Source organism: Mytilus galloprovincialis, chromosome 1, assembly GCF_965363235.1.
Source record: "Mytilus galloprovincialis chromosome 1, xbMytGall1.hap1.1, whole genome shotgun sequence".
NCBI classification, from domain to species: Eukaryota; Metazoa; Mollusca; class Bivalvia; order Mytilida; family Mytilidae; genus Mytilus; species Mytilus galloprovincialis.
Window position 1 is genome coordinate 84,676,843 of NC_134838.1, and position 72,089 is coordinate 84,748,931.

A 72,089-nucleotide genomic window follows, 5' to 3' on the forward strand; every position below is an offset into this window, starting at 1 on the left:
TGTGTGTTGTCAATAAGACACTGTTGTTTTAATCTTGTGTTTTCGGTGTAGTGTTTTGTGGATTGTTGTCAGTCTTATTAAGCTTGTCGTCTTTTTTCGTTGTGCTTCAATGGTGTTTGCTTGATAGTCCTTTTGATATCTTCTTTCGTGTTTTTTACTTTTTATAAATTGTTATTTGGATGGAGAGTTGTCTCATTGGCACTCACACCACATCTTTCTATATCTATTGGATGGAGAGTTGTCTCATTGGCACTCACACCACATCTTCCTATATCTATTGGATGGAGAGTTGTCTCATTGGCACTCACACCACATCTTTCTATATCTATTGGATGGAGAGTTGTCTCATTGGCACTCACACCACATCTTCCTATATCTATTGGATGGAGAGTTGTCTCATTGGCACTCACACCACATCTTCCTATATCTATTGGATGGAGAGTTGTCTCATTGGCACTCACACCACATCTTCCTATATCTATTGGATGGAGAGTTGTCTCATTGGCACTCACACCACATCTTCCTATATCTATTTTATCTTGAAATACCTTTGTTCTTTGCATGATCATAGATAGTTGAAAATTTCCCTGTCAAGTTAACACTGAGAGGAAACTAAAATCAAGGGCTTAATAGAAAAATCCAGTTAATGAAGATTGTCTTATTTTATTCATTTCGGAGCGTATAAATGCTATTTTTCGTTTTATATTAAAAATTAAGACAATTTAAATACACGGTTAACAAGACCAAAACTGAGTATGGACTTACGTTATTTCTTGCTATTACTTGGGGTTACATGTATAAAAACTCATCATAGATACCAGGATTGATTTTTTTTATTAACGCCAGACGCACGTTTCGTCACCAAAGACTCACCAGTGACGCTCGAATAAAATAATGTTAAAAAAACAAATTATGTATGTGCCTGTCCCAAGCCAGGAGCCTATAATTTAGTGGTTGTCGTGTGTAACATATTTGTTTTTCGTTCATTTTTATATATATACAAGGCCGTTAGTTTTTCTCGTTTGAATTGTTTTACATTGCCATTTCGGGGCATTTTATAGTTGACTTTGCGGTATGGGCTTTGCTCAATGTTGAAGGCCGTACGGTGACCTATAGTTGTTTTAAAATTTCTGTGTCATTTTGGTCTGTTGTGGAGAGTTGTCTCATTGGCAATAATACCACGTCTTATTTTTTACAAGTACGAAGTTGAAGAGTATTGAGTATATTTTAAAAGCATTTTCCTTGTGCAGTGAGTGTTGTAAAATTTCAGTCTATAAATGGCAAACAGGAAGTGGCTGAATTTTTTCTACCCATAGTCTTCCAGACGAACGGAGTCGAGCGGTTACTAGTACTTACTACATGATCTGTTTTCGGTTTTAGCGACACAGGTGAAGATGTTACTTCTGTGTTTGTAAAACTTTCAATATATTTTACGAAATTAATTTATTACAAGCATGTACACCAATATAAATATGTGATGGAATTATATCAAGTATGATCAAGCATGAACACCAATAGAAATATGTTCAAGAATTACAGCAAACATATACAACAATAGAAATATGTAAAGAAATAATTACAAGCATGTACACCAATAAATAACTTTACTTTCAACTACTTTATTCTTTTTAGCCTATCATGAAAATAAAGGTTGCAGAACAACAATCATTTGCCGGACCTTCAGTACTAAATTTCACACTTATCCAACATTAATTTATAGAATATAATTCATGTCGGCTGAACTAAAAAACACAATGGCATACCAAAATTAAATTTAGAACATCAGACTCGTCAGTGGTGCTCGATTCAAAATAGCAGTTAAAACAAAAAATGTTAAAATTTAACCAAATATCTGTAAGACTATCTATGTCTAGTGGAAGACAAAAGTAGTGCACTGTGACGCATATAAATAAGCTGTTACAAAGTAGAGCCGATTATCATGCAAGGGTTACACTCACAGGACCAAAATCTATTCAAAGTTGTCAAATAGTCAAACTATTAGTACTGGAAATTGGATATATCATTAAGAATTGTAACAAGGAGTGTGTCATTGAGACAACAGCCCGACCAAAGAGCAGAAAACAGCCCAATAAATGATTGAATCTACACTACCAACTTTAAATATGCGTTTACCTTATTTTACATAGTTCTAATTTATTTTAACATATTTCAATCAGACCAAAAAAGCTATTAAAAGCGCACAAGTTGTTGTTGGTGACATATTGATACAACATTGCATATTTTATATGTTTTTGTCCAATTTGCATCGAAAGACATCGCTAAGCCAAACTTAATTAACCTTTATCCAAAAGGTAATACATAATTTTGTTTCTTGTTTTTTGTTTTCGTTTAGGTTAACTATCATGTCCTAACAAGTTGTCAAATTAACTGCAGTTGTGTTTGGGCTATTTCAGTGGTTTATAAGTTGTTGATGTGTTAAGATACACCTCATAATATTAAAGAACCATAAAGCACACACATTGTGCCTTATGGTTCTTTAATATTATGAGTTATATGGAATACTATGAGTTTGAGTAAAGATTGAAGGTTTTGTAAAGATGGCTCTGACTCAAAAAATAAATTTCAGGGGAAATCAGTTCTACTCTTTACAGCAAATGATATATCAATGATTGTTTGTGCCAACAACAAATATCTCCTTAGAGGCTCGAGCGTAATTTTTTTAAAATATATTCTATAATTCAATAAGTACATTTATTTCAAACTTTGAAGGATGTAATCTCCGTTAATGCTGTCTCGTAGGGCAAATTACCATATCGTTTTCACGCCTTCTTTCCGAATGAAGTACAACTATTTATAAAAAACGCGAAAGACTGGCATAAAACTAAGATCACAGAAGTTCCAGAAATAGATGTATTTCAGTATTATAATAGACGTCAACACTGCAGGATATTATGTAATGCAAAAATGCAAATTTCAGAATTCACAACACAGAAGTTATACCATTAGTGTAACATGACTCGTATCAAGAACTAAATATTTGACATACATGTAACATAAAATATAAGCAGAAGGTTTAAGGGATATGATTTGACATCTAAAGTGCTGAAATCTAAACGTGATAATATTAGTTACATAGTGTGCTAGTGACCTAATACGGTATATATGGGGTCAGTAAATTCCATATGGTCTGTTCGTTTGTTAAAAGCTCTTTAAAAAATCTCAGTACCGTTTTGTTATATAAAGGGACGTAACACCACTACTAACCGAGTATGAAATTAGCCCGCCTCCCTTCTTTCCTAATATGGAATATAAAGGGACGTAACATCACTACTAACCTTGTATGAAATAAGCCCCGCCTCCCTACTACATGTAACCTAGTATGTAATATACACGGTCTCCACGCGGACGCTTTTAACCAATCATATTCTTAGAAATGTATAGGAGGTAAGATGATGTTGTTTATTAATAAAATATGCCTTGCATGTTAATTTCAAGTTTATGCTTCACAAAAGTGGCATGATACTGAACTGTTTTGTATGTCAATTTATATTAAACAATTATCAATCAATTGTAAGGAACAAATGCAAGTTCCATAGTTGGTCAATGGCGACTTGTTAACAGAAAGTCAACTGCCATAATTAACACAACGGGTGACACCAATAGAGAAGGAACTGCTGATGATACCGGAACACCCGAATTATCTTCGTTTTTAGGCACAGTTCGTGTTGCTCGATATTTACTTTTATGTGTTTTGTGGAATTTGTTTTATAAGGTAAACAACCATATCGACCTCTATTCCACAATGTTTTGTGGACTTTTGCTAAAAGAAAGCACCTCCAATGCACGATGAATGGAAGCCTTTTGATTTTGTACATATTAAAACGTTGAATCCCGCTGCATTTGTTGGTACCTATTAAAACGTTGAATCCCGCTGCATTTGTTGGTACCTATTAAAACGTTGAATCCCGCTGCATTTGTTGGTACCTATTAAAACGTTGAATCCCGCTGCATTTGTTGGTACCTATTAAAACGTTGAATCCCGCTGCATTTGTTGGTACCTATTAAAACGTTGAATCCCGCTGCATTTGTTGGTACCTATTAAAACGTTGAATCCCGCTGCATTTGTTGGTACCTATTAAAACGTTGAATCCCACTGCATTTGTTGGTACCTATTAAAACGTTGAATCCCACTGCATTTGTTCGCACCTGTAACAAGTCAAGAACCTGATGTTCAGTGGTTGTCGTTAGTTGATGTGGTTCATAAGTGTTTCTAGTTTCTTGGTTTTTATATTGATTAGAACGTTGGTTTTCCCGTTTCAATGGCTTTACACTATTCTTTTATTGAGGCCCTTTATAGCTTGCTGTTCAGTGTGATATACATTTAGATTGAGTTTTGGTGAATAAAAATTGTGACAATATTCATGTCGACTGGACAAGAGACAACAAAAGAGAAATATCAGAATCAGTCAGATATTCAGAGACATAAAAAAGACAATTGAATTGGTTTAGTCTGACCGACATAAATAGCAGTGCATATGTCACATGTATTCATTTGAACAGGAAGAACAATAACTAATAAAAACAAAGAAAGACGTTTTACATAGAAATAGGTCGAAATGTCTGAGTTATCAGGTATCAAGGGAACATATGAGAGAAGACCAGCTATTGGATTTGTTAGGTAATTTAGTCAGCACAAGAAGCTCCAAATAAATCGACCACTGAAGCAATGGCCACTGAAGACAAAAAGGTGAGTAAGAAAAAGGGGAGAGTAAAAGTATATGTGCTAATGAATATTATGTTGACCTCTGAAAAAAAAGCCTGGTGATAATATATGATGAAACAAAACATGAGAGCAGAACAAATGACATAGCAAACTAAAAAATGACAAAGGCTAGCGGTTCTTGATTTTGGACAGTCGCAAAAATGCAAAAGGGTTAAACATGTCTTGTTAGATCTCAATCCTTCCCGATAACTCTAGTCAATCTGGAATAAACTAACTTTTTCTTTTTTACTTGGCTCTTCTAGCTCTCCGGGAGTTTCTGTATTTATATACCATTGGCTTTCAAATAAATGGACAATAGTGTAACATCACAACAAAGAAAGACACATTTAAAAAACTCAATTGAAATGGATAACTCAATCAAAAGAAGTATCAAACAAAAAACACCTGAAATTACACTAAACGAATATTTTTTTTATAGCTCCATGGATTTTGCTCAATGTTGAAGGTCGTACGATGACATATAGTTGCTTTCGCACACTTCATTTGGACTCTGGTTAATAATTGTTATATTGGTTATCATACCACATCTTGTTTTAATACAGTTTTATGAAGGATCAACACATATTGTTCACTCAAACTTAGATTAAGCCGTTATTGAGTAAATCTTTAAACATTCCCAGCCATGGAGGCAAAATGACAAAACCGCATATTGCTGAGTGAGTTTAAATAAGAATGCATGTATGAATTATATAGTTTTTTATTCTCTTTTTGTAAATCATATATAACCATGCAGCTAAAAATGAAGAAACACATGGAAACTTTGTGTTTTATGAATAAAAGGTAATTTATTAGAACGCAAACAAAAAATATCTTAAGTTGCTGTCACTGTTAGGAATATGTATCATTATGACCGATGAAAATCCAGTGTTTACTTTTGAAAAAAATTTACAAAGAAGAAAGATAATAACTGATGTTATTGTACAATATATATTTATAATTAACACCGAACCTTCAACCTTTTTTAAGAGAAGTATATTTTATGCAAATTTCTTATATCATCTATTCATTTCATTGGACACGCGGTATTTGTTAATGTTCATCAATCTTTCATTTGATAAGTTCCGTCCATCTAAAGCAACATGTGATAATAACAGCAACGGGTGTTAATGCTTAAAATAAACACCCGATGAGCCCGAAGTTTGCTGATCTGTACAATTAACACCCGCTCCGTCCGATGTTTACCTATTCTTATTTCTACAACTTTTCCGTCGTTTAGAAAACTATCTAACTGTATGACACGATTGTCTTTCTAATAACATAATGCACACTTAAACCAAAATGAAACAACACTGCCCTTGGGTGAAAATTCGGATGATTAACACACTCGTTGAAAAAAAAATTATCACTCGCGATTTCGTCTTGGGTGATAATTTTTTCCTTCGTGTGTTAATCGACCGTAACACCCTCGACCAAGGTTGGTATTTCTTCGTTGGTGTGTTCTTCTGTAGCGAGCATTATTGGCAGTAAATTACGGTGCATGTGCCTATTTCTAGACATTGCATTTTTTATCAACATTCACTCATTCTAAATTATGTTGATGCTGTATTTGCAACTAACAAATTGCACAGTCCTTCTTTATACTCATTAAATGTGACTAATATTGTGTTGTCAGTAGAAGTCGCAATCAAAGAAAACATACTCTAGTGATGGTTAACCCAAGAGTGTCGTCCTCTCCAACTTTCACAGCTGATATTTAAAAGAGGGGCGAAAGATACCAGAGGGACAGTCAAACTATTAGATCGAAAATAAACTGACAACGTCATGACTAAAAAAGAAAAAAAAACAGACAGACTGACAGACAGACAAATAATGGTACACAAAACACAACATAGAAAACTAAAGACTAAGCAACACAAACCCCACCAAACCTGGGGTGATATCAGGTATCCCGGAAGAGTAATCATATCCTGCTCCACATGTGGCACCCGTCGTGTTGATCATGTTACTACAAACCCTTGTCCTCCTTTAAAAATAAAGGGTGATACTGTTTTCTTGTATGTGCCGTTGATAGGAAGATTCCATTTGAGGATTGAGCTGATGATGACATCCAGATATTCAGCATTACCTGAGTTCCAAAATGTATGTAAGCAATGTTTGTATGATTGCTTATATGTGGACATTACTTATCTTTACTATATTCGACTCCGAAGCAAATTGAAAGCAAACCAGAATCTGAGAAATGATTTAGCAGGAGATGTCAACAGATAAAATGTATTTTTTTATTGTGGGTAAAAGATTTGTCAGACACCAGTTATTTAACATAAAACATTCAAAACCTAAATACAGAAAATTAACGGACAAATCTACCTCACATTCTTAAATTATTGTTACCAATTTATTTTCAAAATAATTAATAATTTCATTATTTTTTACAAGGTAATACATGTAGATAAACGTGTTTTATTTTTTTACATAAATAAGGCCGTTAGTTTTCTCGTTTGAATTGTTTTACATTCTCTTATCGGGGCCTTTTATAGCTGACTATGCGGTATGGGCTTTCCTCATTGTTGAAGGCCGTACGGTGACCTATAGTTGTTAATGTCTGTGTCATTTTGGTCTTTTGTGGATAGTTGTCTCATTGGCAATCATACCACATCTTCTTTTTTATATCTAAAAATTAAGGAAGCAAAGAAAGTTAATAATCAGCAATATATTTGTTAGTTTGTGTGTGTGTTTGCGGGTTTTTTTTTTGTGAGTGTGTTTGCCTGTTAGTGTATGAATTGTATAAATAAAAAGTCTGGCAGTCGCATAGATGCCTTTACGACAGAAATGAATCGTTTTTTTGTCATATTACTACATATAAATATGATATTTATATATTTCATTTTCAAGGCAAGCCTCATGAGGTCAATAACAATCAGATAGTGAGAAAGATTATTAAAAGAACATGACTTCAACGCTGATTTACAAGTTCTTTCATTATTTGAACTGGAATGAAGTGATTAATTTTATTGTGATGGTCAGATAAAAGAACATACTAGCCTTCAGATTCCAATCGATTTTATATAGACTATCCAATCCATGCTGAGAACTTTTAATGCGCTCTTCTGACTTAGAAGATAATTTTGGTTTTCTCAGCTGCTATATGTCAGCTTTATCTCGTGGGAGTGTACAAACGACAAAAAATTTGAATGACATAAATACTGGTATATATGATTTAACAACACGTAGATTGGAAATGACCGTTTATTGTTGTTGACAATATTTAGTCACAAGAAGAATTGAAGTTATAAAAGTTCGAACAAGGTTGGTACATTTTCAATCATTTATTTGCTGTTTATGTACTGCTTTTTTGTTAATTTGATTAAAAATAAGTAACAAATTATGATTAATCAAACATTATACCCTTTAATAATATAAATATTCGAAGAGACATGTTTCCCAACGTGAAATAAATTGTTTTAGCAGATATAAATCACAAACATAAGGATGATTTTGCAGTGTCAGTTATTATTATCATAAACAGGTGCAGCTGAATACAAAATAATCTCTTGTGACAATACTAATAACACAGATAAATATTGTGATAAAACATTCTAAAATTCCAGATTGTTTCTATTGAAATTTAATTGAATTAGTGTTAACCCATGGGGTCTAATATGTTTCAACACAGAAGATATTGCGCGGTAACATTGCATGAAAACCTTTCTATTTTGATTCATGCATAATAATTCTTTTCCTGGAATGAAATATCGATAAGAACTTGGAATTTGTATTGTCATGAGATGAATTGATTAACCATTTTAGCGTTCCCTAAAGGTGTTTTCTCATTTTTAAATTCAACTTGACTATTATTTTGACAAACCTTAAAAAAATAATTTACTAAAAACATGATATTTCTCAATAATTTGTTATGAAAGTTCTCCGAAAAAAAAAAATCATTTTCCCTTTGATTATTTTTCTTCAAAACTATACATGTTTGATACATGTAATTATTGGAACCTGACCGATGAGGTCACTTAAAGATGTATTTCACAATTAAAAATGATATTAAAAGTAATAGTTAACTTTAAAATAATTGTTTTCCAGAAATTAAGAGTCATTGAAAACAAATGCAAAAGTTTAAGTTCTTCAAAAATGTATTATATTTTTAAAACTCTTTCGTGTCTACATAATAACCAAATAACTAAGTTAACTAATCCAAACTATTGAGTATAACTACATGACTTTTGTACAATTCCTCCACAAATGAAAAGAAACTCTTCTGGAATGGTTTCTGCAAGGACAAAAGAACTCAGAGATAAAAATAGACGCTAAGTCTGAAAAAAGTTATACATTTCATTGTACATTTAAGAAAATACGAGGAAAGTGGGAATAACCGATTTCGTTTTCACACAACTCAGCAAATTGTCAAATAACTGTTCCTCTTAAATCAAATTCATTATTAAACGGTCGATACAATTTCGTTGTGCAAGTAAGGAAACATACAATCCATACTACTAAAAAAATGATCTCTATTATCTAGGAAACATTCGGTTTGGATCTATATCTCAAAACTGTCAAACTATGCACTGTTTGACAATTAACAACGTCGTATTGCGTTTGAATACATATATTTATAAATGTAGGTATATAAAATGAAAATAGTGAATTAAAATTTTAAAGTACCATTAATTTTTACAACTTCATTCCCTACTCGAATGAATAAATAGTTCTTTTCTATCTCTGTTATATTTTACAGCCCCTACTTTGAAAAAAGAAAACAACACAAATTCCATTGAAAATTTCACTCAAATCTCTCTGTATGATATATCATGGATCAAATAATGAAATGACACCTTTAAAGATTAAGAAATTTCAGAAACACTCATACAAAGCATACAGCGCAAAGACATGCAATTGTTTCAGTTGGAGCTTATTTTCACCTTATGCTGTCCACGAATATTGTCAACCATAACCTAGTACAATATAAAACATAATATCTCAATTCTATGCCCATACATGTATATATGTTGTGAGTCGTTACGGTGGTGTGTCCCAAATAACTTTATATTGTGATTCGTAGTGTGTCCCAAATAACTTTATATTGTGATTCGTAGTGTGTCCCAAATAACTTTATATTGTGATTCGTAGTGTGTCCCAAATAACTTTATATTTTGTATTCGATTTGATTCGTATTGTGGCTTAAAGAACTTTTATTATTTTGCGACTCGTAGTGTAACCAAAAAACTTTATATTGTATTTGGATTCGTGGTGTGGCCTAAAGAACATTATTTTTCGACACGTAGTGTGGCTTAAAGAACTTTATATTGTTCGTAGTGTGTCCCAGAGAACTTCATATTGTATTGGGATTCGTAGTGTGGCCTAAAGAACATTATTTTGCGACACGTATTGTGGCTTAAAGAACTTTATATGGTGACTCGTAGTGTGTCCCAAAGAACTTTAACCTAAAGAACTGTCCTTTTTCCTCAACCGAGTCATCTCCATAAAATTTACAAAAACAAATTATCGCTGGGACCTTGGATTGATGTCTAATTCATATTTAAATGAAAATGTATGGGTTATTAGTTGTAAAAAATATTGTAGCAAAACTGCTGTTTATACTTCTGTGCAACAAGTAAATTTAGATGAACTTTTAAATGGTTGCAATAAAACAACATTTTGAAATAATTCGGCACTAAACTCTCGACTAAACTACTATATTATAAATTTTTCACGACTGTTTTAAAACAGTTTGAAATGATTCAGCACTAAACTACTATATTACAAATACTTCACGACTATTTTCCAGTTATTTGTTTAATGAAGCATTCAATAATTGTTATTAGCAGTTGATAACTGTATGGTAGAAATACTCTCCCAATTATTTACTCCAACATGCAAAGAATGTGGAGCGTGGGTAACAAGACCTTGTGATATGTTAAGTAAGTAAACTGTCACAAATGTTTGTCGTCATGTATGTTTCGCTCTTGCTGATCATAATTCATACATAATACACGTGTAAAACATTTGAAATTAATGGTAAAACAGAACAGGGAAAATAAAGGTGCCATGAGATTAAAATGTTTTAAATATTGTAATGAAATACAAAAATTTTCCATTTGTCATGTAGATCTAAAACAATCCGCTCCAAAATACTATATATATTATAAGCTACATCATGTACATGGGATGTAAAGTTCTTACAAGTCAAATGCAAACAGTCATACAATAGAGTTTAAAGTATAGAGAAAAAAACAAAATTGCAACGTTGAACAAGTTTGAAATTTATCAATCTTGAAATGTTTATTTTACATTATATAAAACTAGATTTGTCGTGACGACTGGAAAATGTCAAATTCCACGCGTCAAAGCTCTGTAAAATTTGGGTCATTCTTATGAGATTCTTAACAAAATGAGAAGTCGATCTGTTACACAGTTTAGAATAAAAAGCAATACACACATAACGAAAAAGCTCTGAACAACTGTCGAATTTCAGAAGGATTCACTAAATGGCAGACAGACTTGGTAACACTATATAACTCGGTCACCTTGGTGCTGTGACATAACACATACATTATAGATATTTTATAAAATGATTGTTTATCACACAATTGTACATCGGAGAATTGTGAATCCTATCATTTATCGATGTCTTCTATTTATATAAACATAAGTGCGTTTCTTCACAGCACGACTCGATGAAGTGCTTATTTCAGTTTAAATTGCTTTTCAATACTTTCACACTTTCAAATACTTGAAATAACATTGAAATTTTATTTTACTGATAACTTCTATGCGCCTCTTTCTACTTGTTTATTTAAAAAAAAATGTTAAATGTTTTGAAACCATAAGTAATTGTGTGATGTTTTTGAACAAGCTTCAATATTTTAAAGGCATTTGGATGTATAATTAAATAACAAGTATTTGGTTCAATTGAGGGTCGCACAAGGTCCCATCTCTGACAGAAAAATGCATGCAACTAATACATTGCACATGACTGAACTCTAGTTTTTATCAAAATTATCTTTTCTCAGGATATTGTTGATCGAAAATAGGTACATGTACAAAAGTATATTATACAATGCAAATATAATTCAATGAAGTCCACCAAAAGTCATACATGATAGTAATTTCCTAAACGATTTACCATTAGAGATGTCTTATTATATTAACGTGATTTAGGGAATAACCGTATAATTATATGTATACTATAAAAAAAAAAAAAAAAAGTGCCTAACAAGATTGTGTGAGTTTGACGAAATTGACCTTAAAACGATCGTATTGTCTTTTGATGTCCAAAAATAGGCAGATCGTACATATAAAGACTTTATCTAATGACTACATAAATTTGGGATTTATTATTATTATAATATTCTAATAAAACTGAAAAATGTATTTTTTTGTTAAGATAAACAATAATTTTACCTGGCGTAGCCGTGCGTAAAATGTTTTTCTGTATTTATCTTCGAAAAATGGCGTTTTTAATGGAATAGAACGTAGAAACAGTAAACTTTCCCTTTTTTCTCCGTAATAGGCTATCAAAAATATTTTATCTAATGTGAATTCGGAAAATTATGTGAAAATATAAAAAAGTGGCAATTGTTACCTTTCATACCTTAAGTTTCATTGATAAAACGTAATATGGACTGGTCCAGTGTCCAGTATGCGGGTCATTTAATTTACTTTACACATTCACGCACGGTCTGATTTAATCAATATACTCGTACGAAAAGCATGAACAGTTTGAACAGGTCGAGAACTCTAGATTTTCTGACGTCAGAATATATTTGCATAGTAATTTCCAAAACACAAGGCCAATATGGCCTTGAAAAACTGACCAATCGACTCAATGAACTACAATGCATTGTGGGCTACTACGAGTAAACTACCACTTAAAACACGTGGAATTAGTGGGAAAACAGTCAACTAATATATTGTCTGGGACTCTAATTACCAATGTTTTTATTCTGCAAATATATTTAATGTAAAATATATAACGTAATCTTCAATTTGCATGCTCAGATTAAAAAAATATTGTTTACTGGCTTCACGATTCGACTTTTTTTTTTTGCCTTGCAATAGTAGTTGAACCGGTTTTGTTCATTGTTATGAATTGAACCTGCATTAATTTGACGACATGAAACAGTGAAATATCTCATGAAATGACCACTGTCCAATAAGAAAATCATTTGAGCTCTTTTAAACCGGTATAATGTCATTCTAAAATCATTTCTGCCCAGAAAAACACGAATACTTTCATTGAAACTCTTCTTTCTGTACTGAATGTGTAAATTTTTTTTATCAGGACCTGAACTAAAAGTAAGAACATCATAATATTCAGTATGCTAAAAATAAGTGTAATGAAAGCGGCAGGGGCGGATCCAGCCATTTTTAAAGGGGGGTCCTAACACTGAACAAAAGGGGAGGGGGTTCCAACTACATGTCCCCATCCGAATGCACTGATCGTCCAAAAAAGGGGGTCCATCCCCCGGAACCCCCACCCCCTGGATCCGCCACTGAGCGGGTACAGTATATACAAATGTAGCTCAATACATTTTTTTTTATAGTTTCATCAATCGATAATATCCGTTTGTTGCTAATTTTATCACAAAATATACCTCAGAGGTTTTTTATCGTTCGGTTGCTGTCCTGTTGACATATATAAAATATCTCCAATATTAAAAGTCTCTGGATCATAGTGGGTGCCATATTACCTATTATTTTTTTTCTAAAACGTGCTTTGTATATATAAATAAGAAGATTAGGTATGGGTGCCAAATGAGACATCTTTTCAACAAAGACATAATTTAGTAAAGTAAGAAGTCATAGGTTCAATGCTGAAAAGTAAGCTATAAATGACCCAAACATTACTTGTGTAAAACAATAAAAAAAAAACAAAAAAAAAAAACCCGCCCAATTAAATATATAAAAGGAGAAGAAATCTATTCCATAACAAAAAATATATTGTATTTCAGTGGTTGTCATTTGTTTATTTGTAACATATTTGTTTTTCGTTCATTTTTTTTTTATATAATTAAGGCCGTTAGTTTTCTCGTTTGAATTGTTTTACATTGTCATATCGGGGCCTTTTATAGCTGACTATGCGGTATGGGCTTTGCTCATTGTTGAAGGCCGCACGGTGATCTATAAATGTTAATTTCTGTGTCATTTTGGTCTCTTGTGGACAGCTGTCTCATTGGCAATCATACCACATCTTTTTTATTATAGATCCAACGCTGCAATTTTCACAAAACATATCAAATTTTCCACCTTGTCGCACATACATATGGATAACATCATTACAGCTTATTTCCTAATGCATATAGAGCAAAACTTTGGTTAGCTTGCTTGCTTTGTTTGTATATTGTACAAAATATAAAATATACAAGTTAAACTATGCCTATATATATATATATATATTGTTTATAGATGTCAATCTTATTTTCAAAACTTGTATAAACAACTATACAAACAAAGCAAGCAAGCCAACCAAAGTTTTCCTTTGCAGGTATAAGGAATCAGCTGTAATGATTTTATTCAGTTTGGCAAATGTCCAAGCCCGTTAAAAACGAACAAAATGAAACTACAGTTGCTGACTTCACTACCTTCAATACAAAGGGAACAGTTTGGAAGTCCAATATACTGAAATGTGACAAAAATAAATACTTATAGATTTTGTTAACACTGCCATGTATGTAAATATTTCTTCGCCTTTTTTACGAACACAAAATTCAAGGATCACACATTTGCCTTTAATTATCTATACGAATATTGCTGTACTCGTGAATATCAGCACCGGCTGTTATCGACGGCTTAATTTACACTAGTAAGTTTGTCTCGTGGGTAATTGTGTTTTTTCGCTGTTGTTTCGTTGCTGCGTGGTGGACAAATACATGAAATATATGTGCCATCATTAAACATGTTAATGGCTATATATCGGGTAATTCAAACCCTTTTTTCTTCGCATAGAAACAACTCTTCGTTAATCTGAGCATGGAAGTAATACTTTATATCACGAACTATAAATGAGGATACACAAAATGAAAAACTAAGCGAAATTGTGAATCCCGCATTGCACGAAAAAATGTGTTATATTTCAGTAAATAACACGTGTTCTTGGTTGATTGTAAACACGTAGTAGTCCATCATGCATTGTTACTCATTCAGTGGATTGGTCAAAAACCTAGGTAAAAATAAATTGCGTCACATGTAAATAAACAATTACATGTGCGAGAACATAAGTATGCTAATTTATGCATTTCCATATAAGGTAGTGGTCCCGACCTGTTGAAGGTAATCAAAAAAACTTAATCCAATCAAATTTCATAAGATTCAATAACAATGTCCAGTCCAAATTATTATAAGTAATAGGGGTAAACTGGGTAGGGAGAAAATGACAGATATTTCAAGTTGATATTTATGCAATAACGAATTAAAATTTGTCGACCAAAAGTTTTGCTACAATTTCAAAAATATATCGATCTGTATTGGTATAGTTTTTGGACATTTCATTGGCGTATTCAAAGCTATAAAAAGTTTGAGCTTCAAAAGTTCACACAATTATTGACTTTATACAGAAAATTCGTCCTTGTAAAACATTTAATAGTTCACAATTGATACGTGATTTTAAAGTAAAATTATTTCTTAAAACACTGCAAAAAATTTCATTCATATTGATAAAGTGGTATCGTCATAAAGTGCGTTGAAATGAACAGTGGTATAGCAAACATCGAATTCCCTCACAAAATGTTATCACACACTATACGAAGCCCGCGTTAAGTGACATTAAGTATGAATATTTTAGTTTGGCTGAAATTGGTGCGCTTCAATTTCTTCAATACTTAAGCTCCTGACTTCAAAAGTGGAAATCTTGGATTTAACATAAAAAATGACATAAAAAATGTGGTGCACACTGTTAAATAACCCGCTACGCGCGTTATTCAGTGTGCACCAATTTTTTTATGTTATTTCTTCATAGACAGAAACAATGTTAGTCATTCCTTAAATAGATTCTTCCTTTTAGATTGTCGGGCAATACATTTATATAACTGTGTTTGTAGTGATGTTTGGAATTGAATATAATATTTGTATAACTGGTACCACAAATTACTGAGATTGTTTACTTAATTCTATGATAGGTTGCTGTGCGGTATAGTGGATTGCTCATTGTTGGAGGCCGTGCGATGATATATTATAGTTCTTACATCTAGATTATTTTATCTGTGGTGTATCATTGGCGATCATACCCCATATTATTATTTCTATAAATCATTACAATGAAGATCTGTTAACAGTTCACTGTCCATTAAAGATATCTCCCTCGCATGTGTCTTAATAAAAGAACAGATGATATGGCAGTATCACCATTCAGAAATGAATTTCATTCAAACCGATGCTAAGGACCGTCTTGAAGAAAGCAATGTTCTTTGATCTCAAGTATCACGCTGTGGCATTTTTCGTTCATTATTTTGTTTATTACCTTTTTTTTCAATTTCTGCGAGTCAATAGAAGTAAAGGAAAAACTGACACCACAACACCATAGCAACAAAACAAAACACGACGAAAAGTCGACCATATCACAAAACACTAAAAAGAATTAGGAAACATAAGTCTGAGTAACACGCACCAATCGAAAACTGGGGGTGAATTTAGGAGCTCTGAAGGGTTGCATGGGACCTCCTGTCGTGTTGACTTAGGAGCTCTGGAGGGTTGCATGGGACCTCCTGTCGTGTTGACTTAGGAGCTCTGGAGGGTTGAATGGGACCTCCTGCCGTTTTGACTTAGGAGCTCTGGAGGGTTGCATGGGACCTCCTGTCGTGTTGACTTAGGAGCTCTGGAGGGTTGCATGGGACCTCCTGTCGTGTTGACTTAGGAGCTCTGGAGGGTTGCATGGGACCTCCTGTCGTGTTGACTTAGGAGCTCTGGAGGGTTGCATGGGACCTCCTGTCGTGTTGACTTAGGTGCTCTGGAGGGTTGCATGGAACCTCCTGTCGTGTTGACTTAGGAGCTATGGAGGGTTGCATGGGACCTCCTGTCGTGTTGACTTAGGAGCTCTGGAGGGTTGCATGGGACCTCCTGTCGTGTTGACTTAGGAGCTGTGGAGGGTTGTATGGGACCTCCTGTCGTGTTGCTAATGCAAGAACAAATTAGGTTACAATTCTCATTTGGTGATGTCACTACCAATGAAAGGAGGACATGATCGTGGTTACAACACTATGGTCATATGCATGGTCATGTGTGACACAGCTGAAAACATCCTAATTATTTCTAGACTGTAAACATACTGTGTGAAGCTTTCATTGACGTTTTTGTTTCTTTCCTTCGTAGACAATTTGAAAATGATTTATGTTTTAAGAACTCGATCATTGATTACAGAATTAAGATTAGAGCAGAAGAAGTAGAAAAATAAATAAAGGAATAAAATTCAAACTGAAAAAAACTCTACTGTAACAGTATGTACAAAATTCAATTTGTTTCGACGCTCATTAAAAATTTAATCGAGTGATGTTGACGGAAAATTGATTTTTGCTGTATTCATTAGTTTTGTAAAGCTATGTTTCTATTAGTTAATAGGAATTAAACATTCCCACATAATTGCAAATGAAAAGGAACATTAATATGAGGTATTTTAATTTCCTATTTCCTATTTAATTCTTAAGGATCGTTCATTCCCATTTAAATTCATTTCAGATAGAATTGATTAGTAATACAATTGGAGGAGACTAACATAAGGTTAAGATGCCCTTCATTTCCTTAAACGAAGTTATATTGAAAACGAAATGTATTGATGTTTCTAGCATTATTTCATGTTCCAGTAAATGCCAACTTTGCCTCAAATAATCTGTAATAATTATGGTTAACAAAATTAGTGAACAGAATTGTACAGAAAAATAAATAAAAAGAAATTGTTGTAAAGTTTTTGGTTCGGAATAATGTAAGTGATGTTTTTAATCACTTAATTATCACGATGAAGTAGCTTAAGGGAAGATAATGACTGGAAGTTCAAATATTTATTCTCATTCAATATAACTGTTTCAATCATTTAAATTGAAACTCATCTTAATTTGTTTTGGGGTGATGTTGTTTATAGAGCCCGTAAACTTTAGTACGATTCATTTAAAACCATTTATCCTTTAAATACACTTAATTTTGAAAGTGTCAATTCAGCACCATAGTTAGTTTTCAATATCGCTTTTAATATTGTTATATATATTTAGATATATATGTTTTATATATGTGTCATTCAGTTATATATGTTTTTACGGAATTACGGTGTTAAATATAAAATGATAGTTTTCTTATTCTAATTTTAATTTTCTATATTTTAATTTTTTTTTGTCAATCTAACGAGTCAAGCAATTTCCATCTGATTTACCGGTTTGTTCCTATGTCGTGTTGTTACACAGGAATTATTATACACAATTGTCTACCCCTCCATATTTTATATTTGCTAGTCCAAAGTCAGGAGCCTGCAATTAAGTGCTTGTCGTTAGTTGCTGTTTTTCGAAAATTTGTTTTTCGATATAAAAAGAAAATGTGATACGATTGCCAATGAGACAACTCTCAACAAGAGACTAAATGACAAAGAAATTAACAAATACAGGTCACCGTACAGCCTTTAACAATGAGTAAAGCCCAAGTTTATCATCAGTCCGTCGGTTTTCTCATTTGAATTGTTTGACACTTTTCCAGTCAGAACCCTTTGTAACTAAACTATATGGGTTTTGTTTCTTGTAGAAGACTATACGGTTATCTATAGCCAGGGACGAATCCAGGAGTTTTGAAACTGAATATCAGATTTTTTGGACGATTGTATGATTAAAAGATATATGTTCAAATCAGAAGGGTACACCCTCGCCCACATGAATACGCCACTGACTATCATCTTAGCACATACACCGCCATTTGGACTGCAGGATAGTTATCTCTTTGGCCACCATACCATATCTCCTTAAAAAAATATATAGGGCTTTCATGTAGGCAAGAGGAACATTATGGGATTGTTTTACAGAATTTGTATTTTTTGTTCTTCTATTTTAAGTGATACAAGCTGACAAAATCATAAATTTCGTTACTGATACATTCTAACATGATGTATACAATTTTTGTTCGAAAAAGATAGTTAAAAAGCTATTTAATTGTAAAATAAAGATCGCTTGATTCGGTTATTTCTAACAGTTGATTGGCACAGCGGTAGATTGGCATTACGTGTATGAGTTTTACCCAGTTATCAGACAACGATGAAAGAGCGAGAATGTTCTTGATTTTTTTTTTAAGAATTAAAAAGTTTTTGGTCATGACGTCGGTGAATTCATATCATGTTCGAACTTACATTGTCATTCATATCAATTCAATTTTATTATCGTATTGTAACAGTTGAACTTTGAAATTTGGAAAGTGTCTGGTACGCTACTTAGTTTTTTCCTCAGGTCCGAGACTGCAAACTAGTAATTTTAAGGCTCAAATTAGAGGTCATAGAATACGATCACCCGCTGTTTGAATTGTTGCACGGGAGTAAAATAGTTCTGATAAAAATCTTATTTGCATTATACTTTTGGTTTTCGCACTATGACTTTAGTTTAAGTAAATAGAAATGTATGAAATTTAAACACAAGGTTTATGACCATAAAAGAAAGGTTGGGATTGATTTTGGAAGTTTTGGTCCCAACAGTTTAGGAATTAGGGGCCAAAAAGGGCCCACATAAGCATTTTCTTGCATGGTTTTCGCACTATAACTTAAGTTTAGGTAAATAGAAATCTATGAAATTTTGACACAAGGTTTATGACCACAAAAGGAAGGTTGGGATCGATTTTGGGAGTTTTGATCCCAACAGTTTAGGAATTAGGGGCCAAAAAGGGCCAAATAAGCATTATTCTTGGTTTTCGCACAATAACTTTAGTATAAGTAAATAGAAATCAATGAAATTTAACCACAAGGTTTATGACCACAAAAGGAAGGTTGGGATTGATTTTGGGAGTTGAGGTCCCAGCAGTTTATGAATTAGGGGCCAAAAAGGGACCCAAATAAACATTTTTCTTGGTTTTCGCACCATAACTTTAGTATAAGTGAATAGAAATCTATGAAATTTAAACACACGGTTTATGACCATAGAAGGGAGGTTGGGATTGATTTTGGGAGTTTTGGTCCCAACTGTTTAGGAAAAAGGGGCCCAAAGGGTCCAAAATTAAACTTTGTTTGATTTCATAAAAAAATGAATATTTGGGGTTCTTTGATATGCCGAATCTAACTGTGTATGTAGATTCTTAATTTTTGGTCCGGTTTTCAAATTGGTCTACATTAAGGTCCAAAGGGTCCAAAATTAAACTTAGTTTGATTTTAACAAAAAAATAATCCTTGGGGTTCTTTGATATGCTGAATCTAAAAATGTTCTTAGATTTTGATTATTGGCCCAGTTTTCAAGTTGGTCCAAATTGGGGTCCAAAATTAAACTTTGTTTGATTTCATCAAAAATTGAATAATGGGGTTCGTTGATATGCCAAATCTAACTGTGTATGTAGATTCTTAATATTTGGTCCCGTTTTCAAATTGATCTACATAAAAGTCCAAAGGGTCCAACATTAAACTAAGTTTGATTTTAACAAAAATTGAATTCTTGGGCTTCTTTGATATGCTGAATCTAAACATGTACTTAGATTTTTGATTATGGGCCCAGTTTTCAAGTTGGTCCAAATCAGGATCCAAAATTATTATATTAAGTATTGTGCAATAGCAAGAAATTTTCAATTGCACAGAATCAGCAATAGCAAGAAATCTTCAATTGCACAGTATTGTGCAATAGCAAGAAATTTTCAATTGCACAGTATTGCGCAATAGCAAGAAATCTTCAATTGCACGGTATTGTGCAATAGCAAGTATTTTCAATTGCACAGTATTGCGCAATAGCAAGAAATATTTAATTGCACAATATTGCGCAATAGCAAGAAATTTTCAATTGGAGTTATCTTTCTTTGTCCAGAAAAGTAGTTGAATCAACTTAAATTATTGTTTTACACAAAATACAATGTAAATTCACTTTTACTACCAACTGATAAATTAAAACAATCTTTACCATTCAGTGATTACAAGCACTTTTTTTACATTTTGATATTTTATGATGTATTTAAATGAGTAATTATTGTTGCAAACTCCATTAGAAATTTGAATTGTGATCAGTTTTGGAATAAGGGAAAGGGGGATGTGAAAAAAAATTGGGGGGGGGGGGTTCTTCAAATATTTTTTTAAGAGGATTAATATTCAACAGCATAGTGAATTGCTCAAAGGCAAAAACATAATTTTAAGTTCATTAGACCACATTCATTCTGTGTCAGAAACCTATGCTGTGTCAACTATTTAATCACAATCCAAATTTAGAGCTGATTTCCAGCTTGAATGTTGTGTCCATACTTGTCCCAACCGTTCAGGGTTCAACTTCTGCGGTCGTATAAAGCTGCGCCCTGCGGAGCATCTGGTTTTATTATAAATTGAAAGCAAAATGAAAAAATAAAAACTGTATACCAAATAAATTAAAGACAAGTTTCCTCTGGTCATATTTTTTGGAAATTAAGGATCCGGGGTCTAAATACTTTTTCATTTGTTCATTTATACTCGTACTTTTTCATATTGCAAACTTTATGGATACAAGGGTAAGGTATAAGCCATATGTGTTTTTTAATAGTTAAGGTTGGTGGGAGATTTAAAACAACATGTCCGAAATGTCACTGTTTTATTCCATGCTTATACAATTTGACCTAAACATTGAGAATTGACCTACTGAATCTCTGTTCTGAGTTCATCTGATATTCTCATCTTAGTTATTGACTACGACTCGAAGGTAAAATAAAGGTTCATAAGTAATATCCGGTATTGAGATATCATCATAGACTTAATTACATGTAGTGTCTTTTTTCATTGCGTTTCGTGAGAAGAATCGATATATACTGATATTGTCATGAATGCCATTGCTTTACAAAGACTATTGTTGGATAGAAAATAATTATATATTTTACGGATGTCATAGTAACCTTAACATTGACGATTAACCTCGTGAATTAAAGTGTTCATTCTATGTAATTAATTAAACTCGTATGGTATTTAAAGGGTAAAAGATGAAATAGTTCCGAAATCTAGATTTATATCAAAAGATATTTGAAATAAAGAAAACCTAGAAATTAGTCATACATGATTGTTTAAAGTTTTGGAAACTGGTCTCGTTTTCATGCTAAACAACAAACATGTTTAAAATAAAATTACTGATTCAAGTAACCTCATCAAAATCGATCCACGCTATACCAGTATTCCATTGTCCACTCCTAATAACCTATTTAATAGATTTATTGTCGATTTCGGTTATATTGTCTTATTTTTTTTATAGCTTGCTGCTCGGTGGGAGCCAATTTAGGCTCCGTGTTGAAGGCCGTACTTTGGCCCCTTCTTATTTATTATCCCTATAATCAAAGAGGTGGAATGGTCCAATATGAAATAGGAATACAGTACTGTTACTGTTTATGTTGTTTAAGTTATAGTAAAATTGAGAATGGAAATGGGGGATGTGTCAAAGTGATAACAACCCGACCATAGAGCAGACAACAGCCGAAAGGCCACCAATGGGTCTTCGATGTATTGAGAACTCCCGCACCCGGAGGCGTCCATCAGCTGGCCCCTAAACAAATATGAATATTAGTCCAGTGATAATGGACGTCATACTAAACTCCGAATTATACACAAGAAACCAAAATCAAAAATCATACAAGACTAACAAAGGCCAGAGGCTCCTGACTTGGGACAGGCGCAAAATTGCGGTGGGGTTGAACATGTTTGTTGAGATCTCAACCCTCCCACTATATACCTCTAGCCAATGTAGAAAAAACAAACGTACAACAATACGCACAGTAAAACTCAGTTTAAGAGAAGTCTGAGTCCGATGTCAGAATATGAGACAAAAGAAAATAAACAAAATGACAATAATACATAAATACCAGACTACTAGCAGTTACTGACATGCCAGCTACAGACCTCAATTAAACTGATTAAAAGATTATGCCTTCATCATATTAATATAAGGCACAATACCTCCAGTCAGGGGTTTAGTATTATACCATCATGAAATATATGAGAAGAACATAACCCATGACATGCCAACAACTGGTTTTAGAAAAAATGTGATTAATTCCGATGCAAAGACCTTATAAGTGAATCAATATTAAAGCCAATATATGCAATCTTTAATGACCTGACTACAGTATCGTAACTATATCCCTTCTTGATAAGTCTGTTTAAAGGTTTTGTTAGCTTTTGAGGTGAATACTGACATTCTTGTGCTTTGTAAAGAATATTACCATAAAAGATTGGATGTGAAATATCTGAACGTAAAAGATGTCTGCATGTTGAGTTATATTTACGAATGATTTCCTTATACCGATGATAAAATTTAGTAAATGTATCGAAAATCCTGGTGTAATAATTTTTCAGTAATATATAAATTTTTCCCGCTAAAATCTAATATGTTGTTACATACACAAGCGAATCGTACAAGTTGAGATATATAAACACCAGATAACTTATTAATGATTTATATTCTGTTTTTTGTTTACCGATTGTTATAGTGAATGCCCTCTGTTGAACGTTATAAACAGCTGTAAAATACTTGGTTTGTTATAAGAAAAATGATATTGATCGCATATATCTGTAAACAATGTTCAAAACTTTATACAGTCTGCGTCAATTTTGCATTATATTAATTCATATTCTAGATTTGCTTTTCGTGTATATTATTCAGAGACTTTTCATGTATATTATTGTAGATCATTGCATAAAGCCTTCTGGTCTTCTTTGGATTTGATGTCGTTGGGTTGCTGTTTATTTGACATCGTCCCCATTTTTTTCATTTTCATTATCACTAAATGTTTTTGCATCGAACTTGGTCGGGACGGGTGTACCCTTTTTAACGAAACTAACATGTTTCGCAGCTGATTAGCGTTATTTTCTGGTTGTTAGTGAATAATGAATGGAGTTTATCGGATTTTTTTTTATCAATTATAAGTTTATCTATCAGCTTCTTGGGAGTTATAAAATATTTTTAGATGCAGTTTGTTTTGATAGGACGGATCGTGACACACCACTGGAACAAACGTTCGTGTATTCTCTAAACAGTTTTATCAGGGCTGGTTAATACAATAAATTAGTGCAAAATGTAACATGAGTAATTTCTGTCATACTGATAAAGTCCATCGGTTCATATATAAAGATGTTAAAATAAACATGATAAAAGACTACTTACAGGAAAAAAATAAAAATAGATAAAAATACAGATAAAGCTATTCTTTTTCATTAATCAAAATCAATATTTTTTTGATAAAGCACACACAATGATTGCATTGCGGAATCCAAGTGTACAACGTACATTACATATACACCTTACGGACGATTAGATCCATGTTCTAACTGTCCTATCATAGACTCAGCTGAATGTCTGAATGTCTGAATATCGTCAGATCGAATGGGGGATGTTAAATCTGAACCCCTTGATAGCAGATCTAACTCCCCCATACACTTGTCAAATCTGAATGGGGAAATATGTCGGAGTAGGGTAATATGTTTTCCTATAGCAATGTTATCTTAATTACGACTCGTTCTGAACATGCATGGAATATTTGCCACTGGACGTTGAGTAACCAACAACCAAGCAATCTTAATTATGAGAACGAGGAAAACATAAAACCAAGAGCAATACAAAATATCGGACGAAACGCACATAACTTCAACACTAAGTAGAAGTATAAGTACTTGTGAAGGTTTTGTTTTCAACTGATATAGAAAGTACATTGGCATTTTTCTGGGGTTTTTTTTGTGAATTGAAAGTATAAGATTATTTATCAAAGGAAGTAGATTATAAACGTAATAAATGTCAGATTTACCTCCCCGATAAATCAACGATTTATTTGATGATAGTATCTCATGATTTTTCTTAATTCTTTTTTTTTCAAATTAAGAATTTGTGACAGATGTAAAATGGGGTTATCTTATGAAAACTGTCAGAAACAGTTGTGTTTCTGATTGCATTACACTATTTGACGTCAGGTAAACGTGATTAAATTTGAAATAAACTTGTAAATGTAGTTTTTGTTCTTTTAAAAATATTACGAGAAATGGTATTTTTGTATTATCTATTCTGGTTCTCAAGTTTAATAAATGCGACGAGATGCAATGAAACTGCAAATCTATACATTGAACATGATGCATTGTAACATTTGCCATTATGATATGTAGTCTCTCACCTCAAGAATTTTACTTTGGACCCAAAGGGAACGTTTGCATAAATAAGGGGCCTGCACAGTTCACGTCCCTTAAATTAAAGTTTGAAAGTTAAGGTTCTGCTAAAACAAATTCCAAGAATACAACAAAATAAAGAAAAGAGATAAGGGACGACATCAAAAGTTCAATGTAGGATAAAAAACTTAATTCACATAGTTTTTTCACTGACCCCCACACCCCCTCTTAACTTAATTTGGGAAAAATTGATTTACCAATAGGGATATATGTAAAAATCGATTTAAGATATACAAAACTTGCAGAATTTTACCCCCCCCCCCCAAACTATTTGATTAAGTTTTTTATCCTACATCGATCTTTGATGTCATCCCTAACTAAAAAGACATAAAACATTTGTTGAGAAATGATATAAAAGATACATGGTAAGACGTATATCTAACTTACACCCAAAAGGAAGTTTACATTACCGTAAGCAAACACGTGTTTCAATAAATCACAGACTATCAGCCCACTTATATCTTCTATAATCAGCAAATATCGGTGATAAATAAAATTTGATAATGCGATAAACGATTATTTTATCTTCATAAACTGAACATTCCACGATCTTTCTGACAAAGCAAGTGAATTTATTTTGAAACTTTGTACACACTGTAATTAATTAAGAAATTTGAAACCGGATAGTCCTGATCAGTAATAAAAAATCCAATTGGGAGTTACATACATTAATAATTACGTGTAGATAAACAGTTTGATTTATATTCCATACTTTAGAAATTACATTCCACACTGTTCAGTAAAAAAAAGAAATTACATATGGTTTAATATTATTTATTGTATTTCTGTTTCACTGTTTTTCTGTTACAAATGGCTTACATGAATAAAGAATCAACCGAACTATTTAATTTCAGTGTTGGACATATGTTTACTTGTATATAAGCTTATTAGTGCTCATAATAACCAAACTAACTGCTGAAACTGATATGCATGCATTTTGACATTAGGAAAGTGTAACTTATGATTGCCAATGAGACAACTCTCCACAAGAGACCAAATGACATAGAAGTTGCATTGACAACGATAGGTCATCGTATGGCCTTCAACAATGAGCAAAACTCATACCGCAATGTCAGCTATAAAAAGCCCCGCAATGAAAAATGTAAAACAATTCAAACGAAACGACTTATGGCCTTATTATATGCAAAACTATCGACGAACAAATACGAATGACACGAACTAACGACAACTACTACTTACTTAGTATATAACGGGCTCCTGATTTGGAACTCCATTGTACTTCACACATGGTACAACCAACCCTTGAATGTTTTGATTTATATCATGCAACATCGTTGTCATATAGCACAAAACATGTAGTCTTGAATTTTCGTGTTATTCCTTCACTTCTTGATTGTAATATGCAATTTACTAAATATTATCGAAATGACACCAAGATTATTAATGATAGAGAACATTAAGACCTTGTTATTTGCTGTTTATTTTCGGTTCCCCCGTTGCAATGCTCATTTTTTTTTAATATAACAATAAAACTTATACTAATTCGTATTCTGATGTATATGCACTTTTTAAGAATTAAAGAGAATATGTTTTAAGATTGAAATTTTAAGAAACTATATCTCCGATGGCAATGCTATAATATTGTCCGTGAACTCGACGGTTCATGATGTATCATTGGTTTTCGTACATGTATGCATTTTAAACGGTAACAAACTTAAAAAAAAAAAAAAACCAATGAACTTCATTTTGTAAATTAAAACGCTCAGTACATCTTAGCTTAGGGAGCTACCATTTGATTTTTATGGGGGGGGGGGGGGGGCTAGGATGAAATTTGAAAAAAATAGGCAGGACAGGAGTTTTGAGTAAAAAAAAAGGCAGGATGAGACACTTGCAAAAAAAAAAAGTCAGGACGACAATTTAGGTTAAAAAAAGTCAGGATAAACTAAAAAAAAAAGGCAGGACCGGAAAGAGTGAAAAATAAAAAGGCAGGACAGAGATTACAGCTAAAAAAAAATGCAGGACAAAATTTTTCATCCTAGCCCCCCCATAAAAATCAAATGGTAGCTCCCTTATAACTGAATTGGTTGCTGACAAATAGGACGATAAATGCTTATATATTTAGATTCAACATTAAGATTACATATTTTTTTAGACAAACAAATTTTTTTTAGGTATCAAAGAGAGATCGAGGAATGATAGTTGACACATATTTTGACTGAACAGCACAGATATCATGGAAACTCGGTTTTTTTATTAAATGTAACCGAGCGCTCAAATGTAATAAACGTGATAGTTCGCACGTTAAGTTTTAGCAGGTTACTGAGCGATATACATAATTATGAATTTGTCTACATTTTTGTATATATTACCTCTTTCAATGTTGATATTTGGTTCATTGCTATTTTCAGTTAAAACGACCAATTTCTTTCATAAGTCGGTTCACAGATTATTCTCTACAAAAGTACGATCTCCCAAAACGTCGGATCTACATGTATAAACTGTGATGCTATAATATATTTTGGGCTCACACACAAAAGGTCTTTAGAACAAAATGTAAAATAAGATTATTTTTTTATAACCTAGAAATAATGTATAATTCTTTAATAATCATTAGTTATGTGTGTGTGCCGTTTGTATTTAAAGCACACATACTATAGAATGATACAGATCTTAATTTTTAATTTGAAAAATGATACCAAATGATTGCAGAAACTAATATTGAGTTTTATATAATATATGAACTAAAGTACTTGAATGCTGGCTATTGCAGTCTTATCAAATGTTTTGCTTTAAGTAAGTATAAAAGTGAGTTTCAAAACATTTGTAACTTAGTCAAGGTTATTGAACTTTATTATTTACTTATAACAAATTTTTATTTCTACTTTACAATTGTTTTTAAAGTGCAGAATTTTATCACATTTTGAGGTAAGACTATTTACTATATATATAACATAGAGTGTTTTTCTTCCGCTTAGTTAGTGTGTTTTCCGCCAGCGAATACACATCACGTCAATAAATATGTAAAGTAAGTTGTTTACATGTTTTTATAGGAATTTTCTGTTATTATAGCATACTTAATTGTGTAGGCTACAAAATACAATCGGCTAATATAACACTATTTTTACTCCACGATGGTCATTAAGTCTAGAAATACTGGGAATTTTAGAAAAATCGGTACGTTGATTTTTTCTTTCATTTTTTGTACATAAATAAGGCTGTTAGTTTTCTTGTTTGAATTGTTTTACATTGCCATTTCGGGGCACTTTTCATTGCTGATAATGTATGGGCTTTGTTCTTTGTTGCAGGCCGTACGGTGACCTATTAATAATAGTTGTTTTAAATTTCTGAGTCATTTTGGTCTCTTTGGCAATCATACCACATCGTCTTTTTTTTTATATATATATATATATTTGTACACTTTTTGTAGTATTGTTGCTCGAAACAAACAGTATAAACATTGATCTATGTCTACTTTTATGGAAAACAAATTTCTAAATATGTTTGAGATATATATCGATGCAATAATGGCAATAGTCTATCTCCCTTTGCAAAGATAAAGTGTACAATTTTGTCAAAGGATATACTGTTATTATAGCTCCACACATCAAGCATTGCAAAATTGAAGAATAAGGGTTATTCGAGGGATCTAAAATTCATGATTTGTCCCGTTTTGAAACATACATGTAGGAAATTTAAGGAAAACATGTCTTCTGATAAAGGAGAACGACCATATTTGCTTTAGAAACTGGCATGTTTAGAAAAAAATGGACAAATAGCTGTTCAAATTCCCGAAGTTAAAAATCGACTCCAAAATCTCTGTTCCATGTATACTAAACAACCACAGATATACCAAAGGTTAAATTGGTACGAAAATAGTAGCATACTGCAAAAAATTCTAGCTCCAAGGTTAATTCAAATAGGGACAGTTCATAAAGACTCACAAACCAACCGTTATCAGGAACGAGTGAAAAACAACTGTCATATTCCAGAATTGAACGCATCACTTTATTCAAATAGACAGTGTCTTACTGGTTTGGCCACCCCTAGCTTTTAAGTTATAAGTATCATGCAACGACTACGAATGGACAAAATGCTCTTCAGGAATTACAGTTTGTGGCATGTTGATCCAATCGTCCGTCATTATATATAACCCCGTATACTTAGAAGTCAAACAAAATGAGGCCACTGGTTGTATTATAATATAGTTATTTGTGTGTTATAATATGATAGCCACTTTGAATCATTCATTTTGCTTTTCATAATGGTATTTATTGGAATGTCGATGTCTGATACCTTTTTTGCGATTTTCTGACGCACATCATAACACTAAATTTCTTAAAAGATCACGGAACTGTTCAAAATCAGGTAAATAATGAAAACCGTGACAACCAATAGGAATGCTTCACATACCCTAAAGAGTAAAGGGCTGTTGGTGTCTGATATATTTTTTAAATAAATGCTGTTCGTGCAAGAGATTAGGAAAATCACATTTACAATTCAGATTTGTAAACATCTTGAATTTCATACATATTCTGAAAATAGAAATAAATTCGAAAAAGGAAACATCATTTACAGATTTACAGTTGAAGATCTATGAGAAAATTTTATATTCAATACAACTGTGGTTTATTGATTCAGCTACTAGCACACGATTACCATAAACATTGCCTAAAATAGAAAATAAAATGACAAACTATTGAAAATAAAGCATTTTTTTATTTTTTTTTTTTCATTATAGATCATAATAGGAAAAGTTACAGCTAAACTATAGCTGCTAGGAAAGTCGCCTATATTAAGCGCTATTTTGTCAGGTCTCCCCATCTGATCCCGCTGTATTATTTATGCATTTTGAACCACATTTCAAATGTCACCTTTGCTTTGGTCTCTCGGATGACTATTTATAAACAAGTGAGCCTCTACATGTATATTTTTATATATGTTTTAAAGCATGACTTTGTCATGATTTCGTATAAAAGAAAAAAGAAAGGAAACGAGATATATATGCATGACACAAATCACCACACACATACAAACAAACAATATGCAAAAGAAAAAGTCATTTTAATGCTGCCGTTAATCCCTAAACGCATCGCATGGAACATAATCCCTAAACGCATCGCATGGAACATAATCTCTAAACGCATCGCATGGAACATAATCTCTAAACGCATCGCCTGCTGAAGATTGCACAACACCGGTTTGAGCCGATTTCGTTTTTAGCTGTCATATAGTAATACAAAAAAGAAGATGTGGTATGATTGCCAATGAGACAACTGTCAACAAGAGACCAAAATGACACAGACATTAACAATACAGTAGTAATATTTTTATTCATTTTTTTCAGGTATATAAAAAATAGTAAAACGAGGTCAGATCGATGGATACAAACGTAAGTTGGAGCCAGGAAGATGTTCCTCGCGGAATGACCAAAGCAATAAATAGTACACACGAATATTACTACTATAGCGTGTATGAATATGAATCTTACCCCCACTATGATCCATGTGGCAATGGTTCAGAGGAACAAAATTACGTCCACCGTCATAGTGGAATGGAAATATTTATTAACATATTTCTTCCTATACTCTGCGTTAGTGGTATAGTCGGTATCATACTGACAGTTATTGTTCTGAGCAGGAAAAATATGTGCACATCAACAAATACATATCTGATGTCCCTTGCTGTCGCTGACTTAGGCTTTCTTTGTCTTGTTGGATGCAGAAGTCTTGATCGTCACTTATCCGGCAAAGCTTTATACTCGTTTTATGCATTTTATGAGTACGCGCAGATATTTATACACACGTTTCTTCTGTCGTCTGTCTGGTTAACAGTGATGCTCGCTGTCGAGCGGTATATCGCCATTTGTCACCCACTGAAAGCTATATCAATTTGTACAGTCAAAAGATCAAGAATTATCATACTTCTCATATTCGTTGTGTCTTTTTACTGTCGAGTTCCAAATTTCTTCGAATTAAAACTTGAAACATTTTACCTTTGTGGTGAACCGGTTCGCCAAGTTGTTTTGACGCCTCTTGCGCTCAATACAACCTACAAGATCATATATGCTTGGATTATCGACTGTGCAATATGCGCAATTATTCCATTTCTTTTCTTGGTATACCTGAACATTCGACTTGTCCTTGAAATTCGTAAATCCACAAAATACCTACGTTATCATATTGGAATAAACTCGAACATGCAGAATATAGTCGCGCATGAGCAGCTGAAGATAACAATGATGTTGGTTAGTGTTATTGTAGCTTTTTTCATTTGTCAAGCCCCATATGTCATATACATAGCCTATGTCAATATACACAAGTTTAGCTTTTTGAATTTTTCAAATGAAAAGAGAAAAACATTTGAAATAATAATGTGTATAACATTGTTTCTATTAGCAGTAAAGTCCGCTTTTAACTTCATACTCTATTGTTGGTTCAGTGAAAAGTTTTGGAACACCTTCAAAAGAGTATTTTGTGTACGATATTGTACAATGAAACACTCGACGAAAAGGAAAAACCATACAGTCCACTCTGCAGACAATAATGCTACGAGTAGTGCCAGAAAAACATCTTATCTAACAAAGGATACTATCTGTTAGGCATATTAGAAGATTTATGGTTTAGCGATCTAAGATGGACATAAGCTGGAACTTGTAAATACAACACGGATACTGACCAATGGTCAGAATTGTGATTATTGTAACATGTCAATCAAAAACAAGACCAGAAAACTATATTTGTCATAAATTGTATTACTTGTCTTAACTAATTTGAGTATTTTGACGTTTCATTTATGTAGTACTACATAGATTTAACTGCATTCATGATTCATTTCAAAATTGAGAATACATGTTTTTATATTTTGAAAATTGATTTTGTCAATTATATTTCAAAATAGACGAAAAAAAAATACGTTTGGAACTATATGTTTTATTACAAGTATCGTTCTGAGAAAGCTTTTTAGGGAGCAATAACTTCAAGGGAATATATTTTTTTTTGTTATTCAACGCTATCAATCAAACTATTTTTTTCATTGTTTAACACTATGAAAACAAGTGTAAAAAGTTGAGGAAAATCTGAATTCAGATCTGTATTTTGTAATCTGCTTGACCGGGATATTTTTGTTCATCAAATTGGGGATCAGATTATTTTTTTTTAGAAAAAAAAAACCATACCCCCTTTTGAAGTTGAATGGCCGTTCCCGTACCGGCAATCAGTACTAGTATTTGGGTGATTGGTGAGATCAATGGTGTATCATTTGATAAAATATTATTATGTAAAGGATGAAAAATTCCGTACCTTCGATAACTCAAATATTAAAACTATATATTTACGATATCTTTTAACATATGACACTTGTACAGTGTGTTGTGATCATTTTAATGTTGTACATGAATAAGGGTTATGTAAATGATCGTTCAAAATTATATATATAAGTATCTCAATTTGATGTACAGCAATCATTGTTATTGGATTTTTGCTTCATGAGCTGTATAGACACATTAAGAGATTTTAAAATTATTATGATTAAGATTGTTCAAGGAGTGACAAATCTACATGTATCTGTACGTATCATCGCCTTTTCCTGATCAAGAAAGTTCGCTGTGACAGTTGGAATATCTTTTGATAGCCTCTGTTAAAATTACTTGCAACCTTAAAATGAAGACTGACGACTAATGCATTAAGTATAAGTAATGCGTATATTAAGCTACATAATTGTACAAATAAATGTTTTCATTATGTATTGCATTTTGTGACCTGTTCCGTTTTACGGAATTAAAGAGTGACGTTCTGCTTGACATCATTATTTATAAATGTTGTTGATGTTTCACAATAAAAATGGAAAAAAGTCAAATTATGTATTTGATGATAATTTTTTCTCAGCGAAACACAAGAACGTTTTGCACATTCGGTTTACACTTGTTATATTAAAAACTAGGGGGGAAATGTCATTTTTTAGATAGAACGTCTAATAGAATATAGTATTTTATCAGTTGTGATTGAAATATTGTTGCTTTTTAACGTCCTGTGGCTGGTATTTCATGTAAATTCAAGGCGGTAACAGATTATAAATTATTAATAAAATTTGAGAAGTATATGCATGGAAGGTCGATTGGAATAAAGGAAGAAAATTTAGTATGCCACTTGAAAATTATGAATTCGGAAATTAACCTTGCAATTATTATAGACCATATACAGACCCCTAAAAGAGTTTGTGCAAAGGCCTTTAATTATGAAAACAATTATGAAAACAAGATTGCCAATGAGACAACCCTCAACAAAAGACAAAATGATTCAGAAATTAACAATTGAAGGTCATTGAACAGCCTTCAGCAATGAGTAAAACTCATACCAAATAGTCTGCTATAAATGACCCCGAAATGACTAATTCAAATGTAAAACAATTAAAACGAGAAAGCTTATATACTGAGTTATATACAAAATATTAAACGAAAAATAAATATGTAACACAGCAACAAACGACAACCACTGAATTACAGGGTCTTGACTTGGGACAGGCACATAAAGAATGATGTGGGGTATGAAGGCAAGCTTACTCTCTTCATAATGACAACGTAAGACAAAAACGAAAAAAAAAAAAAATCAGTTGAAATCGTCAGAACGATACAAAGCCAAAATAAATCAAACGAAAACCAGAGTGGACGTGGCAGCTTGGGTACTTAAAAATTTTAGACACATAGTGCAGATCTGAGAAAAAAAACATCATCTTTGGAATGCATAGAGCGTGTCACACCCTACACGAGGCATGACGTTGTCAGTTTTTCGTTATTTGAATGGCCCTTTGGTGTCTTTTGTCTGTCGTTGATAAATAAATAACTTTTTCTAGCACTATAACAAGGCAGATGTCTCAAGACCAGCAATGTTAGGCCAAAGTGTTGCTCACAAGAATCAATAAACATTCCATTTTACTTTTTCTTCTGGTAATCATTGCTTAAGCTTTTAAAATATCTGTATGTATTTTTCCTGGGTGGGTAATAGGAAACATATATTTTGTCTTGGCCTTGTGCATGAATGATCAAATAATGGTCCTTCAAAAGTTTTATGACTCTAGTGCCGATCGGAAAACCAAGATGGCTGCCACAGCCGGACATGGTTTAATAAAGAACCCTATGGAGAAAATTGCAAACAACTTTTACGGAGAAACCGTTTGTCATATTGATTGAAGTTTGTGCATGAATGATCAGATAATGGTCCTTCATAAATTTTATGATTTAAGTGCCTATCGGAAGTCCAAAATGGCCGCCACTGTCGAACATAGTTTAACATTGAACCCTATGGGGAAAAATGCAAACTATTTCTACTGAGAAACCGTTTTCTTTTAAATCAAGTGAACGATTACATGCTCTCTAGAGCCTCTGGTTTAGAAACCATATTACAAAATGAATCCAATATATGCATGCATGATCAAATGAAGGTTCTTGATAAATTTATGATTTTGGTGTCGACTGTAAATCCAAGACGGCTTCCATGGTCAAATCTATACTATTAAACGAGAAGACCTCATTTGTGTGTCGCTTCTCTTCCTTCCACAATAAATTGATCATTATGCCTCAGTGTTCTTTAGGTAACATGCATATTCACATTTGTCATCCATTCTGACTTATGATTATTCAGATTGAATTATTTTGGGAGAAAAACGACAAAATAGGTGTCCGGATATTGTTTCCAAGAGACAATTATATTTTCGCGTTTATCCACCTGTAAACTACGATTATACTACTATAATATACAGAGACTCTCTGTATTCTGTCTACTTTTTTCTGAAATATTTGCCATCTAAGGTCATTACAGTTGCATATATATTGAAAAATAAGTAAAACATGTGGAAACAAGAATGTGTTCATAGTATACGGATGCCACATCGACACTATCATTTACAAATGTACTTTGTTTAGTGGACCGTGAAATGGGGTAAAATCTCTAATTTGGCACTAAAAATAGAAAGACTATATCATAGGGAACATATTTAATAAGCTTTGAGTTGGTTGGACTTCAACTTCATCAAAAACTTCCTTGACAAAAAAAAACTTTAACCTGAAGCGGGATAGACGGATGGACGGACGAACGAACGGACGAACAGACTAGAAAACATAATTCCCATAAATGGGGCATAACTATTTATTGTTGAAAGTGAAAACTTTAACCTGAAGCCGGACAGAAGGACGGACGGACGAACGGTTCGACTAACGAACAGACGAACGAACGAACGGACGAACAGACTAGAAAACATAATTACCATAAATGGGGCATACAAATTTATTGTTGAAAGTGAAAGTAGTGATTTGGCCAAAATGAAAGTAGGGTAGAGATTAGAGGGAGGCAGGACTTACTCGGGACGACGGGATCTGGTGTTTTTAAGCTCGGGATTTCGGGATTGATTTTTACGGGATGCGGGGATATTTTTTTTTTAATTTCGGGATGTCGGGATATGAATTTCGTTAAAATACGCACCTCGGGATTTCATGTTTTTAAGCCCGGGATTTCTGAAGCAAAGGCCTCTCAGACCACCCCTCAAATGACACAGGCACTTGTCTCAGAAAAAAAATTTCCTATATACCTTAATATAACACAAGGTACTAAACTAAATTTTTTGAAAAATGACACCCAGTCCCGAATTCCCGTTATTTTTCGATTTCTCGGTTGTCAAACATACTTAAACTTAATATGCCGTAAATCTAAATTGATTTATCTACACAATGGTATATGACACGACTATCATTGTTGTCGGGATCATTAGTAGCAGGTCTAAGAAGTCGGTCAACGGGATTTTTTTTGCATTCGTCTCAAATTTTGGCAACACCCAGTCCGCATGTAATTTTATACTGGTTTCTCATTGGTCAATCGTCTGGCTAAAAATAAATACGGGAAATTTTGGTCAATTTATAACTCTACATTAGTGTCGTTGTGTACACGTGTGTTTCATAACAAAATGAATGTCAAACAGCTTATAGCATTGAATGAGGTAAAAAATGGTCATAACCTTTTGCTTCTGGGGCAAAGTGGAACGGGGAAGAGCCATTTGGTCTGTACTATAGAACAAGAACTAAAAAAGGGGGGAAAACGGTCGCAGTCACAGGAACAACGGGAGTGGCTTCCTTGAATATAGGTGGGATTACTGTCCATTCCTGCTCCGGTATAGCAGATGGTCATTTTTCAAATGACAAACTATTACAAAAATTAACTATTGATGAATATTTTCAAAAATACAAGGGGTTCTGCAAGTTTAGGATTTTAAAAATATGTCAATTTACCATTCAAATAAGGATTGACATATGTTTTTGTTTTGTTTTCCCTACTCAAAATGATATCAAAATGTTATTAGAAATATACATACCATGAACAAATAGCATTATTAGCTAAATACATCTTTTCATTCAGTTCCATGATACTTCAAAATTTCTCGCTTTTCAAACCTTTTGGAGTTATCTCAATATCTTATGTAAAGTCCAGAGAGAGTCTGAATGATGTCAATAAAATGGGAAAATCTGAGTTCTAAAATTAGAAACTCCTGACACATTCGACAGACCTCAAAAACACTTATTTGGGTTTGTTTCACATAATCTGTAAAGAATTTACAATAAAGATAATAATTTATAGTCAGAGGGAAGCTGACAGTTTTTATTTTAATAATTTTTATAATAATTCAATCACTGCGGGCTGGGTGTTGCCAAAGTTTGAGACGAATGCAAAAAAAATCCCGTTGACCGAATTCTGAGACCTGCTTCTAATGATCCCGACAACAATGATAGTCGTGTCATATACCATTGTGTAGATAAATCAATTTAAATTTACGGCATATTAAGTTTAAGTAGGTTTGACAACCGAGAAATCAAAAAATAACGGGAATTCTGGACTGGGTGTCATTTTTCAAAAAATTTAGTTAAGTACATTGTGTTATATTAAGGTATATAGGAAATTTTTTTTCTGAGACAAGTGCCTGTGTCAAATGAGCCTAAGTTAGTCATTTATACGAGATTGAAATCCTACCACTGGCATGTTAATAGGGATCTCAAAGGGAAAAGCACTGATGGATTGTCCTAGAAGCACATTTTATTAGAATAATAATGGTTTATAAGCAGTTTCATTTATTTCATGTTTGAAGCGGTGCAAATTTTTAATTTAATTTGACTTTTACCAAAAAATGCATCGTAGCAAAGGGGAAGAATAATTGTGGTATAAGGTAAGAAATATGAAAAATAATTGAATTTAACAGAAAGGAAACACAGAACGGACTTTGGAAAAACGGGAGAGGGCTTTTGATACCTTAAATGAAATTCTCCAGTCATAATATCTTTTACAAAATTTCATCCTACAACAGTTTACAAGCTGTATATGCCCGCGATTTAGCAGGGGTGTTCTAGTACAATTTAACATAGAACCATATATGAAAAAAATGTACAAACAACTTTTACAAAGAAACTTTGACATATCGATTCCAGTTTATGGATAAATGATCAGATAAAAGTCCTTAATAATTTTAATGAATTCGGTGCTGATTGGAAAACCAAGATGGTCGCCACATGCAGGCCGAGACAGTTTAACAAAGAACCGGGAAAACATGTGAACTGCTCTCTTTGAGCATCCGTAAGGTACAATGAATCTACTTTATGCAGGAATGATCAAATGATGGTCCTGAATTTGACAATTCTATGATTTTTATGGCAACTGCAAATCCAACATGGATTCCATGGCCAAATATAGTTTGACATTGAACCCTATAAGAAAAACATACTAACTACTTTTTTAACCAGGCTCGCTAGAGCCTCTGGTTTAAATGCATATATCTCACGAAATTTTGACCCGGGACCACCAAATTTGGTGCCAATGTAACTTGAGGCATAAGCTTGTCAGTCGGTCATATATCGGCTGACCTTGACCTCATTGTCATGGTCCAGTTATCATGATAAGGTCAGTTTCTCAGTAACAAGGTATGGTAGGCCAATAATATTTGGAGTGTGAAATTCATTGTTAGGTGTACATGTCAGTCTGACATATGTCAACTGACCTTGACCTCACAATCAAGTTCTTGTGATTATGTCAGTTTCATCGGCAGTAACTAGGTATGGTAGGTCAATATTTGCTGTAAGAAATTGTCATAAGGTGTACATGTCTGTCTAACATGTGTCGACTAGGTCAGTTTGACCTCATTTTCGGTGACCAGGGTCAAGTTTTCGTCGTAAGGTTAGACTCTTAGTAACTAGATATGATAGGTCCATAATATGTGGTTTGCGAATGTGTTGTAAGGTACTGACCTTAAGGTCATTGTCATCGTCCAGTGACCAGGATCAAGTGTCCGTGAATAATATAAAAAAGAAGATGTGGTATGATTGCCAATGAGACAACTGTCCACAAGAGACCAAAATGACACAGACATTAACAACTATAGGTCACCGTACGGCCTTCAACAATGAGCAAAGTCCATACCGCATAGTCAGCTGTAAAAGGCCCAGATATGACAATTTAAAACAATTCAAACGAGAAAACTAACGGCCTTATTTATATAAATAAAATGAACGAAAAACAAATATGCAACACATAAACAAACAACAACCACTGAATTACAGGCTCCTGACTTGGGACAGGCACATACCTAAATAATGTGGCGGGGTTAAACATGTTAGCGGGATCCCAACCCTCCCCCTAACCTAAGACAGTGGTATAACAGTACAACATAAGAACGAACTATAAAAATCAGTTGAAAAAGGCTTAACTCATCAGATGGACAAACATACAAGTGGACGTGGCCGGGTACTTATACATCCCGACACAAAAAGACACAAAACAGATCTGAGAGTACTCGCAGTTATCTGTCAGCTAGCTCCAAGCCACTAACAACTAATAATCAAAGTACTGAAGTACTGAACATCGGATGACCGCAGGTTCTTGTGGATGGTCAAAAGTGCATGTCACAGAAACAGATCACATCTCTATACCTGAAACTTTGGTTAATTTACAGAGATATTTTTTTCTGATAGAAGTTCGTGCTTGAATGATGAATAAATGACAGGAAATTCAACCTCACCGTAATAACTATTATATTGTAGTGCAAGAAATCAGTATACCTTGGACTATTATACTTATATAATAATAGTCGTTGAGAATATACTGGTTTGTTGTTATATATATTATTAATATTACGATTGCATGAATATATAATTTTCATCTATTTGTATATGATAATTCTATTCTACTATTATTATAGTGCAGTGCAAGTGCATGGTGGACACTCTTCTGTAAAAAAAATCAAAGCCTTAAAGGCTGTAAAAGCAATTGCTGCCATGTTAGATCATGTTAATGTTTTGGGGACTTTTATTTTCATCTACATATATAAGAATTAAACCTGACAGGACATGGTTGTCTAGTGAAAAGCAAGAAGGTTTTGACTTTATATCAATAAAAGACTTTAAAGCAGGAAATCATTTTTAATATGTTTTATATTTCACAAGGAGACAACAAGTTTACCAGGCTAAAGTTGGGGGTAATTATGGATTATCCCCTGGTAGTGTTTGTAACTGGGCAATAATTACTTTTATTTATTTAATTTTAACAATTTTCATAATTAATTTAAATTAACCATTCAGTTAAAACATTTCACCTTTCGAGACGCTAATGTTGAAAAATGGGACAGAAATAAAATAACTTACAAGACATGCATAAACATGTAAAAAATAAATATATATTTCAGCTTACTAGAAATATTTTCATAGTGTTACTTTGACATCATTTCTTAAAACTAAGTCCCACACATAATTGTTCATTTGATATGTGTCATCCTCATGCGATACGAGAAGTTTTCATGTCGCTAAATAGTCTTCTTGTCGCTTAATTTATTCTTCTTGTCCGTTCTTGACGCTTCTTGTCGCTAAAAATTCTTCTTGTCTTTATTAGTGAGACCGCTATTTTTAGATTACAGGTGGTCATTTACACTTGTGTAGTGATTTTTATTTTACGATGAATTTATGAATGAACGATAATTTTATGAATGAACAAGAGCACCTGACCTCTTTCCGAAAAACAAATTAAACATATAAAATCGTATTTATTAAGATATAATTCAGTCAAATTTTCACCACTAAATCAACAACTGAAATGATTCCATATTTTGTTGAAACATCGTACAACCGGAGAACAGAAATCGCAGGTATGAAAATGCACTTTTTTCACTGGTGTTGAAAACCCAAAACTAATTTGACTATAATTTATGAATGACGGAAATTTAAGCGATAACAAATTATACATCGGAGTAACCTAAAGGTCATCCTCTGTAAAAAATCATGTATCTAAGACTAAACTTTCTCAGTAATCAGGTATGGTAGGTAAATAATATTTGGTGTGTTAATTCCTTGTAAGGTGTACATGTCGCAGTTTGACAGGTGTCAATTGATAATGACCTCATTCTCACAATCCATTTACTTTGGTCAAGTTTTCTTATTTTGATGCATTTAATGATCCAGTTTTCGATTTCTGATAAGCTTACATCTATGTCCACATCAAGACATCTTCTTGGGTCTGTAAAAGTCAAATCCACAATTCTTTGTGTAAAATGGAGAATTAAATTCCTGTTTTATGATTTTGTCTCGCCTGGATCAATTCACTTAAGGCGAGACAAAGGGATTGTTTTATTTTATTGTCCCAGTATTTTATTGATCTAATAGGCAATAACACGCATCTGTCCGCCATCCCTTTCTGTATTTCTTCTCTGAAGTCCTTTGGCGATTGGTAAATTTGGTATGGAAGATTTCTCAATGAACAGAAAAATATATTGCATTTGCGTCGTGATTCTTGTTTTTTCTTGCCAAATATCAAACTTTGTCTTTTTTTTTTTTGGCCAAACAAACCGTTTCCGTGCATGATTCTTCTTTGTAGTCATTGGATGGATTGGTCTGATATTTGTTATGCAAGTTTGCCCTGATGAACAGAAAAGAAACTGCTGCAATTTTTTTGTGATCATTGGACTTTATTCAGACTTATCAGACATTGTCCATTTCAAAAACCTTTTTCGTATCTTTTGACCAATAGGTCTGATATTTGGTATGCACGTTTGTGCTCATGAGTAGAACATTTTCAGAGTAATTGTATAATTGATGCATTTATGAAGGTTATATCAATTTTCCTACTGTTGTTGGATTAATTAAACCAACATTTTAACCCCCTAATTATAATTATCACCCTTCCCTACGGCTATGTCTACTTGCTGAGAGCAACCGTAAAAGTTGACTTATCAAGCGAGAGCAGAACTTATCAAGCGATTCTCAAAACGTTTAAACAGTAATTATTACGTCAAAATTTTGATAACATATATATGTTATTTAAAAATGTTCATTTACATATTTTGATTTCAATTAAAATGAAACTATTTAGAATTCAATTCTGCTCAACGTTGCAAAAATGAAAAAGAAAGATCATTCAATTTGGTCAATTTTATTAAAATGTAAAGTCATTATATGGATGATGATACAGTTGGTGAAACCAGTATTGATATGCAAAATAACATCGTGCCGTTTCAAAAAAAGTTTAACGGACGGACACAAAGTGATGGCATAAGCTTAGAAATTCTTTTGGGGCAGAATAGCTAGAACGGGTTCCGGCTCTAACTGTCACGTCTAAGTAGAAAGAGTGTATATGAGCACTAACCTATCATTTCGAGGTGTTCCAGTCGGAGTTTTGGCAGGCTCAAAAATGTAGATTAGGTTTTCATGTGGTTATGTGATGATTTATGTCAGTTGCTTACCGCAGGTCGGCGGTTTCCTCCGGGTACTCGGGGTTTCTGACCAATAAAGCTAACCGTCATGAAATAACCAAAATAATTATGGAAAGTTATGTTGAACCCCATCAAAGTAAAAAAATTGATAATGGGACACTAGTATGATACTCTAAAAGTGTGCATCAAATTCCTTCAATTATTTTAAATATCACTACCATAAAAAAGATCAGAATTTAGCTTTGAACGATGGGACACCATTAATCATGGGATAACGGCGATAACAAATTGTTATGCCCCGGGTGCAGTAAGTATGTGTTATCCAGATCACAAGGAGCAGTCTACGTCATAAACCGGTGTTGGCTTGTATTCTATGACGATGGAAGTGTGGTTTACCAGCCGAGAACCAGCTTATCTACGTCATATAACTTTTCAATTTGAAGGGCAAGAAATAGGAACACGTTGTTTTGATACTTATTCTTATATAACAATAACAAATAAACCCGCCTAATTCATCTCGAAATAATTTGGAGGAAAAAAATTAAAAGATTTAATTATTGTTCAGTGTATTGAAGTAATCATGGCTCCAGTGTGATGCGGAATATGTTTCGCAGCTCAATATACAAGTTGGTAGCAGCATATGGATCTTCTGGTTTATCCAAATCATTTTCTCTCATAACAATACAAGCGAGATCAAAAACATTTTTGTCACAAATATCTTCAGGAAATAAACATTCCTCCAGACAAACCTCAACATCCTCTGGTCGAAGAGGACATAGGAAATTAAGTGTGTCTTCATTTCTCAGACAGTTGTAGAGTATTACTGGACGGCCATGTACATTCCCTTCGTACTTACACGGTCGGATTTTGTGATGGTTCCAAGTATCTACGACATCCTGGAATTCCCTTAATAAAATAAAAAAATATGCAATCTATTTATAACATTTTTAAATTTAAGAGACAATCAATTTTGGTTATGTAAACGGATTGAAAAATTACATTCATAGATACATTTTCCATTTTGTGTAATAATACATGTACTCAGTAGGATATGTAATGGTTGGTTGTCCGTTGAACAGCAAATAGAACATTAAATATAGTAATGGTACATAGTATATGTTTATCATACCTTCAAAAGTTTCATGAAACAAAACTTGAGAAGATTTTTGTCGATAAAATCCCCGGTATAAAATCCATCCTTCTTGACAGTTTGAAACAGTGAGATCCAGAAATCTGTATTTTCTCTTCTAAGTACACTCCACCAATTTCCTATACGCTGGTTGTGTTGGCTAGTACCATATATGAATGAATTCCTATGATCATTTCGATGGGAAAACGTTTGCATCTGAGCTGTGTGTGTGTTTTCTGTCCCTAGGTCACCGCGCATTCTCAACGGTACGCCATTATTTCTTATAACAGCTTTAATATAATATCCGGCAATTACCCGAGGGTCGCTGATTGTTCTGTTAACATGTAGCCATACAATAAATCTGGAGTAACCGTCAATGCATCCATTGATGCAAAATCCGACAGGCTTCAGTTTATCGTAAGAATCTAGATGCAATATAAAGTTTGGTCCTTGACCATTATATTCCCGTCTCTTAAGTTTTCGCTTCAATCTGTTATTAACACCACCAGGATTTAAAGCGCTCATTAAAAGTCGCACTGTTTCTTTTCTTACGGTCAGTCCACTGTGCAAACATTTTAGGTGCATCCATCGGTATCCATTCAGCTGTCCGCACTTTTGTACTTGTTCATGAATAAACATGGCTACGTCTAGTAGATCAGAGTAATTTTTCCTTCTGTATAATCCAAAGCTAGCCGACAGCCTTTTTAGGTGACACAAAGAAATGCCAATCCTGTGTTTTTCATTAAGGATTTGTAATATTTCCTTGTAATTAAGTCCAAGGTGAAAATATACAAAAGTAAGTTGATTCCTTTATTGCATCCTTATTTGCAACACGCTATAAAACACGATTTTACATTTCTAGCGATAGACTTTACATCTCCAGCGCTTGACTTTACATCTTCAGTGCTACAATTTATATCTTCAGCGCTAGACTTTACATCTTCAGAGCTTGATTTTACATCTCCAGCGCTTGATTTTACATCTCCAGCGCTTGACTTTACATCTCCAGTGCTTGACTTTACATCTCCAGTGCTAACCTTTATATCTCCAGCGCTTGACTCTACATCTTCAGCGGTGGACTTTACATCTCCAGCGGTGGACTTTACATCTCCAGCGCTTGATTTTACATCTCCAGCGCTTGACTTTACATCTCCAGCGATTGACTTTACATCTCCAGCGCTTGACTTTACATATCCAGCGTCAGACTTTATATCTCCAGCGCTTGGTTTTACATCTCCAGCGCTTGACTTTAGATCTCCAGCGCTGGACTTTACATCTCCAGCGCTAGACTTTACATCTCCAGCGCTTGATTTTACATCTCCAGCGCTTGACTTTACATCTTCAGCGCCAGATTTTACATCTCCAGCGCTTGATTTTACAACTTCGGCGCTAGACTTTGCATCTCCAGCGCTTGATTTTACATCTCCAGCGCTTGACTTTATATCTCTAGCGCTTGACTTTACATCTCCAGCGCTAGACTTTGCATATCTCCAGCGCTAGATTTTACACATATCCAGCGCTAGACTTTACATCCCCAGCGCTAGACTTCACATCTTCAGCGCTTGACTTTACATCTCCAGCGCTAGACTTTAGATCTCAAGCGCTGGACTTTACATCTCCAGCGCTAGACTTTACATCTTCAGCGCTGGACTTTACATCTCCAGCGCTAGACTTTACATCTCTAGCGCTAAACTTTACATCTCCAGCGCTAGACTTTATTTGATATTAAATTAATGTCTTTTTAACACATGTTTCTTCTCAAACCACTGTTATTATATACTAGTATGCTAATGGTATACATTGCATATATCCTATACATACATGTATGAAATACTTGCAACTGTATGTCTGATTCAGATGACAAAACACTACATATAAACTAAGAACTAGTCGGCACGTACCACCAATGGCATCATACGATTTTCTTGTTTTTTGAAAGCTAAACATAGGCATTTTCTGTCAACTAAGGACCTCTTTATGGTGAGTGTTTTATTAGAAATGCTGTGCTGAATCTTGTTCAATGATTTAGACAGTTTCATTTTTTTGAATGGGCTAGCACCCCGAGACAAGGTTTGCTCGCTGTGTTGAAGACCCATTGATGGTCCTGGGCTGTTTTCTGCTCTTTGGGTTGGGTTGTTTTCTCTCTGACATATTCCCCGTTTCCATTCTCATTTTTATTATAGGTCCGTTATCAATATGCTTGAAATATTATGTTATTGTAGTGGAATTTTTCTTTGTTAACAAAGTCTGATGTTATTGACCCATAGATTGGTTTATGATTGCCATACTTATGACTGAAAATGTTATTAGATGCCTATATTGCTGGTAACTTTTGTTCAAATGAGATAAAACTTTACAGACTTCTGGAGTGAAAACAGGAATACAATTTAAAAGAAGTATTGTTATAACAGTATGAATATAACACATGAACAATAAAAAAAATCAAAATCAAACAAAATCAAATCAAATCAAAACTAACACAAATTTTCCTACATTACATCTTTGATATACGTAATCCTTACATTACATCTTTGATATACGTAATCCTTACATTACATCTTTGATATACGTAATCCTTACATTGCATCTTTGATATACGTAATCCTTGCATTGCATCTTTGATATACGTAATCCTTACATTGCATCTTTGATATACGTAATCCTTACATTGCATCTTTGATATACGTAATCCTTACATTGCATCTTTGATATACGTAATCCTTACATTGCATCTTTGATATACGTAATCCTTACATTGCATCTTTGATATACGTAATCCTTACATTGCATCTTTGATATACGTAATCCTTAAGTTACATTACATCTTTGATATACGTAATCCTTACATTGCATCTTTGATATACGTAATCCTTACATTACATCTTTGATATACGTAATCCTTACATTACATCTTTGATATACGTAAACTAGTTCATGTTCTGATTATTGCAAGTCAAAATTAAACAGAAAAATACATCATTCAAACATATGAAAGTTTTGCTTTTTTTTTATTTAGAACAAAATCTCATTATGGTGTTTATGTTAACTGAGACAATCGCAAAATATCATATAAAGACAAAGGACAAAAGTAGCTAACTTTGATATGCTATGTTGCAGCTTTTTGTCTGAAAACTCTGTGTTTATGAGAATATTGTTTTTCATTTGAATGTCGTTAATCGATGTTCTATTAACATGTACAAAATATTTTGACAACTCAATTTAACATTCTAGCAATCAACAATAAGATCGAATTTACATCTGACATACATCACTAGACAAAAGTTCGATGTTCTTCTCAGATACAACCAAATGGAGTCACGAAGTTAAATAGAACAAAATTTAGTTCAAAATTTGATTCGTGAAAGTTTCCTGTCGTGTAAATTATTTGAATAAGCAAAAATTAACAAAATCAATAAAAGCTCTACCAAACGATATATCGTATGACTGTCAATCTTTCGTTTTTCTTAAAGAATTACAGAATTCATGAAGTAATTTATTCTATTTGGATAATTCTATTTCAGACAAATGAGACAGACAAATCAAATTTTAGTGAAGATTTCAACAATCAACAAGTTCAATGAAATAAAGTATTTCACTTAATTTCCATATAAAAGATTGTCGTTTCTGTGTTGTGATGTTAGACAAGAAATATCGGCTTCATTTGTATTATATTGGAACGCAGAAGTAAAGCTGCATAAATGAACTAACATATAAATTCGCGTACGAAATCGACAATAAGGGTCTATTGAAAACAAAACTTTACAACAAAAGAGACGATTTCAGCTTCCAATTGTGAACTTTTCATTTCCATGTAGCAACATTCCAGCATTATTATCTCCTAGATGATACGATATTTAGGGCTTGTATTTCCCCATCATGGTTTCCTTGATGGTAGGTTACTGCTCACAGGGAAGCTAATAAACCAAAAGTTACAAGTTGTGAAGTTAAAATGATCCTATAGTAAATTTTACGGACACCACCACGAGTTGGTTGGTCGTTATGGAATATCCAGTTCACCGATAATAGAGGATACGGTCTAAATGTCGTAACTACAATTTCGTCCCCTTTTCCCCGAATGTGACCTACCGGGTTTAATATACTAACATGGACAACACGACGGATGCAACATGTGAAGCTTGATCTGCTCACCCTTCTGGAGCGCCTGTGATCAATCCAAGTTTTTGGTGGGGTTCGTGTTGCTCAGTTTTTATTTTTCTATGTTGTGTTTTGTGTACTGTTGTTAGTCTGTTTTTTTTTTTGGCGTTGACAATTTATTTTCGACTTATGAGCTTGAATGTCCTTTTGGTATCTTTCGCCTCTCTTTCACATACTTTTTATAAAATTTATATAGTAATCTATATGTCAATTTTTCTTAATTCTGAAAGTATTCAGTGAAACGAATTAAAATGTAGTACAATAGATAAAAATAAAATTAGTGAGACTAAATTTTAATCAAGTATCTTTGTTTAACTCACATAATCGTTAATATTTTTAGAATTTTTAAAAGAATGAACAGACAATTTGATGGGGAAATAGTTACATGCATTGCTTTTGAGATAAAGTTATCTGTTTGTTGAAGTGGCAATATGTAACAATTTAAACCGGAAAGCCGAATGTGACTAAACAGAGGAATAATCATTGTAACATTTTATATTTCTTCAAGTAGAATGGATGTACGTGCACAAATCATGTCTGCCTTCCCTCGTTTAATAATAAACAATTAACTGTAATACTTTTTTAGTCATTTGCCAAAACCAGTTTTGCCTATTTTGGTCAGTTGTGATCAGATTATCATACTTAAATGTCACACGTCTACGCGTGTTAACCTAAGGTCCGAAATACCGAAATCATAAACTGGAAGCTAATACATACACTAAAACATTCAAGTAATTAACCTGAGATTCAGTGGTTGTCGTTTATTGCTGTGCTACGTATTTGTTTTCGTTCATTTTTTTGTACATAAATTAATTAGTTTTATCGTTTAATTTTTTTTACATTTGTCATTTCGGGGCCCTTTGTAGCTGATTTTGCGGTATGGACTTTTCTCATTTTTGAAGGCCGTAAGGTGACCTATAGTTGTTATTTTTTGGGTCATGGTGTCTCTTTGGCAATCATGCCACATTTTAATTCATTTTTACAAGGAATCGATAAACTGTCCCAGAAAGAAAGATTACGAATATTGTTAATCAAACCACTATCAAATTCATAGTAAGAATGCATGGGACGGAAGTAAACAAACAAAAGTCATCTGATAACAAAGATTGAATAAAGAAAATAGAACTAAAGGCTATAAAGAGTCAGTGGCTCATCATGGTCTATGTGCTTATTTAACAAAGGAAACTCTCATGTGGAAACGCTGGGTCATTTTTGTCTCTTGTGGAGAGTTGTCTCATTGGCATTCATACCACATCTTCTTTTTTATATCTCCATTATTGTATACGAGAACCGAATGCATGACAACAATCTCTGTAAGATGATCTTGTTTAACTGATCATTTAATCTGTTAAGTTTCCCCCAATTTTCTTAAGTTGTTGTTCAAAACACTAAAGAGGGTATAAAAAAAATCCTCATTTAAGGGCAATCAATCCTACAAGGAGAGACAGTCTACTAACTATATTGGCAGAATTTTACTTTTTAGTAGATCTTGCATGTACATTGCTGATCATTTTTGTGATTTAAAGTGTCTATTTATCTATGATATTTTTTGTCATAAGGCAACACACAAAAGATAAAAAGGTTAAAAATCATCATTAAAGGGTAACAACCCCAATAAGGAGTCGTCAAGATGATTTCAACCAAATTGTCTTGCTGATTATTTAAGTTCCTACAAATCTATTATAATTATTAAGATATAAGGTAAAAGCGTACTAGTAAGTCATGATCCATTAACTTAAATTTTATATGAAAGTATGACAAAATTAAAAAAAGCACGAAAAAGTGAACACCATTTGCCTGATTCTCACTACAACTCCGACCGAAAAACAAACATTGCAGACAACGACCTATGACCAGACTTATTATACAAATGCACAATCTGAATAATAGTATGACAATAGAAATTGACTTGATTTAGTCACACCAATGGACAATTGTTGACGCTGTAAAAATTCAAGATGATAATTATAGATCATATTAATGACAAACATGCGATTTAAAAACTGTAATCAAAATGAATATTTAGTTTGATCCCATACTGTATAAACTTAAAATTTCGTCATCTAAACGTTATACTGTAAAACGGTTAACTGTAGTTTTGTCTTTAAAGTTAAATAACACAATTCAATATGATTTAAAAAAAAAAAAAAGTCAACCCATATCATAGATCTAATTGGTTATGCGAATCTTTTACAGATTTATTTTAGGTTTGGCAGCTGCTGTCATTATTCATTTGTCATTTATCAGCTCAACCTTTAGATATTACAGTGTTTGTGACATGGACATGCCTAATGCTTTAAATGCTTTTCTGAAACGGAAATTCACAATTAGATTTCAAATTTCCTTTCCTGGCTAAAAAAATGTCGATTTAATGCTTTTCTCGATCCGTCTCTGAATTCGTGCAGAGCATTAATTGTTTGAAATCAAGCTGTCTGGTAGCTACATCATGTACATTTACAACTGTCATCGTTATGACGAGTAGATATATTACCCGCTGATATAGTATAATAACTTAACATCCAGTTAGATAGTCAAACCACGTTTTTATTATTGGAATCACTTCAGATCATTTATAGCATATGTTCCGTCTTTTCTAGCTCATCTAAGAACTTTCCCTCAGTGTTATACAGTTCATCACTTGTCGTCTAATTACTGAATATTCTACCGTGATAAATATCCCGTTTATCAAGCCGTCTGAGAAATTATCAAGTTGAAATTGGGTGCATGTAATCTGAAAAAGGAAAGGTCCATTGAAGAGGTATTACATACACTACAGGTTGGACCAAGAAAGTGTTAAAAGCATATAATACTCCGTGACTGTCAAATGGAAGACATATTTGATACTTTCTTATATCATCGTAAAATGTTTCTTCCTCAAAAATGATGTCCTGAAGAAGAAAAAAGAATTCCCCCTACAGATAATTGGCGAATGATCATTTTTTAAATACTACAATACACTTAAAGAAAACCATAATGAAATCAATGATTGTGTCAGGAACTTCCTCGAGGACGATAGAAATATTTCCTGATTCATGATTGTTTTAAAAGTAATGAAATAATGCCTTAAGTAAACACTTATGTTACATATTTGTTTTTCGTTCATTTTTTTTTATACAAATAAGGCCGTTTGTTTTCTCGTTTGAATTGTTTTACATTGTCATATCGGGGCCTTTTATAGCTGACTATGCGGTATGGGCTTTGCTAATTATTGAAGGCCGTACGGTGACCTATAGTTGTTAATGTCTGTGTCATTTTTGTCTCTTGTGGATAGTTGTCTCATTGGCAATCATACCACATCTTCTTTTTTTTTTATATACACAGTGTTTTCTGTAACTCGGCATTTATAGACACTCAATACCTTGTTTATATATAATGATTTGGAATACATGTTTTACTGTTTTGATTCGCGCGCCGTTTTGAAATCTAATTGTAGAAACGCATCTGACGTAACAAGCTACGGTTTCTTTAAAGAATTGTCACGACTCTTTGTAAATCTTGGTAATCATCATCGACGTTTCAAAATTTTGATTTTGTCTGGCAGAAATCACCAACAATCTATCGGATCTTCCTTCCACACTTCTTCCTGCTTCTTGTTACTTGAAACGAGACGTCATCGTTGCAAAATGTTCTTTGTTCAGTATTTAAAACTTGCTACTTCGATGTTTCCAATTTTGTTTGCCTGTTTTTATTAAACTATCAATCATAAAAAGGACCCGAGAGAATATCTATCAATACATATAATTTTAGTTATAAAATAGCATGTCCATTGAAGTCAAATGATGATCTTCAATTCATTGTCCTTTGTTAATATTTAACCTACAATTTGACAAACTTCTTTCACTTTATATAGCAACCATGCATGTGACCAAATTTTAAATCAAATGAAACGATAAATTTCAGATATGGAGGATTACTTATTTTCTTAGTTCGTAATACATATTTTTATTAAAAAGAAGATGTGTGGTTTATGTCAAAGCAAAACACAATAAAGCTAATCATATCAGGAACGTATGTTATGAATCCAACCATAGATGTACCAGTACTACATCGATCCATGATCCAACTGACATGGCCTTACTTTATGTTGATAGGTTAGATTAATAAAAAAATGATTTTTTAAGTTATTTATGATAAAAAAGAACATTATATTTTTTTTCTTTTACAGGAAGTTAGTGTCAGGAAATTAGAGAAGACAGCTGCGAACAACAACAGTAAACTTTCTTTCATGAAAGGTGTTCTTCCGTCTGTTTTATAACGTTCTGGTAGTTTCCTCTTTAGAACATCTTAATAATTCAAGTCTTAACTGCAGCAACTGCAGCAGCCTTTTATATCATGTGTATAAAACTCGGAACAAACGTCAAGGCAACTATTATCATAGCTGTATTTTATATGATTCTAAATTATTACGAAAAGAAAAATGTTTGGAATAATATTCTAGCAATATGATTCAAACACAACCGTTGGAATAGAAAGAGATGGCATTTTACGAGGGTACATTCACAACTCATAAGAAGAAAAACATTTAATAAACAACGATGAAAAGTCGAACAGTTCACAAAACACTGCATCATGCAACACAAACCCATCATGCAAAACCCATAGGCGAACGCACGTGCTCCAGAAGGATAAGCAGTTCCTGTTGCACAAATGACACCCTTCTTGTTAGTGCAATTCCAATTTACACTTGATAAGTCTCATTTTGTGATGTCTGCATCGAGAAGGGGGTGTGATAACGACAGTTTGAAAGTATCTGTGGTCATCTGATCAGAGATTTTCTATGTTACGATCAATGAACTCGTGATGGCGTTCGTAATTGTTTTTATAACTTTGAACCAAATGTTGAGTAGCGTCCTCGTAATCAGCCAACTTTTATCTTTCTGTGTCTAAATCAATATGTTTAATTACGTGAAAGTTGCAACATTGTATTCGAAGAATCATATTTAACAGGTTAAATAAAAAAAGCTTCTTTTTATAGATATTTGACTAGCTTGAAAGTGTGCTTATTGAAAAAGCAGTAAATAGCAATTCATTTATTTGCATCGATATTTCCTCTTTATTAATTACAGATAAGTATAAATCAATACACAATAAATGTGTAAATAAAACATCATAATGTTATTGGTTTGTGTTTTTGTCGACTATGACACTAATGGGCCTCTTGATTGTTGAGTTTTGAAAAACGTTCAAAATGACTCGCCAGTGTATTTTTGCTTTCCTTTTACACATACATGTACATGTATAATCAAACTATTCACGATATATCATATAGTTTTGCTTTGACGTCGTAACACTTAAGCCGTTGGATGTGTACTGATTGCTATTTAAGGCTAGGAAAACATGGCTTGTCTATTAGGGTGATAAGTTTTAATCAAAAGGAAGTATCAGTTTACATCAATTCCTAATGCGCATCTGGTGCAGTAGAATTGGTACCGTCATCGTTAATTACAGTTGTTTAAATCTGACAAGTTAACTAAACAGATACAAATCGAGGTAAAGTTACAGGCCCTAAAGAACCCCCTTATGATAGGTCTGTATGCATATCCAACAAAAGATACTTTAAAAATTGTAAGCGACATTAATCATGACAAAAATCTCTTTAATGTTGATCTTATATTGCTGATCGTTTTATCGTTTTGTCTGTATAAGTTATCTGTATCTTCTTTAGTTTTTGCTCAAAACACAAAAGAGGTTTATAAAATTCCTCTATTTAAGTTAAATCACTCCTATAACGGATGACAGTCTACTAACTAAATCAGTAAAATTGCAGATCTTGCCTTGCTGATTATTTTTGTAATTTAAATGTTGGTATAAATATTAAATAGTCATTAAAAGGCAATAACTCCAATCAGAAGTCACTAGACTTTTATATAATTTTGTAATGCTGCTTATTTTTGCGAAAGTAAGTTTCTATATCTCTTTAAAGTTTACAAGATGAAAGGCAAATAGGCAAACAAAAGGTAAACTTTGTCTTTTATGAGGAAAATTGTACATGTTTTAGGCTTCTGTCCGTGTACAAATGAACATTGTCTACTTTGCAGTCTTTTGCCTTTTTAGTTTGAAAATCGGAAGCGTAACCGTATTATAATTGCTAAATAAGATCATATAAAATGACGGACTTTATTGACCTAATCATATATTTCTGATAGTTTTCCCGACCTTTTCACATATTTTCAAGCTTGAAAAGGTGACCTATTCCAGCGGCACGTCCTATTACCTTGTATATAGGAAGTGCTCTTCCCCCGGGTTGGACTAATCAAAATTTTAACGCGGTGCACAAACTTCCCGCATTACCTATCTAGACTACTGTTATCAGCTGACTGAGTACTTAAATAATTAATGGAGGAATAAAAAGTTTGAAATCAAGTCGAGTATTAAGGGATATCACAGCTGTTGGTTGAATATTGTTATATTACCAGAAGAATCAGAATCAGTATCAACATTCCTACAAGTTAAGTGTTATCTTATCATATTTGTTTCGAACCCATAGTATCCATGTTGGAAGGCAGTAAGGATAGTTAAAATGCAATGTACTAAAATCATCTTACCATCTAAAAGGAACCGTTCAAACAGAATGATATAATTTATGTAGCTTTTGCTGTTGTGCATGAAAGAAGATGCATAGCAATAAAGAAATAAAATTCTTTTATCAGAAGCGCCAGTTGGTACCAACACGAATTCCTATTGTTTAAGTTTACATAATTTTGAAATAACGTGCGCATATATTTTTATGCAAGAAAATGAAAGCCCTCAACACTTCTGCGCAAACAAAGGAACATTTATTTTCTATCTTTTATGACAAAGTTGAAAAGAAAGACAGTGTTTTTCATAGATGAATTTAAAGACCTGGTTTATCTTAAAAGCAGATTGAATTAGACAACCAAAATATTTGATCAAATTTTGTGGAAAAGTGCACAGGCTAGACACACACTAGAGAAAACCCCAACAACCCAACAGCACATGTAAAAATAAGGAGATGTGGTATGATTTTCAATGAAACAACTATCTACCAATGTTCAAATGAAGCGGATGTAAGCAATAAATGGCAAACGTACGATCTCCAACGAAGAAAAAAATTCACACCGAATAGTCGGCTATAAAAGGCCCCGACATAAAAATAAAAATGAAATAATTCAATATAGAAAGACAGTTGAAAATATGTGAATACAGTAACTTGTACGTTTGGGAAACAGGTTAGATACCCCCAAAACTAGAGTATGATACACGAGTATCTCACATTCATATGCATTTCTTTTAGTTGCGATTTTTCAGTGGTAAACGGGAGACAACTCAATTTAAACTATGATCAAACACTCATTTAAAATAATAGACACTTGTCTCAGATTTTTCCTCTTATATACCTCATATAACATTAAGGTATATAGGAAACACAATTACGAGACAAGTGCTTGTGTTTAAAATCATATTACATGTCCGATATTTACGTTAAACTTTTATGTATAATTTTGCTAAAATGTTTCGCTTTTCTTGACCTCCAAATACTAAACAGTGAACGCATAATGTTTCTTATATTTTATTATCACAATAATTACAAGATAGTTACTACAATTTGTAAAGTCATTTGAGTTTGATAACAGAGGTAAAGAAAGTTTTTCATGCTGGTTTTTCATATATTCTTAGAATATAAAAAAAACGAACATAAAAATGTGAACATATATTACGGACTGCGGTTAACTTAAAAAAAATATGTATAAATTCATATCATGAATCGGCTTTTTGTTGATATGCCAGCATACATCCAGTACCAACATGGTGTAAGAACAGTATGTAGCGACATATCACTTCAAAATTCAAAACCTGTCCCAAGTAAAATACCACTGAACTTATTCGGTCATGAGATTTGTGTATTTTAATGTGTTATTTTAAATATATATTTTATATCATTATTGGGTTTATATGAGAACTTATATATTTTTTTATTTTCTTTATAACATCGTCTGATAAATTTTGTCTTCTCAGGTTTTGTACTAACGATTTGCAGTGCTTTTATCAAACCGTTCCGCAAAGTGTGCTTTACTGAAAACTCGACTCTATGAAAGCGTAATTTTAGATGAATTGAAATAACATTTTCCATAAATAAAAAAGAAACAGAAAAAGCAAAGATATGTTTTGTTTTATTTCTGTGTACAAAAGGAGTAAAATGTAAAACAATAATCAGCAAAACTTTTCCTCGGACACAAGTTAAAGAAAGTGAACAACTAGTGCTTCAATGTAAGTCAACATTCCTCATTCATTTATGAATAATTCTCCAAATAAAGTTGTACATTAACCGGTATGGGAGACTTTTGTGTGTCTACTTTTATTTCAATATTAATATGCAATCCTTTTTCAAAAATGCCAAAATCAACTACTTGTACTTTGTGATTAAAAACGTCGTAAAAGTCAGATACAACACAAGAGTTACAAAAGCAACGGGCTAGTATAGTATGTTTATGCACTCTATCGCCTATGGCCTTGACGCGATAAAATAAGATGGTAACGGTAATTACAAGCCCATTCTTTTGTAGCCTTTGTTCTATATCTACTACTTATCATTTTAAAGTTTGTTGTTCTGCCTCCTACATTTATTTAGTAAACGTCCAGCCGGTCACCCGGAAATAATGTTTTGGGTGAGCCTTTCATATACTGTAATCAAGTGCTTCTGATAATCACCGTCCAGCAATTCATGAGATCGACTTTAATTGCCGTGTAAAATGATTAGATTTTTAGTACGGATTTTACCTAAGCAATCAAAGTTCATATAAATGTCAAACTTAAAAGATCATCTTCACAAAGAAGTACACTATCTTATTTGATATTTAAAAAGAAGAAACCAAAAAATATGTAACGATCTTTATTTAGAACTGTATTTGAAAACGAGTTCTAGATCATTATCGCAGACTTTTGATATTTGTCCGGAGGGTGGTGGTGCGGGTAGGGTGTGTGGTGGTGGTGGTATTGAGGATACTGACTATCCTTGCAGGCATAACCGTGCGGACAGCACCAGTGGTGGATCCAGACATTTTCATTAGTGGGGGCCCACTGGCTGCTTAGAGGGTGCCCGATCTCGTCACGCTTCAGTCATTCCCTATATAAGCAACCAAATTTGTTCTCAAAAGGGGGGGGGGGGGGCCCTGCCCCCCTAAATCCACCTCTGAGCACTTGCCAAAACATTGAAAAACATACCCTGTTCTAGACACATTTAGAAAATGTATACCCTGTTCTAAACACGCTTAGAAAATGTATACCTTGTTCTAGACAGAGACCTGTATGTTCTAAACTAGTTCAGAAATACATACCCTGTCACCAAATAATTCATTGATGTAAGCAAAAAACATACTTGCGTCAATTTCCCGTATCCAATCCATTTCTGACCTTGTTCTCACCAGCAAGACATGAAAAAGTGACCCTGTTCTAACCAGCAGTACAAGAAAAAGATATCCTGATCTACTGTTCTAACTAGTATGGCATGAAAAAGCGACCCTGTTTTGCGGCACACTCGTACCACTAAAAATATAGGAAGTCCCCCCCGGAATATTAGTGCATATGTTTTCAAATTCGGCACTGAAATGTTTAAGGTACCAAAGTGCTTCCTGTGAATATTAAACAGAAAACAGCAATGACGACGGTTGGATTTTACAACTGGGGTAGAAAAGTGATGGAGTAAAACAAGTGGACTGTAAGTTTTTTTTTAAATATCGCATAATTATGAACGTACTAAAAGCTGTAGATTGTCCCATGTTATAAACCAATGGATACCTGATAATATTATACATGTATATGGTAATGCCCTCTTGTTTGACGTGATATAAAGCATTAACGTTAAGGGTATTTCTAAATCAAAGTACTGCAGTACTGAACATCGAATGACCGCAAGTTCTTGTGGATGGTCACAAGCACTTGTCTCAGAAAAAAAATCACACCTTTATACCTGAAAGTGAGGTTAATGTACAGATGTGTTTTTTAGACAACTTCTTGTGGGGAAGATAAATAAATGAAAGGCAATTCAACATCACTGTAATAACTATAATATATATATATATATATAAGTACGTCTGAACCAGTGACAACTCTACAACAGATTTATCAATCGGATCACCAGCAGTGATGGTGATACATGGCTGAGTACATTCTGTATATACAACTCGTCTAAACATCAACCCAACAATGTTAGATCTGTAAATTTGCTTTCGCAAATTTGTTGTTATTCCCTCGCCGGGATTCGAACCCATGCTACTGATATATCGTGACACCAAATCGCCTGCACTGTAACCGGCGCGCTAGACCACATGAAGCCCAGGCGGTCGTTTGGTCTAGCGCACCGGTTACAGTACATTGTTGGGTTGATGTTTAGATGAGTTGTGTATATATATAGATATATATATATATATATATATATATATATATATATACGAGTCTAAATTGAAAACTACGTTCAAACCTATGATTGCGTTGGATAAAAACCGCATATATATATGAGTCTGAAAGATTGTGTAACAATACCGACTATCGGTATTGTTACACAATCTTTCAGACTCATATAATTTTTCCTGTTTGTGTAGTATTGTTAATTTTGATGATCCAATACCTATTAAGTTTACTGGTTGGTAGATTCTTATAGACTCTCTCTCTCTCTCTCTATATATATATATACAACTCGTCTAAACATCAACCCAACAATGTTAGGTCTGTAAATTTGCTTTCGCATGCTTTCGCAAATTTACAGATCTAACATTGTTAGGTTGATGTTTAGACGAGTTGTATATACATAATGTACACAGCCATGTATCACCATCATTGCTGGTGATCTGATCCGATGGATAAATCTGTTGTAGAGTTGTCACTGACTCAGACGTACTTTTATATATATGTATTGTGTCTGAAAAAAGGAAAGGTCTATTGAACAGGGATAACACTACAGATTGGACCAAGAAAGTGTTTAAAGCATACCAGATAAAATAGCACGTGAATTTTTCAAGAACTTCCTCGAGGACGATAGAAGTATTTCCTGATTCATGATATTTTCTAAAAATAATGAAATAATGGCTTAAGTAAACAAACAGTATTTTCTGTAACTTGGCATTTATAGACACCCAATAGCTTGTTTATAATGAGTTGGAATACATGTTTTACTGTTTTGTTTCGCGCGCCGTTTTGAAATTTAATTGTATAAAAAGTAAAATCACAAAAATACTGAACTCAGAGGAAAATCAATTCGGAAAGTCCATAATCACATGGCAAAATCAAATAACAAAACGCATCAAAAACGAATGGACAAGAACTGTCATATTCCTGACTTGGTACAGGCATTTTCAAATGTAGAAAATGGTGGATTGAACCTGGTTTTATAGCTAGCTAAACCTCTCACTTGTATGACAGTCGCATCAAATTCCATTATATAGTCACCGATGCGTGAACAAAACAAACAGACATAATAGGTAAAAATGTCAAAAATAGGGGTACAGCAGTCAACATTGTGTTATCATCTTAATCACTATAAAAACAACAAAACGCAGCTGACGTAACGAGCTATCAGTTCCTTTAAAGACTGATTTTAAAGGAAAATTCAAAACGGAAAGTCCTTAATCAAATGGCAAAATCAAATGATAAAACACATTAAACGAATGGACAACAACCTTCATATTCCTGACTTGGTACAGGCATTTTCAATGCAGAAAATGATGGATTAAACCTAGTTTTATATCGCTAGACATCTCACCTGTATGACAGTCGCATCAAATTTCATTATATTTACAACGATACGTGAACAAAACAGAGATGATAGGTAAAATTGTCAAAATAGGGGTACAGCAGTCATCACTGTGTTACAATCTCAATTAAAACAAAAACAAACAAATATTTAACAAAGAAGCACAAAAAGCATCTACCAAATTTAACAACCACATTCATTGCTTACTTATATACGTAGTTTGTCTTTTTCATTTTGGCAATGGCGTTGTCAGTTTATTTTCGATTTATGAATTTGACTGTCCCTTTGGTATCTTTCGTCGGTCCCTCTTTTAAATCAACCCATAAAGGATTGCAATATTTGAAGTCCTGTGACTGCATTCCCATCAACTCTAGTAGAGAGTCGCGTGTTAGACGTCAGAATGTAAACATCAGACAGGAAGAAATATAAAATAATTTTGTCGTTCAATTTTTTTTTCAAAATTATAATTTCACATGGGGAATTGTGGTATACAGGGTTGAAAAATAAAAAAGTTTTGTTAGAACTAATTTCAGAAAAAGACCGAGATTTAAAATTATCCAGAAGTTCTTTAGAATTTTTAAGAATCCGCATATGGTTAATACCACTACGCGAGTAAAATAATTTTGTCGTTCAAAGTACAGGTATATTAATTTTTTTTTATTAAGAACAATAACATAATGGTATTATAATAGAACAATAACCTAATGGCATTAAAATAGAACAATAACATAATGACATTATAATAGAACATTAACATAATGGCGGGATGTATAAGTACCGAGCCACGTCAAATGGATATCACAGAAAACAGACCAAACAGTAAAAGTAATATTAATAATAGAACAAAGACAAATAAAAGAACAATATAACACGTTATTTTAAAGATGATAAACAACGTCAGTACGCAAAATCTATACACCAAGACCATCATGTATTATTTGTGAAGTTGATACGGAATATTTCTCAACAAGGTCTTGATACCTTCCGATGAACCTTTTTTTAAAGAAAAATGACGAGACGTTCGTTGACATACCCCTGGTTCATCATCTTTTTGCTCAGACACTAGTGACGTTTAACAAAGTCTGAGTAGAAGCTAAAAGCAGCTCTTGAATATCGAATAAGTTGGGAAATGTATATACCATATGCAGGTGAAGTTGGTATATTGCTTCTAAGGTGGGAGAAATTGATAATTTCAAAATTAAAATCGTCTCGTTTGTCAAAGATTCTGGTACTGAGATGACTGTGTATGTCAAATTTGAGGTACAAGTCTATAAATGAGGCGGATGAAGCCGTGTCTGTTGTTTCTTTAATTTCTAGTTCTGAGGGACATATTAATGGAACCCAACCAGAAAAGTTCGGATTGATAATGTAAAGAACATCATCAATATATCTGAAAGCGAAATTAAATAATCTAGGTTCTTTGTTTTTCTTGTTTTTGACAAGTGTCTGAAGGAACTCCGATTCATTAAAAAAATAAGAAGAGGTCGGCAATTGTTTCCACTCTATGTTAATCTTGTTAATAATCATCGACGTATCAAAATTTTGCATTTGTCTGAAAGAAATCGCCAAAAATCTATCGGATCTTCCTTCCACGCCTCTTCCAGATTGTTACTAGAAACGAGACGCCATCGTTGCAAAATGTTTTTTTTTGTACCTATTTACTTTCTACTTCGTTGTTTCCAATTTTGTTTTCCTGTTTTTGTCAAAGTATCGAAGGTTAAACGGATCCGAGAGAATATCTACATGTATATCGATAAACATTATTTTTATAAAAAAAAAAACCACAAACATATTCATTGAATTCAAAGGATTTTTGTTCAACACATTGTCCTTTGTTAATATATCACCTACAAATTTTATATATTTAAGCAGTTAATTTTGACAAACTTCTTCAAAAGAAACGATAAATTTCAAATATGGAGGATAACTTATTTTCTAAGTTCGTAATACATGTTTCTTTTAAAAAGAAGATGTTGGGTTTATGTCAAAGCAAAAACACAGTAAAACTAATCATGAACGTATGTTATGAATCCAACTGACATGGCCTTACTTTATATTGATAGTTAGTAAGAATTATTGTATTTACGAAAAAAAAAAAAGATTTTCTAAGTTATTTATGATAAATAAGAACATCATATTTTGTTTCTTTTACAGGAAGTTAGTGTCAGGAAATTAAGGAAGACAGCTGCATACAACAACAGTAAACTTTCATTCATGAAAGGTTTTCTTCCGCCTGTTTCTAAACTTTCTGGAAGTTTCCTCTTTAGAACATCTTAACAATTCACGAACAAAAACCATATGCGAACTTATGTGCTTCAGAAGGGTAAGCAGTTCCTGTTGCACAAATGACACCCTTCTTGTTGGTGCAATTCCAATTTACATCTGCTGATAAGTCTTATTTTGTGATGTCTGCATCGAGAAGGGGGTGTGGTAACGACAGTTTGAAAGTATCTGTGGTCATCTGAACGGATATTCTCTATATTACGATCAATGAACTCGTAATGGCCTTCGTAAATTTTGTTATAACTTGGAACAAAATGTTGAGTAGAGTCCTTGTTATTAGCGAACTTCTATCTTTTTCTGCGTTGATACCTAAACCAATTTGTTTAATGACGTAAAAGTTGCAACATTGTATTCGAAGAATTATTTTTTACAACTTAAATAAAAAAGAGCTTCTTTTTATGGATATATTTGCTAGTTGAAAGTGTGCATATTGAAAAGGGAGTAAATCGCAATTCATTTATTTGCATCGATATTTCCTCTTTTTAAAATACAAATAAGTATAAATCAATACAAAATAAATGTGTAAATACAACATCATAATGTTATTGGTTTGAGTTTGTGTTGACTATCACCTTAATGGTCCTCTTGATTTGTTGAGTTTTGGAGAACGTATGTTGTTGACTGTAGATTCAAAATGACTCGCCAGTATATTTCTGCTTTCCCTTTTCACATATCACGATATGTCTTATAATTCTACTTTGACGTCTTAACTCTAAAGCCGTTGGATATGTACTGATTGTCATTTAAGGCTAGGAGAACATGGCTTACTATATTGGGTTGGTAAGCTTTAAGAAAAAGGCAATGTTAGTTTACATCAATTTCTAAAGCTAGGTTCACACTGTCGATCAGATCAACCCGATCAAGACAAATTACGTGATCGGGAGACTGGTCTGACTTAATCGACAAGCTGTTCGGGATAGTCTACCTTGCTCGTCATCGATCTGACTTTCTACCCGAGAGTTTTTGACATGTCAAAAACATTCGAGAAAGGATCGAGAAGCAAGTCACTCGAGAAGAGATCGAGCATGCGTCGAGTAGCGGTCGAATTGATCGGGAAAGGATCGTGTAGAGATCGAGTTTGGTCGGAATACAAAAATATTACCAATCAGTACTCGACCATTTCGACCTTTTCTCGACTAATGTCCGATCATTTCCAGATTAACTCGACATATGCCCGATTGCTTCCAGATCACTGCAACTTGTACATTTTTATTTTTATTATCCCAGACCAACTCGACCAATACCCGATACCTTCGCGACCACATACGCCCACTCTTCGATCACTACTCGGCCATACACGAGAACATATGACTGCTACACGATTCTCTAAAAGTGTGTGCAGATCTGATTAACTCTCATAACTTTGCTTCCGCAAAAATATATTGCCAACATTTTTTTAACTGTACAAAAATTCCTCAATGTACAGTACGTGTCTTTACTTTTGCAAGGAGAGGTAACATTTTAAAAGAGAGACAAAAGACACCAAAGGGACAATCAAACTCAAAGGTCGGAAACAAACCGACACAGCCATTGCGAAAAACGGTAACCGACGAGAAGACAAACAGCAGTCCACATAACATAGAAAACTAAAAACTTAGCAACACGTAACACAACAAAACCTGGTATGATCTCAGATGTTCCGGAAGAAAATCCTGCAATTTTGGCACTGGCGGATTTTTCAAATGTTAAAATAATTGTGCAATAATATTCATTGTTAGACTGCTGATGACTAAGTTATCTTTGAAAGTTGGTTAATAAGAACATCAAGATCATATTTTATCTGTTTTATGGGCTATTTTCTGATTTGTCTGTCCGTATTTTCCGTTTGTCCAGAAATGTTTGTAGCAAAAAAAAAAGAAGATGTGGTACAATTGCCAATGAGACAGCTCTTCACAGAACACCAAATGACACAGAAATTTCATACAAAAATGAGACGAAAGACAAATATTTTTTATTTTGTGCGAATTTCTTTCTAACAGTAACGACACAAACTGTTCAGCGAGTACAAGTTTTGATCATTTGTTTCTAACATATTTTTGCAAGTTTGCATAAACTTTGACAAACTGTACACTCGCTGCAAATACGTCTACAGTTTGTCGTTCGTCGTTTGTAAGTTCAAACGATGCATTTCTTTCTAACTTTAACATTAAATCAATTATCTAAACGTGTTCTTGCTTGTCATAAATCAAAACATTGTCTAAAATTACTCAAAATTTCAATCCCCTCTAACCAAACGATGCATTTGTTTCTACTTCTGTTGCGTTTAACAAACTATAACAAACGGTACACAACGTTTACCAAACGGTTAGAATAAAATGCACTCTTGATCTCTTGATAGATACATGTAAAGTTGTAAACTATTTTAGAAAAGGTATCACTCCAGGGGATTGAAATTCTATTTTGGGTCAAATTTTGGGGAAATATGTGACATCTTTGTCCTCTTTTTGCTATATTTTTTGGCAAATACATACAGGTTGTTGCCATACAGCAAAAAGAAAATAAATTTCTTCAACCATTCAACTACTGGATATCAAATCTGTGAAAAATACTGATTACATACTTATGCACATACATTTGACAAACAGTACGCTTTTATTTGTAAGAAAGCAAGGAAATGAGGATGGTAAAGTTTATGTTTATTGCTATCTAACATAAGTACTAATCCAGTGACAAATCTCATTTTGTGGTGTCATTTCCAAAAAAGAACAATAAAGCTACCATTACATATCAGAGTCAACTATGAGGAAGTTTTTATAAGCATTGGGTTACTCTTTATTGAGTTAGTGCAAGTCTCTGAAACTGCCCACACAGTGGTCGTCGTCTCAGCCACTGCCTCACCTAGATTTCTCGGCACCTGTTGATGTCTACACCATATTCGTCGTCTTCTATGCACTCTACAACTATTAACCTGTCTCTCTGAGCTCTTACCACCTTGCCCACACAAATCAAACTGCTTTATTTCTATGTAGATATTTCAATGTATGATTTTTACTCGGACCTTCTACTGAATATAACCAAATAAACGGAGAATGTGTCCATGGGACATCAATAATGCCCCAGCTAGCATATATAACATTATAAAAGGTCATGTTGGGACGGACGGACAAGGGTAACACGTAATGCCCACTACGAAGCGGCAGGGAATAAAATTAAATCGGACGTTTTTATACTAAAAATGTGCATACCCGACCAATTCCCGATTATCCCTACGACCCATATACGATCAGGTCGATCTGGTCTGGTCGAGATCAGGCTGAGATCGTGAATAGTTGATTTGGTCTAGCTAGTCGAGTAAAGATCGTGTAAAGATCGTGAATTGATCGGAATTATCAAATAAGTATTCATTTGTTGTTGTTGGGATGGAGTCGTGAGAGAGTCATTAAGGAGTCGTGAATGGTCGAGTTAAGGTCGTGTACAGTCGGATGGCGGTCGGGTAGAAGTCGTAAACAGGCCCGATCAAAAATTTGGTTGAGCTTGGTCGTGGAAATTTGGACAATCGGGATCATCGAGTTTATCTGATCGGCAGTTGGAACCTAACTTAATGTGCATTTATGATTAGGTCAATAAAGTTATAATAAAAGTCTCCCGATCACTTAATCTGTCTTGATCGAGATTGATCGAGTTGGTCTGATCGATAGTGTGTGATGGAGTCATTAAGGAGTCGTGAATGGTCGAGTTAAGGTCGTGTACAGTCGGATGGCGGTCGGGTAGAAGTCGTAAACAGGCCCGATCAAGATTTTGTTTAAGCTTTGTCGTAGAAATTTAGACAATCGGGATCATCCAGTTGATCTGATCGGCAGTGTGAACCTAGCTTTAGGCAGATTTAATTAGATAATCAAAATATCTGATCAATTTTGTGGAAGAATGCACAGGGTAGACAAAAAACTAGGGCAAAGCTCACAACACAACAGCACAGCAGTGTGACATGATTGTCAATTGAGACAACTATCTACCAATGTTCAAATAAAGAGGATGTAAGTAATTATAGGCAAATGTACGACCTTCAACAAAGAGAAAACTCCACTCCGTATAGTCGGTCATAAAAGACCCCGACATAAAAAAAAAAACAAATACGACAGACACGAACCAATGAAAACATCTGAACCACAACGCAAAAACACGATGAAACATAGTCCGAGATTACTCTGACGTCCAACGGCTGTTTTGCCAGACAAGCTGGGGCCCATGGAAGTCCGAGATTACTCTGACGTCCAACGGCTGTTTTGCCAGACAAGCTGGGGCCTTGGGACCCCATGGGCCCCAGGTTGTCTGGCAAAACAGCCGTTGGAAGTCCGAGATTACTCTGACGTCCAACGGCTGTTTTGCCAGACAAGCTGGGGCCTTGGGACCCCATGGGCCCCAGGTTGTCTGGCAAAACAGCCGTCGGACGTCTGAGTAATCTCGGACTAGATGTAACAATAAGTAGATGTGGTATGATTGCAAATGAGACAACTATCCACCAAATTTCAAATGAAGTTGATGTAAGCAAATATCAAAGACAGTTGGAAATGTGTGAATACGCTAACATGTACCTTTCACAAAGATCGTTTGGAAAATAAGTTAGATACCCCAATAAGTGTAGTATGATACATGATTATCTCACATTCATATGCATTTTTTCTAATTACGATTTTTCAGTGGTAAACGGGAGATAACTCAATTTAAACTATGATCAATCTACTCATTTCAAATGATATTATACGTCCGATATTTACGTTTAGTATAATTTTGTTTAAAATGTGTCGCTTTTCTTGAGTCCAAATACTTCTCTTTCAAACACTTAAACAGTGAACACATAATGATTTATTCATTATCATAGGAATTGCAAGATAGTACATAAACATTTTAGTAAAATTTGTAAAATAATTTGAGTTTGACAACAGAGGTAAAGAAAGTTAAAATTCTGGCTTTTTCAAATATACTCTTAAAATATATACATGTATCTGTAACACAAAACTATTAACATATTTTACGGACTGCGGTAAACTTATAAAAAATATGCATAAATTCATATCATGAATCGGCTTTTTGTTGATATGCCAACATACATGCATTATCACAATTGTGTTACAACAGTACGTAGCGACATATATATCACTTCAAAATTGAAAACCTGCCACAAGTAAAAAATGGTATGAGCTTTGTTCTTTGCTGAATGCCGTACGGTGACCTATAGTTGTTAATTTCTGTGTCATTTTGGTCTCTTGTGGAGAGTTGTCTCATTGGCAATCATACCACATCTTCTTTTTTATATATACATCATAGGTCAAGGTACGGTCATCAACACGGAGCCTAGGCTCACACCGAACATCAAGCTATAAAAGGCCCCAAAAATTACTAGTGTAATACCATTCCAACGGGAAAACCAACGGTCTAATCTATATAAAAAACGAGAAACGAGAAACACTTATGAACCATATAAATAGACGACAACCACTGACCATCAGATTCCTAACTTAGGACAGGTACAAACAATTGCAGTGGGATTAAACGTTTAAATGGTATCAAACCGTCTCCCTTTTCTGAAACAATATTGTGTTTATATGAGAACTCATATATATTTTTTTGTTTTCTTTATAACATCGTCCGTTAAATTTAGTCTCTAAGGCTTTTAACTAACGAATCACGGTGCTGTTTTCAAACCGTTTCGTAAATATATGTGAGCTCATGTGCTTTAATGAAAACTCGACTCTCTGAAAGCTTTATTTATGATAATTAACAAAAACATTTTTCACAAATAAAAATTGGTAAAGAAGTACAGCAACAAGAAAAAAAAAAAAAACACAGAAAAAGCAAAGTTTTGTTTTATTTGTTTCTTGGTACAGAGGAGTGTAAATGTAACAAAATAATTAGCAAAGCTTTTCCTCGGACACAAACAAAAACTGGTGCTATATTTATGAATAATTCTCCAAACAGAGGTGTACATTAACTGGTATGAAAGATTTTTGTGTGTCTAATTTTCTTTTATTGATATGAAGTCCTCTTTTTAAAATGCAATATGTACTACTTTGTGATTAAAAAAGTCGTAAAAGTCAGATACAGCACAAGAGATACAAAAGAAACGGGCTGGTATAGTATGTTTATGCACTCTATCGCCTAGGGCCTTGACGCGATAAAATTAGATGGTTACGGTTGTTACCAGCCCATTCTTTTGTTACCTTTGTTTTATATCTACTACTTATCATTTTAAAGTTTGTTGTTCTGCCTCCTACATTTATTTAGTAAACGTCCAGTCGGTCAACCGGAAATAATGTTTTGGGTGAATCTATGAGCCTTTCATATACTGTATAATTTAATCAAGTGCTTCTGATAATCACCGTCCAGCAATTCATGAGATCGACTTTAATTGCCGAGTTAAATAATTAGATTTTTAGTACGGATTTTACCTAAAGTTCATATAAATGTCAGACTTAAAAGATTATCTTCACAAAGAAGTACACTATCATATTTGATACTTAAAAAGAAGAAACCAAAAAATATGTAACGATCTTAATCTATAACTGTTACAGTATTTGAAAACGAGTTCGTGATCATTATCGCCGACTTTTGATATTAGTCTAGCGGGTGGGGTGGTGGAGGGGTGTGTGGTGGTGGTGGTTGTGATGGTATTGAGGTTACTGACTATCCTTGCAGGTATAACTGTGCGGACAGCACTTGCCAAATCATACCCTATTCTAATCAGAAAACATTGAAAACATACCCTGTTCTAGACACATTTATAAAATGTATACCTTGTTCTAGACAGAGACCTATATGATCTAAACTAGTTTAGAAATACATACCCTGTCACCAAATAATTCATTGATGTAAGCATAAAACATACTTGCGTCAATTTCCCGTATCCAAACTGTTGTTTTTAACTCGATTTCAAAAAATAAAACTCATTTCTGACCTTGTTCTTACCATTAGGACATGAAAAAGTGACCCTGTTCTAACCAGCAGGACAGGAAAAAGAGACCCTATTCTACTGTTCTAACTAGCAGGGCATGAAAAAGCGATTCTGTTTTGCGGCACACTCGTACCACTAACAATATAGGAAGTACCCACCCCACCCCCGGAATATTAGTGCATATGTTTTCAAATTCGGCACTGGAATGTTTTTAAAAGATACCAAACTACTTCCTTACACTGTGAATATTAAACAGAAAACAGCAATGACGACGGTTAGATTTTACAACTGGGGGTAGAAAAGTGATGGAGTAAAACAAGTGGACCGTCAGTTTTTTTTTAAATATTGCATAATTATGAACGTACTAAAAGCTGCAGATTGTCCCATGTTATAAACACACGACCTCATGGGCTTCATAAAAAGCAAGCTTTCGGTTGCCGAGTGTTACCTTTCCACGTCGTTTTTACTCTAGCGTCGTACTACAGTACATGATATATAAGGCATGAAGATGTTATTTTTACAGATCAGCTAAGTTATCTATAGTAAAGGATCCTACAAATTAATGTAAGATACAGTCACAGAAATAATTATATTTATAAGTAAATATATATACAAGTTGTAATGTTGTACAAATTATAGTTTGTAAAGTATTTTTGTACAAGTTATCAGTGGTTTATGAGCTTCTCAACACAAATAGTTGATGCAAGCATTCAGTCTTTTGTTTCGCATATTTCTGTCATATTTTCATAACTACATGATACAGAATTATACTGAGCATTGATACAAAAACATAACAAGACCACAAAGAAACTTTTTATGGATAATAATATGGTATAAGGAGAAAAATAAAATTAGAATTAAAACCATTAAGATTACCCCAATTCCAGGTTGAGGACAAGGATAATAACACTAAATGTTAGGTTGAAGTATATAAATTTGAATTTAAAACATCCAACAGGTACAATTAAGATGATAAACCTGTATCACTTGATACAAGAAGGTATGTGTCAAAATAAATATAACTTGTACAAAAACCCTGAACAAATTATAATTTGTACAAACTTACATCTTGTACACAACATATATATATTGTGGTGATACAAGTGTGGACACAGATGAGTGTGGATAATACAGTATGTTTGGATGTTTGACAGTGTCTTATGACAACAGGAGTTCTGTTTTTCCTGTATGGTTTTATTAACTGTGTTGCACGATGACAACCAATCTGAGCATTAGGAGTATAATTTATTTAATATTTAGTTTTTATGTTCAAGACGGGCATGGAAGAGACAGTAATTGCATTAGTTACTAAATGATTATGATAGAATATGTTTCACATCTTTGATTTTGGATACATTTTGTAGCTAGGAGAGCAACACATAATAGGTTCATTTTGTCATGTTTTGTTTTCCTAAATGGGAGATGATATTTGGATTTGAGAACGTGATATAAGGATCCTGTAATTCAGTGGTCGTCGTTTTTTTATGTGTTACATATTCGTTTTTCGTTAATTTTTTGTACATAAATAAGGTTGTTAGTTTTCTCGTTTGAATTGTTTTACATTGTCATTTCAGGGACTTTCATAGCTGATTATGTGGTATTGGCTTTGCTCATTGTTGATGGCCGTACGGTGACCTGTAGTTATTAATTGCTGTGTCATTCTGGTATCTTGTGGAGAATTGTCTCATTGGAAATTATACCACATCTTTTTTTATATGTATTTGCTTACAGTAACTATCTGTATGGTTCTATTTATATCACTTTGTGGTGGATCGTCAATATCATTAATTTAGTAAAATATTTTGTTAAAATGTCGAATTGTTCCTCAGCTTAGAATACATTTATTGGTTTTTAGTAATGACAATGCCTGACATGATGCTTGGGGCTAGATGAGTTAGGAAGTAAACTTCTGTGCTGATTTTTTTATCAATTCTTTGACATCCTGTCCAAAGCTGGTTGAAGCAAAAACAAAATTTGACCAATATGAAAATAAATTCACCAAAAGAACCTGTGTGAGCATGCTTCAAAGACTCATAACTGCTCCAAAAGTAATCTGATAGAATTTCAAGCATGTCAAGTGGATATTATTAACATCTACTTAATTAATATAAGTGATACATGTACCAATACAGTATTTGTTGTGGTATGAAAGTGTAGTAATTAACATTTACTGTAAAAATGTTAATTCACACAAATTAAGAAATAAACAAATGAATGAAAAATGTTGAACATGTACAATGAAATATAGTTTTAGAAATCAATTAGGCCAGATAGGCCTTATAATTTTTTTAAACATAATTGAAGGACCATTTACACTCAGGACCGAGTCATCAGTATGCAGTAAATATGTATTAAAACAACCTAGCATCATATTGCTACATGTAGTAGCGGGAGTAGCATTGTCGAGTAAATTTGTTCTTTTTTTTTTAAAATTTGGTCAATGGACATATCATGTTTGATTCAAATTGAAATAGAATGCTTTCATCTCCCTATTACTTACATTGAACATAGAGGTGATACTACTTTGACAAATCCTTGTATATGAGAGTTGTCTGTCAAATCTTTATTTCACAACAAATGAATTGCATAACAATGAACTGAGCTCAAAGCAAAGTACTTTAATAATACACTTTGACAAAGAGCTAAATCCAGTGATATACTTTGCACTACAGGTCCTTCATGAACATCCATCGACCAAAACCATATCTCAATAACATGCCATACTACATGGTTGGATCAGAAGTCCTGGAAAAGACATTATTATTGTTATCGTATTTTAAGTATATATGCACAGGTTAAAACTTTCTTGTGATATAATCATTCAGTTGCTAGCAACTATCAATTTGCTTCATGCACAAATTGATATAGGTTGAGTGCCCTCTGTTGGAAATAAGAACACATCTCCACCTAATTTTAGTCAACTGATGAAGAAACATTCAAAACTATAAAATGTTATCCAAGACTTGTCAGTGTCTATTTACCATTGCCACTGAATCAGTGATATATGTACTACACATAAAATTGAGAATGGAAATGGGGACATATATACATGTAAGACTAAAATTTTAAAGTACATATATACATGTACATCTTCATTCCCCAAGTCATTTTCAAATCTGACTTAATGATAAAATAAGATTCCATATATCTACAACCAATGAAAATCAAATATCCCTGTAATAGACTAGCATTGAAATCCCAGTTTTCTAAAATGGTAGCTAGCTATAGGTGGAACCTAAAACTAAAACAATTGAAACAATATATATCTTAAATATTTCAAATGCATGTACATGTAATAATATAAATTCTTTCAATTACATTCAGTTTGGTGTGGGTGGATGTTTGATTGTTGTAATGTTACAACCAGATGCTCAGCAGGGCGCATCTTTGTACGACCGCAGAGGTCGAGCCATGAACAGTTTTTTTTAGGTGGGAGGGGGGCAAGTATGGACACTACATTCAAGCTTCGATTTTGAAATAATGGGAATAATGTTACCTTTTCAATTTCATTTGAAAAGGCATGCAAAGTACAAATTCATATGACATACGAAAACAGATGATCTGCAATATACATGTTCATGTATGAGGGTAGAAATTGGGGTACCTTATTGACTTATTCTTGCCAAATGACGTTAACGGTAATTTCCAAACATGACGGCAAAATGTACACTTTTTTCAGACGATAAAAAAATCAGCTGAATTTGGCGAATCACGCTATTTGTTTTCCAAAAATTACAGTAATGATAATTGTTTGAGACATCTGACAAATCACCTTCAGGATATTTTGACGAACCACAGTTAACCAATTTGAAGCTAACGGTAGCCGAAAATGACTGTTTGACGCCTGACGGTAAAGGGCATTACCACCCTCATGTATGTATAGGTTATCAGCTTTTTCACACATATTAGCCAGTGAGCTGCAATGAACCTTTAATGGCGAGTGAGTGCAGCTAATGAGCTAAAGTAAATCAAACTGTGGCCTATGACAGTTTTTACAGACGAAAGCAAGCTTGATTACTCCTCACACACATGTATAGATTATCGGCTTTTCTACACATGAATATCGTAAAATATTTGCCAGTGAACCGCATTGAACATTTTTAGCGAGCAAGCCCAGCTAATATGAATCAAATTGTGTACTCAGTCAGAGTTGGTGATATTTTAAGGTATCTTTACAAAGAAAACCTGCAAATCTCAGTGGCGGATCCAGAACTTTTCATAAAGGGGTGGGAGGTGGGGGTGGCCTCTGAC

The 72,089-nt window shown here is 33.5% G+C and overlaps 1 protein-coding gene across 3 annotated transcripts; it reads left to right on the plus strand.

Moving 5' to 3' along the window:
* Nucleotides 1-7,861: 7,861 nt before the first annotated feature.
* Nucleotides 7,862-32,241, plus strand: LOC143042517 (FMRFamide receptor-like). Of its 3 annotated transcripts, none has more exons than XM_076214872.1 (2): nt 7,862-7,990; nt 30,298-32,241. In XM_076214872.1, the coding sequence occupies exon 2, from the start codon at nt 30,331-30,333 to the stop codon at nt 31,549-31,551; it is 1,221 nt and encodes a 406-aa protein (XP_076070987.1). In that variant the 5' UTR covers nt 7,862-7,990; nt 30,298-30,330; the 3' UTR covers nt 31,552-32,241. The 3 variants fall into 3 exon arrangements, with proteins under 3 accessions (XP_076070987.1, XP_076071005.1, XP_076070996.1); XM_076214890.1 differs by lacking the exon at nt 7,862-7,990 and adding an exon at nt 27,932-27,978; XM_076214881.1 differs by lacking the exon at nt 7,862-7,990 and adding an exon at nt 28,013-28,127.
* The last annotated feature ends 39,848 nt before the right edge of the window (nt 32,242-72,089 follow it).

Coding starts and splice junctions, on each gene's coding strand:
- LOC143042517 (XM_076214872.1), top strand. CDS start 30,331: ATGGATACAAACGTAAGTTGGAGCCAGGAAGATGTTCCTCGCGGAATG.